Source organism: Zea mays, chromosome 4 (genome assembly GCF_902167145.1).
Source record: "Zea mays cultivar B73 chromosome 4, Zm-B73-REFERENCE-NAM-5.0, whole genome shotgun sequence".
Taxonomy (NCBI): domain Eukaryota; kingdom Viridiplantae; phylum Streptophyta; class Magnoliopsida; order Poales; family Poaceae; genus Zea; species Zea mays.
In genome coordinates this window covers 208601171-208673259 of record NC_050099.1, presented here as the reverse complement: position 1 = coordinate 208673259, position 72089 = coordinate 208601171, and the positions used below count along the sequence as shown (strand labels likewise).

The 72089-nt window shown below is 47.2% G+C and overlaps 1 protein-coding gene, 4 long non-coding RNA genes and 1 pseudogene across 8 annotated transcripts; 4 read left to right on the top strand and 2 right to left on the bottom strand.

Moving 5' to 3' along the window:
- Positions 1 to 20192: 20192 nt before the first annotated feature.
- Positions 20193 to 21904, bottom strand: LOC103655878 (uncharacterized; annotated as a pseudogene).
- Positions 21905 to 28294: 6390 nt separating this feature from the next.
- LOC111591324 (uncharacterized) lies at positions 28295 to 28942 on the top strand. Its single transcript, XR_002750491.1, has 3 exons — positions 28295 to 28597; positions 28685 to 28769; positions 28850 to 28942. It is a non-coding gene; the product is annotated as an uncharacterized lncRNA (long non-coding RNA).
- Positions 28943 to 28949: 7 nt separating this feature from the next.
- LOC103654537 (uncharacterized) lies at positions 28950 to 29361 on the top strand. Its single transcript, XR_566162.2, has 3 exons — positions 28950 to 28974; positions 29066 to 29137; positions 29237 to 29361. It is a non-coding gene; the product is annotated as an uncharacterized lncRNA (long non-coding RNA).
- Positions 29362 to 35970: 6609 nt separating this feature from the next.
- LOC103655876 (uncharacterized) lies at positions 35971 to 36379 on the top strand. Its single transcript, XR_004857932.1, has 2 exons — positions 35971 to 36093; positions 36186 to 36379. It is a non-coding gene; the product is annotated as an uncharacterized lncRNA (long non-coding RNA).
- Positions 36380 to 42625: 6246 nt separating this feature from the next.
- Positions 42626 to 48109, bottom strand: LOC100279911 (uncharacterized). 3 transcript variants are annotated; one of them, XM_008678905.3, is made up of 5 exons: positions 47162 to 48109; positions 45281 to 46999; positions 44690 to 44981; positions 43661 to 43970; positions 42626 to 43240 (listed from the first exon to the last, which is right to left on the bottom strand). In XM_008678905.3, the coding sequence occupies exons 1-5, from the start codon at positions 47290 to 47292 to the stop codon at positions 43020 to 43022; spliced, it is 2673 nt and encodes an 890-aa protein (XP_008677127.1). In that variant the 5' UTR covers positions 47293 to 48109; the 3' UTR covers positions 42626 to 43019.
- A 17198-nt stretch (positions 48110 to 65307) lies between these two features.
- Positions 65308 to 67406, top strand: LOC109945621 (uncharacterized). 2 transcript variants are annotated; one of them, XR_004857931.1, is made up of 4 exons: positions 65308 to 65888; positions 66166 to 66239; positions 66349 to 67016; positions 67089 to 67406. It is a non-coding gene; the product is annotated as an uncharacterized lncRNA (long non-coding RNA). The 2 variants fall into 2 exon arrangements; XR_002268879.3 differs by having other exon boundaries at positions 65376 to 66239.
- Positions 67407 to 72089: the final 4683 nt, after the last annotated feature.

Here is a 72089-nt window from a genome sequence, read left to right as displayed (position 1 = left end):
AAGATGAAGGCAACATGGAGGATTTTCAAGAGTTTCAGGACTTCGCTATTATTTGAGCACTGTGTGATGATGTCCAATTATGTAATCGGCGTGTACGTGAATTTCTGATCCTGGCACATACATGGTTCGGATTCAGTTTACCTTCCAAAACCGGGTGTGACATAAGTGGTACCAGAGCCGTGCTGACTGTAGGACTGCTAACCTAGAGTAGAATGGTCATTCTAAGGATTATGGACCCTTATTCTCACCTTGACCTTTGGTGTCATTTCAAAAGCCGGTCGTCTCGACCAACCCTATGCTTCACTATTGTATATATTACACCTTGCTAAAATTTTATTTTTCTTTTCTTTTTCTATTCTGGTCCTATTAGCTCTATTCTTATCCTTATGCTTATGGTGTCTTTTGTAGATGGCTCGCCTTAGGCACACTGCTTGTAAGTCAGTGATTCCCTTCCTGGCCTCTCGTTTTGCGGAGCGCCCGCTTCGCCGCACAGTGACTGGTCAGTCGAGTCACTTGGAGAGGCTGCACCACTGCTTGCTCAAGGAGCAGGGAAGCCGACGTTAGGAGAGAGGGAGCAGCAAGATTCTTCCTCCCCGCCTCAGCAAGAGGTAGAGTCTATGAGGCGTCCCTCCCCTGTGCCCCAGCTGGAGGCGTCCCCTGCATCACCACAAGGCATCCTAGCTGTTGGAGGAGCTACTGGAGGAGATCCCGAAGGAAATGATGACGGTGGTAGCTCAAGCCACAGTACCGAGATTTCTGAGGAGCAGGAGCCTGAAGGATGGATAGCTCGACCCATCACCCATGACGCCGCCCGCGGTTGTCACTTTCACGACGTGCTCGACACCTTGTTGCGTTGGGCTTTAGACTGACACACCTGGTCGATCCAGTATTGTTGTGTAGTCTACCAGCACAATCGTGGGATGTATCCAGACTGCTGGGAGGCTACCTGTCTGATCTGCCGACCAAAGGATGATCTCTGGGGTGCAGAGGCCTGCTTCTATGCTATCTCTGAGAGGGACACTACAGAGGCGGCCATGCAGGATGTTGCACGGTGTGCGCTCTCGCAGTATTTCTCATCGTTTGGTGGGGATGGCCAATGGTCTTAATCTCAGATATTACCCCCGTCATTCAACTAGCAGTACATTAAGTGTGATTGTCTCACCTGACTAGCAGCACAGTCAACCTAGTCGCTGTGCTCAACACTGAGACAGACCACACTCTTGACGAATTGAGTAGGACTCGTGCTGAGATTGCGGAGCTGCGTGCTGAGCGCGTGGAGCTCCGTCACTAGGAGTATGGTTCCCCCACCCCTGCTAGGACTCAGCACCCGTACCGCTCATTGCCACGTGGACACCATGCTTATGGTACCCCCGATTCTAGGACCAAGATAGATCTGGATCCTTAGATCGTTACCGTCAGAGTTTGTAATAAGTTTTAAAGTCAAGTGTCTCAGTCTTAGTTAGTCCGGATAGTTTGCTTATCATGTGTTTTCATGCTTGTCTTGGTGAACCTATGCTGGATTTGGATCTTTGTAATGACTATCATCAAAATGTGGGTTTCCCCTGCACTTTGGTTTAGCTAGTAATGTTAATAAAGTTAGTTATTTAGTGGGAAAACCTTTTACTTCTACTTTCCTCTTTATTTGAGAAGTTGTGTTTGGCTGTGTTGAGAATCAGTGAAGATGCATGTCCATTCAGTGTTATGAAGAACTATGTGTGCCTTTTCTTATGCTGAAAGATTGCAAGATCAATTCTGATGTGTGAATGCCTTCCACAAATGTCTGACAACAGGCACAGAGGAGGGAGGCGTGCTCACTAGGGGCAACATGCCCCGCAAGCTAAGGCACCCTAGCAATTTCCTCCACGCCACCCCCTATGACAGTGGAGCAAATGTTCTTCATGCAGACCCAGGCAGTGCAAGCTACCGGGAAGACTCTGGTAGCCATGCAGCAAGCGCAACAACAACCTCAGCCACAACCACAGATGCAGATGCCACAAATGCCAAGAGACAAGCATGCAAAGTTCATGAGAGGTCATCCCCCTGTTTTTGCCCACTCTGCCGATCCCATGGACGCCGAAGACTGGCTGCGCGCGATGGAGTAAGAGCTGCACACCACCCAATGTAATGATGGAGAGAAAGTTTTGTATGGTCCCTGTCTACTAAGGGGAGTAGCTCAATCCTGGTGGGAGTCCTATCTTGCCACTCATGCTGACCTTGAAGCTATCACTTGGGAAGAATTCAGAGATAATTTCCGTCGGTACCATGTTCTAGAAGGCCTGATGATAGTGAAGAAGAAGGAGTTGTTGGCACTGAAGCAGGGACCCATGTCCATCAGCGAGTACAAGGATAAATTTCTGCAGTTGTCTCGCTATGCACCCGAAGATGTCAACACCGACACAAAAAGGCAGTACCAATTCATGAGAGGTTTGGTTGATCCCCTGCATTACAAGTTGATGAATCACACTTTCCCCACCTTCCAACATCTGATTGACAGGGCAATCATGACTGAAATAAAGTGCAAATAGATGGAAGACCGGAAGCATAAGATGAATGGACCCCAGTCCGAGAGCAACAGTCGCCCTCGTTTCTCAGGTAGTTCATCTCAGCAGTACAAGCATGGCCACCCGTAGGGATATCAACAGCAGAACCAGTGTCAGAGGCAGTATCAGCAGCCATAGCAGTACCGTCAGAACAACCATCCGGGAGGAAATTAGTACCAGAGGCAGAGCAATTAGGCACCTCGCCTTCCTGCCCCAGCAGCTAATCAGAATATCCAAGCAGCCCTAGTGCATGGAGGCGGCAGAGGATGCTTCCATAATGGAGAGCAAGACCACTAGGTGATGCAGTTCCCAAAGAAGATGCCTCAACAACACTCGACTCCCAATGCCCTAGCAAGGCAGAATGCACCATAACAGGGAGCAAGCAACCACGACCAGCCACGTACCAAGTATGGAAAGGTGCACCACTTGGAGGCTGATATAGTTCAGGAGACTCCAGGTGTGGCACTAGGTTCATTCTCAGTTGAATCTCATCCTCCAAATGTGTTGTTTGATACTAGAACCACACATTCTTTTGTGACTGCATCATGGGTAGAAACACACAACATACCAGTAGCACCAATGTTCCCGCCTATGAGGGTTAGTTCAGTTGGTGGGAGGACCCAACTAGATAAATTATGTCCAAATGCAAGAGTCGAAATAAGGGCGATAGAGTTCCCCGCCGATCTAGTACTAATGGGCACCTGGAACGTAGACATAAATGTCATCATAGGGATGAATTGGTTGATGAAGTATCAAGCAGGCATTAGCTGTGATAAGAGGACCATGAGGTTGGTGTCCTCATCAGGAGAAAAAGTAGTGGTGGAGCTGACCTTGTCCGAACCAAGGAAAGGAAGCTGTCACCAGATATTTATTGATAGTAAGGAAGCCAATCTGCTTGAAGTCATCAGAGTAGTATCGAAATTCTTAGATGTGTTCCCCGAGGAGCTACCGGGCATGCCACCTGAGAGAAAAGTGGAGTTTGCCATATAGCATATCCTAGGAACTTCCCCCATTTCCAAAAGAGCCTACGGAGTGTCCAGACCAGAACTGGTGGAACTCAAGAAGCAGATAGACAAGTTGTTGGAGAAGGGTTACATCAGACCCAACACCTCGCTTTAGGCCGCTCCAGTGTTGTTTGTAGAGAAGAAGGATGGTACGAAGAGGATGTGCATAGATTACAGACCTTTGAATGATGTCACCATCAAGAACAAGTACCCACTACCTAGAATAGAAGATCTATTCGACCAGCTGAGAGGAGCCAGTGTGTTCTCGAAGATAGATCTGAGGTCAGGTTATGTCATAGCCGGTTTTGGAAGGCAAATTGAATGCGAACCATGTATGTGCTAGGATCAGAAATTCACATACACAGTGATTATATAGTTGTACATCATCACACATTGCTCAAAATAATAGAGGAAATAGTACTTTATTACATCAAGATATCCAAGACATCCACGAAGTCATTAACCTAAGTCATAATCATAATCAAAGTGTGAATACAAAATGTAGTATGATAAGGCCTTCATAGGCATCTAGCTAGGGGTTTGCCACTAAACACAACTAGAACTCATCAAAGTCCTGAAACTCCTGAAAGTCCTCCATGTTGCCTTCATCTTCTCCTGAGCACTGATTGCAATGGGAACAACCTGGGGTGAGGTGGTTTTTAAAGCAAGGATGAGTACACATCAACGTACTCAGCAAATGTCCCGTTTGGCTAAAGTGGACTAGCTATATGTGGAGTTAAGGTTAAAGCAGTTGCTTTTAGTTGGTCAGGTATTTATTACTAGTAGAAAGCCAAATTTTAGTAACAAATCCAAGTTATTACCCAAAAGGCACTCCCTCCAAGAGGAAATACCAAAATACCATAAAGTTATTCACCTTCATTAAGCATCATCATAAAAGTTAACCAGAGTAACTCTAATCAAAGGAGCTCCCAAGGCTGCTCATAACCGCGAGCACGACTGATATACCAGTTTCTAACACTCTACAGAGGTTTGACACTTTACCCACGAGCCGTGATTCCCTTTCTGTCCGAGGAGTGCTACTCCCCATTGACCACTACCTAGGTGGCCTGACAGGGATCACTACATAGCCTTTACAAAGATTCCCCTGGTGTATAGTTGCTCGTTAGGTTTCGCCAGTCGTACAAACATAGTACTCCTCCCTAAGGTGGGTGACTAGCAAAACCAAATCAAATGAACCTCAGCACCCACCCTTAGCAGAACAAGCACTATGCCCCGGAACCATTGACGGCACAACGACAAAGCCAACTACACCCCCAAGTTCATCCACTTAATCAGTTAAGGGCGTCCCATTCCATCCTCATGGTTGTACTATTTTCCTGGGCGGTCATCCAACGAACAGGTCCTTACGGAGAGGTACTCGGGAAACAACCCGAGTCCCCTAAAGTGTCACAAGATCAACATCATATTCAAGATAGCATCATCGTATTATAAATGTTCTCTTCATGTTCATTGATTAAAGTAAAGCAATAGCAAGAAGCTAACTAAAGTAACCCAAAAGGTAATCAAGGACAAGGTAAATAGGAAGCTAGTCAATCTTTAGGTTGATCATGGTATGCGGGACAGTGAATTATAAAGTAAATAGGACATAATGGGTCAGAGGACACTTGCCTTCACTAGGTTGCTGCTCAGGGAAGTCTCCTACAACACACTCGAAAACTGAAAGGGAAATGTGCCTTTGGGCCATTTCTATAATGTTTTGGTGATTAAGTGCCCAACACATATTCTCTAAGTTCTAAATGTGCCCAAGATTAAAAAAGTGCAAATCAAGGCATGAGGTATGTTTCTAGACTTAGTACATTTGTTTTTGTATACTAATATATTTGTCTAAATGTTAGAAACAGAGAAAAGAAGAAAAGAAAAGAAAAGAATTGCAAGGGACTTGGCTGTGTGCAGCCGAAGTCCAGCTCAGTCTGGCACACCGGACTGTCCGGTGGTGCACCGGACAGTGTCCGGTGCGCCAGGCAAGTCTCCGGTGAAAAGGCCACTCTCGGGAAAAGTTCAGTGGCGTACGACTATAATTCACCGGACTATTCGGTGAGCCAATGGTCGCCAGCGCAACGGTCGGCCATGCAATCCGCGGACGACGCGTGGCCCGCGCCAACGGTGGCAGGGGGCACCGGACTGTCCGATGTGCACCGGACAGTGTCCGATGTGCACCGGACAGTGTCCGGTGCGCCAACTGGCCCGGAGCTGCAACAGTCATCTGCGCCAGAAAAGGAAGGAGATCAGCACCGGACCGTCTAAAGTGACTGTCCGGTGGCGCACCGGACTGTCCGGTGCTCCACTCGATTGAAGGCAAGGATGGCCTTCCTTGTTGGCCTCCAATGGCTCCTAGCTGCCTTGGGGCTATAAAAGGGACCCCTAGGCGCATGGAGGAGAAGCACAAGCATTCACTAAGAATTCTAAGGCATCCAGACTTTGCTCCCGCGCATTCGCTTTGTTGTGTTAGAGATTTGAGCTCCATTCGAGTCAAGAACTCCCTGTGTGTCATTTGAGCTCAAGTCTTCACTTGTGTGCATTGGTGTGCTGCGTTTTTTGAGTCTTGTGTGCGTTGCTCTTTCCAACCTAACTCTTGTGCGTTCTTTGTGATCAATCTTGTAAGGGCGAGAGGCTCCAACTTGTGGAGATTCCTCGCAAACGGGAAAAGGATATAAGGAAGAAAAGTCGTGGTATTCAAGTTGATCATTGGATCACTTGAAAGGGGTTGAGTGCAACCCTCGTCCATTGGGACGCCACAACGTGGAAGTAGGCAAGTGTTACTTGGCCGAACCACGGGATAAAATCGCGTGTCTCTTGTGATTGCTCTCTCTCTTTGATTGTCTGTGTTCGCAAGAGCTCGTCTCATTGACTTGATTAACCCGCACTAATATCTTTATAATCAAGGTTGTTGGAATTTAGTGTTGAATTTTACAGGATCACCTATTCACCCCCCCCCCCCTCTAGGTGCTCTCAATTGGTATCGGAGTCGTTCTCTTCACGCAAGAGACTAATCGCCCGAAGAGATAGATCCTAAGGGAAAGGGGATGGTGGTCAACGACAAGGAGAAGGAGTCCATCTTCAACGAGCCAAGAGATGACAAGCCCACTGACTCTGGCTCGAGTCACAAGAAAAAGGACGGGAAGAAGAAGAGGCGCATCAAGAAGATCGTCTACTACGACAGCGATGAATCTTCTTATTCACCAAGAGACGACGACGATGACGATTCTTCGTCAAAGAAAAAGATGGTTAATCAAAATTACTCTTTTGACTATTCTCGCATGCCGTACAATTCGAATGCACATTTACTCTCTATCCCACTAGGAAAACCTCCACACTTTGATGGAGAGGATCGGACTACTCATTTTGGAGTCATAAAATGCGTAGTCATCTATTTTCTCTCCATCCTAGCATTTGGGAAATAGTGGAAAATGGTATGCATTTTGATAGCACTGATAACCCTGTATTCATTAATGAACAAATTCATAAGAATGCCCAAGCTACTACTGTCTTGTTAGCTTCGCTTTGCAGGGATGAATACAATAAAGTAAGTGGCTTGGACAACGCCAAGAAAATTTGGGACACCCTCAAGATCTCACATGAGGGAAACGATGCTATAATTATCACCAAAATGGAGTTGGTGGAAGGCGAATTGGGAAGATTTGCCATGATTAGGGGAGAAGAACCAACACAAACCTACAACAGGCTCAAGACCCTGGTCAACAAGATTAGAAGCTATGGAAGCACAAGATGGACGGACCATGATGTCGTCCGACTCATGCTCAGGTCCTTTACCGTCATTGACCCTCATCTTGTGAATCTTATCTGTGAAAATCCCAGGTACACAAAGATGACGCCCGAGGAGATACTCGGAAAATTCGTGAGCGGGCGGATGATGGTAAAGGAGGCACGGTATGTGGATGAAGCCTTGAACGGTCCACTACCTGTCTACGAGCCGCAACCCGTTGCGCTCAAGGAAACAAGCAGCAAGGAGGCGCTACCAAGCAAGGTAGCACAAGTAGAGGCTGCCGGGCTCAACGAGAATGAAATGGCGCTTATCATCAAGCGCTTCAAGTCCGCTCTTAAAGGATGCAAGGAGTACCCCAACAAGAACAAAACAAGGGGAAAGCGCTCCTGCTTCAAATGCGGTAAGACTGGTCACTTTATTATAAATTGTCCCGATAATGATAGTGACCAGGGACAAGAAAAGAACGGGAAGAAGGAGAAAAAGAAGAGCTACAGGAAGGCAAAGGGCGAGGCACACCTTGGAAAGAATGGGACTCGGACTGCTCTTTTTCCGACTCCGACGACGAAGGACTCGCTGCCTCGGCCTTCAACAAGTCTTCTCTCTTCCCCAACGAACGCCACACTTGCCTCATGGCCAAGGAGAAGAAGGTAAGTGTTCGAGATACCCCTAAGTACACTACTTCTAGCGATGATGATTCTAGTAATGATGAAGTAGATTATACTGATTTATTTAAGGGGTTAGATAGAGCTAAAGTAGATAAAATCAATGAGTTAATTGATGCTTTAAATGAAAAAGATAGATTGCTAGAGAAGCAAGAGGACATCTTATATGAAGAACATGACAAATTTGTTAATGTACAAAAATCTCTTGTTTTAGAAACTAAGAGAAATGAAATGCTATCTTCTGAGTTATCTGCTTGCCATGAATCTATCTCTAGCTTAAAGATTTTGAATGATGATTTAAATGCTAAGCTAGAGGAAGCTAATAAATCTAGTTCATGTGTAGAGCATGCCATTATTTGTAATAGATGTAAGGACTTTGATGTTGATGCCTGTGATAAACATCTTAATTGTATTGCTAAATTAAATGATGAAGTGGCAAGTCTTAATGCTCAACTTAAGACTTGCAAAATTGATTTTGACAAATTAAAATTTGCTAGAGATGCCTACACCGTTGGTAGACATCCCTCAATTAAGGATGGGCTTGGTTTTCGAAGGGAAGCCAAGAACTTAACAAGCCATAAGGCTCCCGTTCTCAACAAGGAGAAAGGGAAGGCTCCTATGGCTAGTAGTCCTCAAAGGAATCATGCCTTTATTTATGATAGGAAGATTGCTAGTCGCACTCATTACAATAGGAGTTATGGTCATGCTACTTATAACTCACATGCAATGGTTGCTTCTAGCTCTACTTTTGTGCATGGTAGAAATAGGCCTAGGAGAAGTAATGTTGTGCCTCATGTGCCTAGGAGAATGTGCAATGAACCTTCTACCATTTACCATGCTTGCAATACTTCATTTACGCTTTTATGTAAGAATGAAAAAGTAGTTGCTAGAAAGTTGGGATCCAAATGCAAGGGGGACAAGACCTGTATTTGGGTTCCAAAGGATATTGTGACTAACCTTGTAGGACTCAACAAGAGTTGGGTACCTAAAACCCAAGCTTAAATTGTCTTGCAGGTTTATGCATCCGGGGGATCTAGCTGGATAATCGATAGCGGATGCACAAACCACATGACGGGGGAGAAGAAGATGTTCACCTCCTATGTCAAGAACAAGGATTCCCAGGATATGATTATTTTTGGAGATGCGAACCAAGGCAAGGTCAAAGATTTGGGAAAGATAGCCATCACAAGCGAGCACTCTATTTCAAATGAATTTTTAGTAGAGCAATTAGGATACAACCTCCTGTCTGTAAGTCAATTGTGCCACATGGGCTACAATTGTTTATTTACAAATGTTGATGTTTCTGTCTTTAGAAGGAGTGATGGTTCATTAACATTTAAGGGTGTATTAGACGGCAAACTCTACTTAGTTGATTTTTCGAAAGAGGAGGTCGATCTAGATGCATGCTTAATAGCTAAGACTAGTATGGGCTGGCTGTGGAATCGCCGTCTAGCACATGTTGGGATGAAGAACCTTCATAAATTTCTAAAGGGAGAACATGTGTTAGGACTAACCAATGTAGGTTTCGAAAAAGATAGACCTTGTGCAGCTTGTCAGGCAGGGAAACACGTGGGAAGCACTCATCACAACAAGAATGTGATGACAACATCAAGACCACTGGAGCTTCTTCACATGGACCTCTTCGGACCCGTCGCCTACCTTAGCATCGGGGGAAGTAAGTATGGTTTAGTAATTGTTGATGATTTTTCCCGCTTCACTTGGGTATTCTTTTTGCAGGATAAATCAGAAACCCAAGGGACCCTCAAGCGCTTTCTAAGGAGGGCTCAAAACGAATTTGAGCTCAAGGTGAAAAAGATAAGAAGCGACAATGGGTCCGAGTTCAAGAACCTATAAGTTGAGGAGTATCTTGAGGAGGAAGGCGTCAAGCACGAGTTCTCCGCTCCCTACACACCACAACAAAATGGTGTGGTAGAGAGGAAGAACAGGACGCTTATCGACATGGCGAGGACGATGCTTGGAGAATTCAAGACGCCCGATCAATTTTGGTCGGAAGTTGTGAACACAGCTTGCCACGCCATAAACCGGCTCTACCTTCATCGCCTCCTCAAGAAGACCTCCTACGAACTCCTTACCAATAACAAACCCAATGTTTCTTACTTTCGTGTATTTGGGAGCAAATGCTACATTTTGGTGAAGAAAGGTAGACATTCTAAATTTGCTCCCAAAGCTGTAGAAGGGTTTTTACTAGAATATGACTCAAATACAAAGGCGTATAGTGTCTTCAACAAATCATCGGGTTTGGTTGAAGTCTCTAGCGACGTTGTATTTGACGAGACTAATGGCTCTCCAAGAGAGCAAGTTGATCTTGATGACATAGATGAAGATGATGTTCCAACGGCCGCAATGCGAACCATGGCGATTGGAGATGTGCGACCACAGGAACAACAAGAGCAAGATCAGCCTTCTTCCTCGACAATGGTGCATCCCCCAACTCAAGATGATGGACAGGTTCCTCAAGAAGAAGAGCATGATCAAGGGGGAGCACAAGAAGAACAAGTTATTAAGGAAGAAGCACCACTGGCCCCTCCAACTCAAGTCCGAGCGACGATTCAAATAAATCACCCCATCGATCAGATTTTGGGTGACATGAGCAAGGGAGTAATGACTCGCTCATGTTTAGCTAATTTTTGTGAGCATTACTCGTTTGTCTCTTCTATTGAGCCTTTCAGGGTAGAAGAGGCCTTGCAGGATCCGGACTGGGTGTTGGCCATGCAGGAAAAGCTCAACAACTTCAAGAGGAACGAAGTTTGGAGCCTAGTGCCACGTCCCAAGCAAAATGTTGTGGGAACCAAGTGGGTGTTCCGCAACAAACAAGACAAGCACGGGGTGGTGATAAGAAACAAGGCTCGACTTGTGGCAAAAGGTTATGCCCAAGTCGCATGTTTGGATTTCGAGGAGACTTTTGCTCCTGTGGCTAGGCTAGAGTCTATTCGAATATTATTAGCCTATGCCGCTCACCACTCTTTTAGGTTGTTTCAAATGGATGTGAAGAGCGCTTTCCTCAACGGGCCAATCAAGGAGGAGGTGTATGTGGAACAACCCCCTGGCTTTGAGGATGACAGATACCCCGACCATGTGTTTAAGCTCTTTAAGGCGCTCTATGGACTTAAGCAAGCCCCAAGAGCATGGTATGAATGCCTTAGAGATTTCTTAATTGCTAATTCTTTCAACGTTGGGAAAGTCGATCCCACTCTTTTCACTAAGACTTGTGACGGTGATCTTTTTGTGTGCCAAATTTATGTCGATGACATAATATTTGGTTCTACTAATCAAAAGTCTTGTGAGGAGTTTAGCAGGGTGATGACACAAAAGTTCGAGATGTCGATGATCGGCGAGTTGACCTACTTCCTTGGGTTCCAAGTGAAGCAACTCAAGGACGGGACCTTCCTCTCTCAAACAAAGTACACTCAAGATCTTCTCAAAAGGTTTGGGATGAAGGACGCCAAGCCCACGAAGACACCTATGGGAACCGACGGACATGTTGACCTCAACAAAGGAGGTAAGTTCGTTGATCAAAAGGCATACTGGTCTATGATAGGTTCCTTGCTTTATTTATGTGCTAGTAGACCGGACATTATGCTTAGTGTATGCATGTGTGCTAGATTTCAATCCAACCCCAAGGAATGTCACCTTGTGGCCGTTAAGCGAATTCTTAGGTATTTAGTTGCTACGCCTTGCTTCGGGATCTGGTATCCAAAGGGGTCTACCTTTGACTTGATTGGATATTCATACTCCGATTATGTTGGATGCAAGGTTGATAGGAAGAGTACATCAGGGACGTGTCAATTCCTAGGAAGGTCCCTGGTGTCTTGGAGTTCAAAGAAACAAACCTCCGTTGCCCTATCCACCGCTGAGGCCGAGTATGTTGCCGCAGGACAGTGTTGCGCGCAACTACTTTGGATGAGGCAAACACTCCGGGACTTTGGCTACAATCTGAGCAAAGTCCCACTCCTATGTGACAATGAGAGTGCAATCCGCATGGCGGATAATCCTGTTGAACACAGTCGCACTAAGCACATAGACATCCGGCATCACTTTCTGAGGGATCACCAGCAAAAGGGAGATATCGAGGTGTACCATATTAACACCGAGAACCAGCTAGCCGATATCTTTACCAAGCCATTAGATGAAAAAAACCTTTTGCAGGCTGCATAGTGAGCTAAATGTCTTAGATTCGCGTAACTTGGATTGATTTATAACATACATGTGTTATATGCCTTTGATCATGTTACTTTATGCATTTATGCAATTTGTTGCTTATTTATGGTGCTCAAGTTGTGCAAGGGATCCCTAGACCTCACAAGTCCATGTGTGAATGATGCACATATTTAGGGGGAGATGTTCTACAACTTGACCCTTTGAGACTAATCTATTTGTTTGAGTACCATGATGTAGTCTCAAAGGTGCATTGAAAGGGAAAATGGACTTGGACGATGCAAAGACTTCCACTGCACTCCGGTATTAGTGTACTCACTTCCAAGTTCATATTTTTGCTCTTATTGCCTTTTTGCTCTTAATTGACATTTTTGGTGAGGCAATGGGGTTAAAGGGCCAAGAATGATCCCGTTTTGGTGCTTAATGCCAAAGGGGGAGAAATTAAGGCCAAAGCAAATGGATCAGCTACCGCTTGTGAATTTTAAAAACAATAGAGTTAGAGATTGTGATTTCTCCAAAATACTCTTATTGCAAAATTTGGTCTCTTGTGGGGGAGAATTTATGATTTATGATTATGGGAAAAAGGGGGAGTTTTTGGCACTTGATCAATTTCACTCTTGGATTATCTGTCTTTATGCCCAAACAAGTGAGTTTGACTTAGAGATAGGAAAATGAATTTGATTTGCAAAAACAAACCAAGTGGTGGCAAAGAGTGATCCAAATATGCCAAATTATAGTCAAAAACAATTTGGTATTCAATTGCATTGATATTGCACTTCCTTTGGTTGCTTTTGGTTGTGTTGGCATAAATCACCAAAAAGGGGGAGATTGAAAGGGAAATGTGCCTTTGGGCCATTTCAATAATGTTTTGGTGATTAAGTGCCCAACACATATTATCTAAGTTCTAAATGTGCCCAAGATTGAAAAAGTGCAAATCAAGGCATGAGGTATGTTTCTAGACTTAGTACATTTGTTTTTGTATACTAATATATTTGTCTAAATGTTAGAAATAGAGAAAAGAAGAAAAGAAAAGAATTGCAAGGGACTTGGTTGTGTGCAGCCGAAGTCCAGCTCAGTCTGGCACACCGGACTGTCCGGTGGTGCACCGGACAGTGTCCGGTGCGCCAGACAAGTCTCCGGTGAAAAGGCCACTCTCTGGAAAAGTTCAGCGGCGTACGACTATAATTCACCGGACTGTCCGGTGGTGCACCGGACTGTCTGGTGGTGCACCGGACTGTCCGGTGAGCCAACGGTCGCCAGCGCAACGGTCGGCCACGCAATCCGTGGATGACGCGTGGCCCGCGCCAACGGTCGGCAGGGGGCACCGAACAGTGTCCGGTGTGCCAACTGGCCCGGAGCTGCAACGGTCATCTGCGCCAGAAAAGGAAGGAGATCGGCACCGGACCGTCTACAGTGATTGTCCGGTGGCGCACCGGACTGTCCGGTGCTCCACTCGACAGAAGGCAAGGATGGCCTTCCTGGTTGGCCTCCAACGGCTCCTAGCTACCTTGGGGCTATAAAAGGGACCCCTAGGCGCATGGAGGAGAAGCACAAGCATTCACTAAGCATTCTAAGGCATCCAGACTCTGCTCCTGCGCATTCGCTTTGTTGTGTTAGAGATTTGAGCTCCATTCGAGTCGAGAACTCCCTGTGTGTCATTTGAGCTCAAGTCTTCACTTGTGTGCGTTGATGTGCTGCGTTTTTTGAGTCTTGTGTGCGTTGCTCTTCCCAACCTCACTCTTGTGCGTTCTTTGTGATCAATCTTGTAAGGGCGAGAGGCTCCAACTTGTGGAGATTCCTCGCAAACGGGAAAAGGATATAAGGAAGAAAAGCCGTGGTATTCAAGTTGATCATTGGGTCACTTGAAAGGGGTTGAGTGCAACCCTCGTCCATTGGGACGCCACAACGTGGAAGTAGGCAAGTGTTACTTGGCCGAACCACGGGATAAAATCGCGTGTCTCTTGTGATTGCTCTCTCTTTGATTGTCTGTGTTCGCAAGAGCTAGTCTCATTGACTTGATTAATCCGCACTAATATCTTTATAATCAAGTTTGTTGGAATTTAGTGTTGAATTTTACAGAATCACCTATTTACCCCCCTCTAGGTGCTCTCAGAAACCTCGGACTGCTCGTTGCCTATGCAAAGCAATCATTCATTCAACACATTTGGGAAATGACGAAAGAACAGTACGCCAAACATATGCAACAGAGTAAACACAAGTTCAATAGAAAAGTATAAACACAAAAGTGAAATCTAGGTTCTAGGATAGATTCATATACCTAGAGGTCTGTGGTTTTCCAACTACTGTCTATCTCAGTGGATTACATTACTTAACTATGTCTATCTTAATGAATTACTTACTTAATTAAAGTTATTACAGAGATGAGATCATATATTACATGGGATTAATTTCACAAAGTTAACCACTTAACTATTCATTAGGGTTTCACTTTTATTGTCTCTTTAATAAATATTCCATCACTTTAAATTAACCTAGAGTCTAGCCATAAAATTAAGACATGCAAACAGTGAATAATTATAATTTAAACTGATAGAGAATAACATTATGAACATTTTTCCATTTGAACCACCCAATTTGGAGTTTATATGCAAAAGATATGAAATTCACAATGTTTAGAATTAAAAAACACTAAATTAGACCCATTTCTATGATTAAAATAATGACCAGGGGCTTCTATGCAAGAAACCAGGGGCCTCAGCGCAAGAACACAGGACCGTGAGTTTTTTTCTAAGAAACCGAGGGGTCTTTTAACAAGTTTTCCAAACGAACGAGTATCAGGTGTTCTCGGCCATCCGATCACAGATCAACGAACAAGATTAGACCTGAGCGTGAGCACGCGCATGGGCGATGGTGAGCGTTGACAAGCGGGCCAGGGTGGTCAGCGACTGGGGGAAAGGTGGGCTAGCTGATCGGTCGGGCCTAGCATCAGTGGGCACAGGCAACCGACGGGTGGGCACCCAGTGGCAGGGCGTGCTCACGCGAAGCAGTATCCAGAGATCTAGACCGCTAGATCGAGACTGAACGGTTAAGATGAGGCACCCAGGGGTTAACAACGCGGCGACCTGTGTTATTCCTGTCCACAGCGGTGGGGTCGCTGGAGATAGGGCAGACGCGGCCTCCGGGGGTCTGGCGTCACCGGGGTTGGCCAGGACTGGTGAGGAGGGTTCGGCGAACTCACTGCAGTTCTCCAACCGCTAGAACTAGACCGGGGACGACGAAACGGCGAAGGGAGCACTCTGGACGGGTCAGGAGCAATTCCGGCTATGAGGAAGGGAAATCGGGCGCGCTAAGGCCAGGGCTAGCTCCAGCGAGGGAGGGGGGATGCTACAGACCAAAGCAGGGGCTAGAGACGGGGCTGAATCGACTGGTCGTCGCGCGGGCATGGCGAACCGGCACGGCCGAGCTCCGACGAGCACAAAACAACTAAGGCAGGGTAGAATTATGGTAACCGGAGCACGAGAGCGGGCTTCTCACCTCGGGACGGCGCTCGAGAAGGATTGGCGCGAAGTTTGGCACTCTGGACGACCGGCACGACGGGTGCTTTACTCCGGCGAGCATGGGCATCGACGGCAGAGCGCGAGAGAGGACGAGCGTGTGAAATGAGACAGGGGAGAGAGAGTGGGTGCGGGCGGGGCTCAAAAGGGAGCTGGGGGCATGGGCAGGCGACATGGCCGTGGATCTTGGGTTGTGTGTGTGCCGGTTAGCGGTGGTTCGCGGGGACGGCGGAGCTGACAGGGGAGGCCCACGACGTAGAGGCACGGGTGCGCGCGGGGGGGAACTGTTTGGCGCTGATGGGCCGAGCCCATGATGCAGAGAGAGCGGGGCACAGACATGAGGGGAAACAACGCCGACATGACGACCCCACCGGGCAGAGGGACAGGGGACGGGAGAACGCTGGCTGGCGCTGACAGGCGGGGTCCACCCTGTCAGAGGGAGGGTGTGGGCGTGCGCGGGGGCGCGGAGCTGGGACAAGCTAGGCTGAAATGTTTTTTCCTTTTTCTTTTGAATTTATAATTCCTTTTCTTTTTATTTTCTCTATGGAATTCAAATCAAATCAAATCACAATTTCAAATTCAAATATTTCAAACATGTGCATCAACCAAAAACAAAGTTTGAGCTTAGCATGATGCAAACATTCATATCTCCTCTAGGTTTTAATATTCTAAAGAAAATAATACATATCCCACATAAGCAACCCAAAATTCTATTAAAAAAGAAGGGAGAGGGAAATCTATAGAGGTGAGAAAAGGAGTAACACCTGAATTTGGTAGGTATTAGAGAATAAATTTTATACCCCCAAATTCAGGGTGTTACAAACCTATCCCTCTTAAAAAGAATCTCGCCCTCGAGATTCAGGGTTGGCTAGCAAAGAGCTTGGGATATTTGGCTTTCAGATCATCTTCTCTTTCCCAAGTTGCTTCTTCCTCTGAATGGTGGCCCCAATTGACTTTGCACATTCTGATGGTGCTTCTTTGAGTGATTATGTTTGTTGTCTCCAGAATTTGAGTTGGCTTTTCGATATATGTTAGGTCTTCTTGAACGTCAAGATTCCCGGTTGGCAATTGCCCTTCTGGCACTCACAAACACTTCTTTAGCTGAGACACGTAGAACACATCATGTAAAAGGGAAATGGCATTAAAACTCATTTCTTATATTTTTGGTGCTTGATGACCATCACGACCATTCAGGCTGACCAGTTTGCCTAGTCTCTAATTCACAAGTTCATAAGATCAACAGTTCAGTTTCTAAGTCAGAAACAGCTCAGTTCCAACCAAATAGGGGTAATACATGGAATAGATGAACTACCAATAATTCTACTATTTGGACAAATTCTAAATACCCCGAGGAACCTTTTGAACACGTCTAGAAAGGTTGGAAAGCTCGAAATCAACATATCACTATTGTGGAGCTAGTATTGGGCAAAAAAAGATATATGAGTGAGAATCAAAATGCAAAGAGGATTGGACTAAGGAAATAAGGATGCAACACCTCAATAGAAGACATAAAAAGAAGCAAAAAGGTCCAAGACTCAAGATCAAAAGAAGCCCAAAAGAGTCAGCAAAGAAATCCAATAATAGGGCAAGACAGGCTTGCTCTAGCCTGCGGCGCACCGGACAGTGTCCGGTGCCTAGGCTGGCGCACCCCATGAACTGGTCGCTCTCGGGAAAACGAAGGGCTATGTGGCTAAAATTCATCGGACTGTCTGGTGTGCATCGGACTGTCCGGTGAGCCTAGGGTCAACGGTCATCTTCACCAACGGTCGACTGCTACACGATCAGAAAGGACAGAGGGACATAAGGCGTCAGAGAAAGCCAGTCGCACCAGACTGTCTGGTGTGCCACCGGACTGTCCGGTGCAGCACAGGGACAGGCAGATCCAATGGGCGATTGTTGTAAACCCTAACGGCTAGCTGACGTGGCAGGCTCCGGACAGTGAAGTGCTCCCATCGATAGAAAGCTGTTGCTTTCTGTCCAACGGCTATATGAGAGTTGGGGCCTATAAATACCACCCCAACCGGCCATTTCAAGGAATGGGAGCCCAAGCAACATATCAAGGCATATAGTAGACATATCCAAGCCCTCCCAACCACCTCCATTCATTGATCTATCTCATACACAAGAGTTGGGCAACATCAAAGCCTCAAAAGTGCCACAAAAGAGAGACAAGCAAAAGAGAGCTACTCGTGTGAGTTTAGCGATAGTGCCTTGTGAGAATCATTGAGACCAAGTGTTTGCTACATCTTATGATCATTTGATCATGGAGTTTTGACTCCCATTCATCTTCCTCCAAACCTTTTGGAGACTTGTAAAGCTAGCAAGAGACACCTAAGTGTGTGGTGGTCCTTGCGGGGTCTTAGTGATCCTTGAGATTAAGAAGAAGCACTCGCCGGTCTTGGTGATTGGAGGAGAGAGGGAAAGGGTTGAAAAAGACTCGTCCTTAGTGGACTCCTCAGTGGGGATTAGGTTCTTGGTGAACCGAACCTTGGTAAAAACAAATCACTCGTGTCACTTATGTTTATTGCTTGTGATTTGTTTGTCTTCTCCCTCTTTAAGTTCTCTTGCACTATTCTTTGTTGATATCACTTCGTGTTGCCTCAAGTTAAATTATCATATTTAGAAGCAACACCTTGCAAGAAAGAACTTGTGTTATTTCTCTTCTTATCTAAGCCCTCTTGCATTATTCTCCATAAACAATTTAGTTGTGTTGCTTTGTATTAATTCTGCATTCTTTTAAAGCGATACTCTTTGCAAAGGACTTAGTTTTATACTCCGATAATTGCACATCTTGTTCTAACCACTAATCAAGGGATCAAGACTGGGTTGGCGGTGGTCTAGCTCCGGCAAAGGGGTCTCGGAGATCGGGGAGGTCCTGGCGAACCCGTCGATGGTCAGATGGCGGTTGGAGGTGGTCGGAGTGGCTCTAGCCACGCGCAGGGGCGGAAGAGCTCGTTGGCGGCGAGGAGTCCGGTCTACACAGGGTGGTTTAGCTTGATGGAGGACTCAGGGAGGTTCACTGGACGTCGTGGAAGCTGTGTGCGCAAGGAATTTGACAGTGGTGCAACGATTCACCTGATCCACGTGCTCCGGTGGGTGGCGGATTCCGGCGAGGATGATCCGACGCTTCCTATGAGGTCGTGCTCGGTCCGGGGGCTTGGGAAGCTTCACGAAACAATGGTGAGGCTAGCCGAGCGGTTGGCGTAGGCAAGGGACGGCTGGGGTGAGCTGGTCGTGGTGGCCGAAGTTCGGGTGGCTCGGGCGGGCGGCGCAGTGCTCGCCGAAGCTGGGAACTTGGTCGGGACCGTGAAGCGGGGTGCAGAGTGGAGTGCTGCGTACCCAGGAGGGCTTTATAGGCGCGGGCGGGCGCAGGCGAGCGGTCGGTCTGACAAGCGCTCGGGGCATGCGCGGAGGAGCGCCACTGCGCGCTTAAGCCCCATTGGCACGGCGTCGAGCACCCGTTGGCTCCAGATCTTCGCGATTTTGGGCAAGATCCTGTTGTAAGATTTCTTCTCCGACTACCCTCTGTCGTTTGTGTGTGGAGGTCGAGGTGTTTCTTAGGCTATGCAGTGAGTAGTCATGTCCCAAAGATTGGTCTGTCTGACAGCCCCAATCCGAGAGTAAAGGCATGCCAACCTGTGTCAAATGGATTTGGTTTGACCCCAAGTTTCTCCAGGGTGTTCTAATGGTATTTTGGCGCCATTTTGTCAATTGGGCCGAGTGGTTTTAAGTTAGGGATCAGGGTGAACGTGCTCGAGTTTGGTGAGGGGGCTGAATTTCAGGAATCTGAAATTCTGATTTCTATAGAAAGCCCCATTTGAGTGGCTTGTTTGGAGATTTTTGCAAAACCCTTTTGGGTAAACCCCTTTACTATTTTTTGTAGGTTATTAAGTGTATCACAACTTTTATAATTGGCCCAAGTCATGATAATGTGATCTTCTTGGTATTTTTATTGAGTTTCTTTTTTTAGTGTTACATTGCTCTAAAGAGAGGATTTGTAGGGTTTTGGCATTTCACCTTCTTTAAGCCTCATATGATTAGGGTATGATTTCTAGGGTGGATAAGACTTGATCAAGGTTTGGCTCCTCAAGTTTGGTGCCTTATGCTCAACTAACCACATGTGATAACATGTCACAAGTGTGGGTACTGGGGAGAAATCCTGATTAACACCCGGGGTGTGACATGTACAGTTCGCCGAGTTTTTTTTACCGAGTGTCACACTGGGTAAAGTCTTTGTCGAGTGCGTCAAACACTTGTCAAAGAAGCTGTGTTTCCGGTATTGAAACTAGTACTGTTGGTCAAGCATATCTATTGGCCATAAAAACCGACCCTTTTCTTGCTCAAGCATCCTATATATATAGCAGCAGGCCGGATCATGGAAAGGCGGATCATTGCATCTTCATGTCGATGGCAGTTCACCCTTTGCAAGTTGCAAGATCTGAAAAGATACACCAGAGTAAACATATTATGACCATGCATGCATTCTACAAATATTTGGTATATATATGTAGAGAATACATGGGCACACATGCAAAGCTACTACTATACCTTTAGCTTGGGGCGTAGAATCTCAGGTAAGGTAAGGTGTAATCAAAGTGGCCGCTCTTTCTTTTGCTAAACTTGCTCATTTTCTTTGACTTGACGTCAAGCATGAAGATTGTATTAGATACGTTAACGAGAAGAGTGTTTGTGCCCTCCGCGGAGCCAACCACTCGATAGTGCATGTTTGGCATACGTCTTGGGAGCAACGTCTCAAGCTCGATGACCCTGCTCCACCCAGCATCCACCATCGTCGTCATGTCGTGACCATAAATGGATGCGATTTTTGGGCAGGGCGGCGAGTCCAAGGCCGCCGTCCTCCGCCGTCATGAGAGCTGCGTTGAACATAGCTGGCGGCATGTTGATCTCAGATAGCCAGTGCCTACCCAGGTCATACCTGAGGATATAGATGGCCAAACGGGCCGTGCTAAATGGGCCGGCACTAAGCACGGCACGGCCCATAGTGCTTCGGCACGACACGGGCACGATTCATATAGTGCCAGTGCCGGCACGACACGAGTCTAGTGCCGTGCTTGGGCCGCCACCCCGGCACGATGGGCTGGCACGAGCACGACACGATTAATTGGCCGGCACGGTTAGGCACGACTTAGACCAACATGTGGTTTATAAATGTGATTGTGATATGTGTATGTGGTTGTACATTGTTATTTGTTGTGATTTACACATAATGAATTCACTTTATAATGATATAAATATTCGAGTTTTAAAATCATATATATAATCTTAAAGATCTTCTATATTTTTTTATCTTTTAAAATAAAATAGTGCCTGGGCTGGCACGGGCACTATTAGATATTAGTGCCGTATAGTGCCGGCACGGCACGATTAGGCACTATAGTGTAGTGCCTGGGCCGCTGGTTAGGCACTAGTGCCGGCACGGCACGACACGATTACTAATAGTGCCTAATAGTGTCGTGCCTAATAGTGCTTAGTGCCGTGCCGGGCCGAGCGGCTCGTTTGGCCATCTATACCTGAGGATGCTTTGGTCATCTTGGAAGAGGAAGTATAAGACATGACCAACAAGAAGGCTGTGTTTGCCATGGTCTCTCAAGCAGTAGTAGTTGACGGCGTGGTTGTCATGGTTGGGCGCGGGAGCACTCCACGCGCCGGTCAGCGACGAGTAGCTGGTCGCACAGGCGAATACAGGGCTCCGAAGGTTGGTCTCCACGCAGACCACGCGGAACGGACCGGCGGCCTGGCAGTCGAGGTGGTCGCAGCCGTCGTCCTTGGCACACAGCACAGCCCCGGTGCAGCACCACACGGACAAGTAGGACGGGTAACTAGCGCGGGGCATGCTCAGGTGCTGCTGGCTGCCGGTGAGGGGGTCCCAGACGATGAAACCCCTCCTTGACCAGTCGTCCTCGTAGTGGATCAGCACGCGGCCGTGGCGGCAGTCGATGGCTGACCAGCGTCTGTGGCTGTGGCTGTGGTCGACCGCGGGCGTGCGGACGGGCGAGGCGGTGGAGGTCGCGGGGACGAACTGCATGGCGTCGTTGCCGTAGCAGCGGTTGACCGGGAAGTAGCCCGGCGGCGGCGGCGCGCCGTGGAACCCGCGGCAGCGGCGCAGGAAGCAGTCGTGGTCGGAGAGGACGCGGCGCCACGACTTGCAGACGAGGCTAGCGCGCGCTAGGTGCACGGGCTCGTCTTGGGGAAGGCGCACCAGGATCTCTTCGACGAGGTGGTCCGGCAGCCAAGACGCCATGATGTTTGGATCTGGATGCTATGGCTATGACCAGTAGATGGATCTGGATGCTATGGCACCAGGATCTACTCGCTATTTGAACGAGTAGATGGATGCTATCTATACGTTCCAACGTCTGGAAAACGGACTCTCTATTTGATCGGAGTCGTACTCGCTGCCCGGCCCGCACGCTTCGCTCGGAGGAGGTTGAGAGATGGCCGGCGCCGCCGGTAAAGTGGCCGTTCTCTTGAGAGATGGATCCGCGATTTTGGCACGGCAGTAACGGCCTTCGCTCTCGCAGGAGGACGAATTGGGATGCCCTGCTCTCTCGTTTCCGGGGACGTCGACCGGCTGGCTCCGAATCCTTGCTGCTGAGGAAAATGTGCGAGTTTGGACTTTGGAGTTTTTAGATGCCACATCAGTTTCAGATTTGAGGTTCAACTTGATGCTGAGGAAATGAGATGCTTCAAAATACGCCACCAGAATTTAACCTAAACATTTTATTTATTTTTTTAGCCACGGATCAAGTCAATAAACCATATGAGTTCTCTATTTCCACTATTTTATATTTTTGGACAATAAATAGTATTTTATAATTATTTACCTCACTTTTTTAACAAACATTCAAGTTTGACATTGTTATAGAGTTTCACTTTATTACTATCACCGTGACATGTGCAAACTTTTAACTTTTTTGCAAACAAAATCTTCCATACCCTAAAAATGCTTGTGCTGATTAAATGATATGTTTAATGATGAATTAATGCTAGTGCTCACCGTCAGACTATCCGCTCTCATATCACTTTAAATTTGTACTCTAAAAAAGATATTCTATCGTGGTCAATAAAAATATCTACCCTATACTATAGTCCTTCGCAGTCATGTTTACTATATATCTCAAACATATATCAACAACTACCATGTATTATATTATTTCTTTTCACCTCACTCCACAAATCTACCGCGTACTACCAGTTCAGAGACGAGAGATGTTTGGAGTGAGACAGCGCTGTAAATGGAGTTTTCTCATTACCGCTCTATGTTTAGAGTCGTTCGCAAGGTGCCCCGTTCAATACTAGATATCTAGTAGTGTTATAGCGTTCGGTTTACAGCACCTCACCACGGACAGCCTTACGCTCTCCGGTCGGAAGAGACCACGCTCCATGCCGACGCGAGAATATAGCGTGCCACATCATATAAATAGCAAGTAGTGTGGTTCTTGCACTACCAGAAAATTAGACTTCCACCGGTCAACATTTGTTTCGGTTGTTTTAAAACCGGTATTGATACACGCATCAATACCGGTCTTCAATATCCAGCTCGTATGGATGCACTAGGAATCGTTACAGCTAATCCAATCTATACTACCTATTAAGGCTCTAAGGGGTAGGCTGCCTCCCCTGGTTCTGCCTTCCATAAATCTACGCCGTCCATCTATATCATCAAATCTACACCGTCCGTCCGTGCGCTTCGTCGCCCCGCCTGATCCGCCAACATCCCACGTCCGTTCGTGCGCCCCGACCCCCCGCCTCACCGGCTCACCCGCCCCCGCTCAAACCGCGCTCGCTCGCCCACCCTGCAACCCTAGCCTCCGCTCCCCTCTTCCTCGACACCACGCACACGGGCGCGGGCGTGGAGACCGACCACCACGGCACCACCTCCTCCTCCGGTTGCCTCCGACCTCGCCATCCCTCTGTCCTCATCCCCGCGCCCCCGCCCACGCTCGCCCGTGATCCTCGCAAACAACGCTTGGACGCGCCGGTGAGGTGGACGAGAGGCGGAGTCGGCGGCGGCGGCGATGGCGGGCGGCGGCGGGGAGCGAGACGCGGACGAGGAGACGTGGAACCAGATGATGCAGAACCTATTCGGAGACCAGTCGGAGGACGAGGACGATGCGGACGACGACGTCGTCGATGAGGACGACGGCCAGCAGCAACAGCTGCAGTCACCCCCGCACCACCACCACGAGATAGAGGACGACGCCGATGAAGATGGCGACGACGCCCGCAGCGACGCGCCTGCCCACCACGGCGGATACCACTCGGTAAGCCTGCCCGTCTCCTTCCCCGCCGCGATTCCGATTCGCCTCGACAGCTTTGCTGTTCCCCGTCGAACCTGCCTGGGGCTGGGCAGGGCTTAGGTTTTCGGATTCGTTCGTGGGACTCGGGGATGCAGTTTTTTTTTGTACGGGGAGTTGTACAGTCGGTGCGGAATTGTTAGAATTATGCTGAGATTTGGAGACGCGCTTGATTTTGTTTTATTGTGTACATGCAGAGAGAGGTTGATGAATCCATGAATTTGTTTGCCTTATATTGACTCCAAGTCCAGTCCTCTGTTCTACTAAACCCAAACACTAGAAAAAAAATTGGAGTTTCAGGTTCACAAGGTCTAGACACGTGCTTCATTGCATTTACAGGAGTATAGCACATGTTTTCTCTGTCATGTTTTGCTTTACAAGTTTCATTGCTACTCAGTTGGGTTTAGGAAAACTGTAGTTTAGTTGATTTCTGCAAACGCACCAACCTGTGAGTTACTAAACTGTAAATCTATTTACATTTTTGGGAAATTTTGAGCGATATCAATTGATCTTAACAACACCGGACCTATTCTGCTGAGAATTTGGGCCACCGTGCTGTTCCCCGTCCTCATCCGCGCGCCCCCGCCCACGCTCGCCCGTGATCTCCGCCGCCGCGTCTTCACCACCCTCACTCGTGATCTCCGCCGCCGTCCGCACTTGGGTCAGGTCAGATCTGCGTTTGGTGGCCATCCCCATCTTCATCCTCTTCCGCGCGCCCACGCCCACTCTTCATCCTATTTCCGACATGGGGGAGGACGACAAGGTCATCGTCGAGCGTTGTGCCAGGGAACGGAGTCGCCCACCGACAGCTCCTCACCACCGACAGGAAGCAGCTCGTGGAGATGCTCAAGCGGTCACCCTATTTCCTCTCCACCCACGTCCACCTCTAGGTCCGCGCGGGCGACCAATCCAACGAGGCACCGTTCTCCCCATCAAGGTAACCTAGATTTTCTCCTATTCCCACCAAATACTGCATCGGTTACCTACATCGCACATGGAAATAGGAGCAACTTCTTTGGGTTTGGTCGGCTGAGAGCTGGTGGTGTGCTAACCTTGTGTAGTCATGATTTCTGATGATGAGAGACACTGATGAAATATTCGACAAAAAGTTGTACTCATTTTCTACTGTCATCATCTCATTAAGGTGATTGCAATGTACAGGGTTTCATGACAAATGCTGTGAAAAGACAGATGAGACTTCAATATCTTCTGCTCAGCTAAGCCCGCTTGGTACATATTCACTACGCCTTTTAATTTTAATGATATACATTGCTTACAGATACATTGCTTACAGATACATTGCTTACATATCTAATGTCTTTTATGGGACATCTTAGCCACTACGACCAAGACGACCCTAACCTCACAATGACGTGTTGTTGTTCTAAAAAATGCATCCAAAACAGTTTCTTCTTTATAGTTTGTAGACATTAGGTGGCTATACACTTTCTGTCTTGATTATACAATGAAGCCTTTAGCCAATCTTATGGTACTTGGGAGACTAATAAAAGGTGGCTATGTTTTATGTAGATAAAACATAGTACCAAACATTAATGGCTTCAAGGCTAGCAAATGTTCGAGGACACTTGATCTGCACCAATGAGGTACAACCTTGCACTTTCCAAGTATGGATCAATATTTCATTCAGCAATTAAATAGCATGAATGTGTAGTTGACATTTTTTCTCCTTTTATTAGTCTCATGAACTCTCAATTCTTATTAGTGGTACTTGTGAGTGAAGTGCCTCCCTTCGTTTATATTTGCGGAGCAAGTTAAATCCCACGATTTTTTGTTGACGCAGGTTCCTGGATCTGAACAAGCCTAGCACAAAAATTAGGAAAATAACAAAGCACGGTTTGGATCTTGAATCGAGAGTCAAGACACACATAACAAACCTCGATATAAAATAACACAAAACACACCCACATATCTGGAATAGAACCTCAGGGCACCTAAACCTTTCTGCACTGATTGTGATAACCTGGCCATCGGGCAGCTCGTAGCTCTTCTCAACACTGGAGATGGTCCTGGCAGTCTCCAGCTCCTGTTCATAATCAAGGGCACTGCAGGCAAGTTTTTCCTTGCTGTCCCTGAGGTTCATGATTAAGAAACTGGACTTGACTTTGTGTTAAAAAAACTGATACTTGACTCATGCGTGTATAAGCTGTCAAGCAATTCGCAGAGACAGCCAGACTTTGGTGCTAGCTGATAGTCGATCCTGGGACCTGTGGGTTATGGGCCCACCACGCTTCCATGAAGCCACTTTGCTGTTTACGTCCATTTTATCTAGCAGTGTTTATATCATAAACACAAACAAAAGATAAAACCGCGAACAAATAGATTAGAACAAGCATGAGAGAGCGCAAGAAATTAATACTCAGTATACATAATGTTCGAACTAAGGGGGTCTAAATTTCCAGGCCCAAGTTTTTGTTTTTTGATGGTAGTCTGCTGGCAGAGTAGCATCATTATGCTCCAGTTTAATTACCATGCATCCTATAATAGTAAGAAGTAATAAACTTATCTGAAAGTAGCAGTGACACCTCCTCTAATATTTGGCTATTCCCTATTCTCTGAGAGTAGCAGAACTGTACAGATTATTTAACTTGATGCAGAGATATGAACGGCTCCTCTAATACTGCTGCATCATAGGAGTTTGTGTTTGCAAACCATTTTTTAAAAATAAAAACAGTAGTAATCTAGGAATAATTCATGATGCACACTAGGTCACCAGCAAAAAAAAAGGATTCTTCACTCTACCCATGTTTGGATCCTTAATCGAGAGTCAAGACACACACAACAAACCTCGATATAAAATAACACAAAACACACACATGTCAAAGTGATATATAACCAACCTGACAATATACAACCTCAGCTAGATTACCTCCGCTGCGGAAGCAACGATTCTGTTTGTCCGCTTTCACTGCTCAGACTGTGACGTTACCAAGCCCAAGTTTCTGATGGTAGTCTGCTGGCAGAGTATCATTATGCTTCAGTTTAAACTACCATGCACCCTGAAATAGTGAGAAGTAAACTAATGAGTCCTTGGACTGACAAGCCAATCAGAAAACTATATAAGGATACATTATATCCTCAGATTACTGTTATAAGTACTGCTGTTTGGTGATTTGACCAAACACATGACAGAACACTCCTCTGATAGTTGGCTGTTCTCTGAACGTAACCTCCTCTAATATTGCATTATAGGATGTTACGTGTTTTCTCGCCCAGCAGAAGAAGAAAATAATGCAAAAAAAAATACTTGTCTGAGCAGAATACTTGATTGGCCGTAAATTCATTATGTTCATAAGACACGCAGTAGGATTACAGGACTACACGTACGCCGGTAGCTTTTGCTCGTTATGCTGGATAAATTTACAGCATACCAGACCACCTATCCGAATCCCAGAGCCGAGGCGAGCATGACAAAAACAGCCGCCCGATGTACCCAGTGCCGCCCACCACCAGCACCCGGCTCTTCTCCATGGCTCTGGCTCGCGAGAGGACGACTGATGGATTGGGACGATTGAGGGTGCGGCAGCAAATAAGAGCGCATCATCAGCGCGGCCCGAGGCGGATTGCGGAGGGCGGGCGGGGATTACGGCGTTCGCGGCGGGGGAAATTATCAATCTACCTTGTTTGGTTTATTTGGAATGGCTAAAAACTCACCACTATATTAGGTCTGTTCTTTTCAACTGCCAGTAAGGTTTTAGGCATTGTGTCATCAAATGTATTTAGTATGAGCTGCAGACGCCGTACTTAAGCACCTACTGGGCAATACAAATCCGTCATACGCTATCATGCATGCCATCCACCTCTGCATGAGCTGCATACTGGTGAACTACAAGCCTTAATCACAGTCACACCTACAGTCCAAAATAAGTGCTCAACCAAACAACCCACACTGCTCCTATGCCGTGCTATATCAATGCATTGGACTATTTTACAATTTAGTTTAAAATATTTTCAACTGGTAATAGGTTTTGATGGAGCCAACCGTATTGAACCGTGAAAGAGTTGCATTGGACAAGAAAAACAGGATGCCTGAGTAAGTTATATTATAAACAATATTTAACACAAGATTTCGCTATCAAATCTATGAACGTTATTTAATTGCATGTGTAATATAGCTTCAGGTTGTTCGATGACTATAGCGATGAAGATTTTTATGGGGTACAACGGAAGTATAGTATTGTCGCTCGAGTTGAAGTTAAATTCCCGATTGAACCACGTTATCGTGACAGGCAACATTACATTTTATCTGACATCAATGTAAGACAACCCCTCTCTAGGTATCATTTACATAACTATATATAATGTTCTTACCACAATCTATTTTGTGCTGAAATCAAATTAGGGAGCCAAGATCGAGGCCATTGCAAATCGGTATGAGATAGTCAAATACTTCAACAGTTTGCTCCATGAAAAGCATGTCTACAAGATGCACAACGTATGGTTTGGTCTTAATCCGGGTGCATTTAATTTTCGACATCTAAATGGTACCATGGAGTTGTATTTCACCCACCAAACTGTCGTAGAGCCATACGCTGTCCCAGTTCAAATGCCGCCATTTCCAAAACATATATTCTTGAACCTTGATGATATTGCCGAGCTGCCAAACAGGACTTTAGTTGGTAAGAATATATCGATCTAATAAGCCTATTAAAAATTCCTTTACACAAAATTGAGTATTAATCCATATTAAATTGTGCTTTTTGTAGACATTATGGCTATTGTAGTCCACTTGGATACAATCCATCGCACAATGTGGGGTACATTCAGGAAGATTGTTATAATGGATGCTAGGTATATTACATTAATATATTACCAATATGATGTTAAATCTATTAGTACTAATCTATTCTTCACAAAATCAATGTCACAAGGTGGTCTTTACATACCATTAAAGTTTGGGGCGATTTACTAAACAAAAATGCACTACGCTGGGCGTTGGCTAATGAGAATTATAGCATCATAATTAGGACCATGTTTCGGCGGTTCAGAAAACAAGGTACAACATATGTTTACGCCTTGCAAACACATTATTCACTAATTTTTCTTTTATAATGATTAATATTGAATATTTAAATTTGCTATTCTAGAGTGTCTCGAATCAACTGACCATACAACAATACACTTCAAACCGTTCCATCACAACACCCATTATTTTGAACGTAAGTATTTTATAAGATTACATACATCAAAATTATGTACTTGTTTTCATTATATTGTGAACTGAGTATACATGTGATTAAATGTTGCACTCATTGCAGCAATTCAAAAGGCTTTGGTGGCGCGAAACGATCGTCAGTTTGCTGTTAGATATCTTGACGAACAAAGGCGTAGATAGAGTCTGTAACTTTTGCAGATCTGAATTTTATGATGGAATACATGTACTTTTATTGATGCACCTTACATGTGTCAAGTTTTGTAAAACATTTTGTTCTACTGTGACATATCAATGAATAAGTGGAACATCAAATCGTTTAGCCCGTACGTTTTCCATTTAGAACACTAATATTGGTTTAATGTTGTGTCATTTTGACATTAAATTAGTAACTTCGCTCGTGAAATTATGTCAAATATACAGATCAAATCCAGAACAACTTTAATGTACATTCGGTATACCGAAGCCCATCTATAGGAGCTAGGCGTGCACCAGGAAGATATTCCACATCATCAGAGTTATGAAAACAATTACTTAGCGCGGCACCCATATCTATCTATGCAGTTCAAACTTGAAATATAATACAATATCTTATACAGACACCAAAATCGTTCTCCTATCAACTCTCTCTACATCTTATCTCTTTATTCTTGGTTATGATGCTTGTTTCTATAACCTCTATTACCAAGGGCATCTTTTTTGATCTTCTATTCGCTTCGTTTATTGCAGTCATATCATTTCACCCTTGGTTCTTGCAGTATTATTTTTATGCTCATGTTTTCTCGGGTACTGTTCTTGTTATAGATCAGATGGGACATAATGCCGGTCGCAAACCATTCACAGACATCTCTAGCAATATCATTAGAGGTAAAGGTCAATACACAAACTAACCATACATCGTCGAAACGTAGTAAGTAGGGAACACTAATACACTAACTTACATTATAGGTGATCAAAATGAATTGCTCGGACCAATGGTCGATGCTAAGGAGCGTAAGAGGAAACGGGATAGGGAAAGATATGCAGCGATGTCCGTTGAACAAAAAAACGAGAAGAATAGGAAGCGTCGTGAAGCACGTCAACAAAACAAGGGACACAATGTGATGCCCAATGTGTCAGGAGGTGATGAACAACATCCACTTTTGATTATTAAATCTGCGCATAAACCTACAAATGGAAAGTAATTGTGTTCATATTTTATAGGTGACCAAAATGAACAGCTTAGGTTGTATAATCAGACACCAAGGCGGAAAGAGGGAAAGTTAGAGTACATAAGAAAACGTAGAGCACTGCAAGCAAGCACTTTGAATCAGGGGTCCATCGCCATGGAGGTCCCAACATATACCTCTGAGGTTGTACACCCTACAGCAGATGTATCAGAACCTGATTCATCCTCTGATAACGCATGCGACTGGGTTATCCCTGAATACACCAGTACACCTTTCATGCCAGCTTCAACAAAAACTGAGGATGTCGATTCACCCGATATGTCTACTGGGCCACTAAGACGTAAACATCATGTTCTGCCTGGTGAAAGACAAGCTATCTTAGCCCGTCAAAACAAGAAATTTGAAGCAAACATTGCACGTAACATGACTACTTTGACTGAGGATACTATCAGTGACGTCGGACAAATGGATGATTCGACACAACCCGGTTCAACTATAGAGATCAACAACACTGGTAATTATACTAACCAGTTTTAAATGGATCTTGCACGACGACGATAAAATGTAGTCCGACTAAACGTGTGTTTCCATCAGTACAATATAGGAATACACGCCAAAGTGCGATCGTGGCAACACATGGGATTGCAAACATGGTCCAACCAAGCAGTGGGTTGGAGCAAAGCCCGTCAATCCCAAGGATCATTTCCAATGGTAATTGTTAAAAATCTTTATTGAGGTTATATATTTTCTCAACCCTGAATGCCCTGTCTTTTACTTGGATTGTATTTTCACGATCCAGTTGATGACGATGATGAGGGTGTCATATTCGGAGAGGATAATGATGAGAACGAGGGATATCTATTCGCTGGTAAATGTACTTATGTCAATTTCTATTACAATACCAATGCGTATATAAATTCAAATGTCTTAATCGTTCTTTTCCAAAAAAATATCAGATGAGGACACTAACGAGGACTTCGAGATAGATGGTACTCAAGATCAATCTGTTGTCACTGATATGCCTGACCCGTACGACAAGGTCTACAGTAACATCCCTGAAGAAACACATATGCTGAAGCCCGTTCCCGACTGTGGTTATTGCACTGCGAAGAAGTTTGAGTATGAGCCGCCTGGGTTTTGCTGTCGAGGTGGGAAGGTTGAGCTAGCCCCACTAGAGACCCCTCCCCAGCTCAGGCGGTTGTGGGATAGTGCAGACTCTGATGCTAAGCACTTTCGTGATAACATCAGGTTTTTTAATGGCCATTTTTCTTTCACTTCCCTGTACTGTTGCCTCGACAGTATGACAACTAATATGAGGGATTCTGGTATTTACACATTCCGTGCACAAGGCATGATGTACCATAATATCAAGTCATTTGGTAGTGAATGTGGGGCAGAGCATAAGCACCTAGAGCTTTACTTTTACGATGATGATCCCAGTCTCGAGCATCGATACCGTAAGTGTCGTGAAGATCAGATTCAGAAAGACCAAGAGGTTATTAAACAGATAGTTGGCATACTTCGTGGAAATCCGTACTCTGAGCACCTTAGGAGCATGGGTCATGTTGAGAACCTTGCTGACTATCACATCGCATTGAACCTTGACCAGACGTTGAACCAGAAGACATATAACACACCTCTCACTTCGGAGGTGGCCGCTGTCTGGATCGAGGGGAGCGAACGGCGAGGCCAGTTCAGCAAGAGTGTTATGCTACATGGGAAGGATAGGTCAAGCCACGGCATCCGCTCATACCATGGATGCTACGATGCGCTATCATATCCACTGTTCTTCCCTAGAGGTGAACTTGGATGGCATGCAAATATCCCAAAGGTTGGTGTATCCATGGACGAAGTGGATGCATACCGGGCGACGCATAGGGCAAGTAATGCAAATGATGAAGATGCGGGTTAGTTGTTTCTTTGTAATTTCTAAGTTGTTCACATTATTAAATATGTTTTCGGCATCACTAAATAATCAATTCTTGCGTATGCAGAACCTCCTACCCATCTATGTGTGTCCGTGCGTGATTACTACTGCTACAAATTTCAGATACGTCCAGGGGTATTCAATCCAATACTTCATGGTAAACGGCTTTTCCAGCAGTTCGCGGTCGACACATACATTAAGATTGAGAGCTCCCGTTTAGATTTCATACGTAAGAACCAGGATCGGTTAAGGGCAGACCTATACCAGGGCTTGGTGGATAGCATGTTAGATGGAGATGTTAGAGGAGAGAAGGTTGGAAAGCGAACTGTGTTGTCACCGTCGTTTATTGGCGGTCCTCGTGACATGAGACGTCGATATATGGATGCTATGGCTCTGGTGCGGAAGTTTGGTAAACCAGACATCTTTCTTACCATGACATGTAACCCTAACTGGGATGAGATAAGGAGAGAGCTTCTACCTGGACAGACACCGCAAGATCGTCCGGATCTTGTAGTGCGTGTCTTTCATGCGAAACTACAGGAGCTAAAGCATAGGTTGACTAAACAGGATATTCTCGGTAAAGTCCGAGCCTACGTCTACGTCGTGGAATTTCAGAAATGAGGTTTGCCACATGCCCATTTTCTACTCATCATGCAAAGGAAGTACAAGCTCACGTGCCCTGAACAGTATGACCTTTTGATCTCAGCTGAGATCCCATCCAACAAGTACCCTGAACTGCGAAAGATGGTTATCAAGCATATGATGCATGGCCCGTGCGGGTCTCTAAACCCTAACTGCCCATGCACTAAGGGTCGTGCATCGTGCAAGAATCAATACCCACGGCATTTCTGTGAGGCAACCATGCAAGGGAAGGATTCATATCCTAATTACAGACGTCGTGACGATGGGCGTAAGGCAAATGTTCGAGGATGTGAATTGGACAATAGATGGGTTGTCCCTTACAACCCTTACCTCCTTCGGCTCTTCAACTGTCACATCAATGTTGAGGCGTGTGGGAGCATCAAGGCTGTTAAGTACCTGTTCAAGTACATATACAAAGGCCATGATCGTGCGTCGGTTGTTATGAGAGATGCGAGTAAGGAAAATGATGATGTAGATGAGATCCAGCAGTATAGAGATGCAAGGTGGGTGACTCCTCCGGAAGCCTTATGGAGGATATATGGATTTGAGCTTAGTCAGAACTCTCCATCTGTGATGCAGCTGCAACTCCATCTTCCAAACATGCACATGGTGACGTTTCACGAGCGACAAATGGTCGAGCGAGTCGTCAACCGTCCAGGTGCTGATAGGTCAATGATTACAGCATATTTTGAAGCGAATAAGCTATACGAGGAGGCTCGGGGCATCCTGTATCGTGACTTCCCTGAGTGGTACACTTGGAAGCAGGGCAAAGTGTGGCAAAGGAGGAAACGAAATACGGGTGGACAAGTCGGTAGAATCGTCTCTGCTCTACCATCTGAAGGGGAGCGCTTCTATCTTCGGCTCCTCCTAAACCATGTGACTGGTGCTACCTCCTATGTGGATCTAAGGACAGTAGACGGTGACACACTACCATCGTTTCGTGAGGCAGCACAAAGAAGGGGATTACTTGAAGCAGACAACACAATAGATGAGTGCCTCAATGAAGCTGCTCTTTACCAAATGCCATCAGCGCTACGAAGGTTGTTTGCAACGATACTGGTTTACTGCGAGCCAAATGATGTGGCCGAATTGTGGCAGAGACACCTTGACACAATGTCCGAGGATTATCATCGTATTACTCAGAGCAAAACTCATTTGCAGCAGCTGGTCTTGATTGACATTAGAAACATGTTGCAGTCAATGGGTAAAGACATAAAGACATTCCCTCTCCCTGCTATCATCGATAGATATGACGATTCACAAGGTATTGATAGAGAGATTTACGAGGAGGAAAGTATCGAGGCGACGACAGAAGATGTTGCTTTGCACGAAACCCTAAATGAGGAGCAGAAGTCTGCCTATGAAAAGATCTTATCTGTTGTTGACACCAGTAATGGCGGTATGTTCTTTGTGGATGGGCCTGGTGGGACTGGAAAGACTTATCTGTATAAGGCATTGCTTGCGGTGCTACGTAGTCAGGGCAAGATTGCAGTTGCAACAGCTACATCTGGGGTTGCGGCTTCCATAATGCCTGGTGGGAGAACTGCCCATTCACGCTTCAAGATACCACTTACTATTGATGATGGTGCTATATGTACCTTCACGAAACAAAGTGGGACATCAAAGTTGCTACAGAAAGCGTCGCTCATTATTTGGGACGAGGCATCAATGGCTAAGCGACAATCAATTGAAGCGTTGGACAACAGCATGCGTGATATCATGGGACGCCCTGGTCTGCCCTTTGGTGGGAAGACTATTGTGTTTGGGGGAGATTTCAGACAAGTACTCCCTGTTGTACGTAAGGGGTCAAGGGCTCAGATAGTTGCTGCCTCTCTACGGAGTTCTTACCTATGGGAATCAATGTGCCACCTAAAGCTTGTTCGCAACATGAGAGCAAAGAGCGACCCATGGTTTGCAGAATATTTGTTGCGTGTCGGTGGTGGAACTGAGGAAGTGAACAACGATGGTGATGTTCGTCTTCCAGATGAGGTATGTGTGTCATATACCGGTGATGACCACGACCTTGACAGATTGATAGATGACATTTACCCCAGTCTAAACGAAAACATGTCTAATACAAGCTACATCACTTCAAGAGCAATATTGACTACTCGGAACGACTGGGTGGATATGATAAATATGAGGATGATCGATCGTTTCCAACGGGAGCAGATGATGTACCATAGCTTTGACACCGCGATGGACGATCCTAATAACTATTATCCATCAGAATTCCTAAACACGCTGAGTCCTAATGGACTACCCCCGCACGTTCTGAAGCTCAAAATTGGGTGCCCAATCATGTTACTTAGGAATATAGACCCTGCTAACGGACTTTGCAACGGTACACGGCTGGTGGTACGTGGTTTCCAAAAAAATAGTATCGATGCTGAAATTGTCCTTGGTCAGCATGCTGGAATGCGGGTTTTCTTGCCTCGTATACCCCTGTGCCCTTCTGATGACGAGATGTTCCCTTTCCATTTTAAAAGGAAGCAGTTTCCAGTAAGACTAAGTTTCGCCATGACTGTTAACAAGTCTCAGGGACAGACGATTCCTAATGTTGCTGTGTACTTGCCCGAACCAGTGTTCTCTCATGGCCAGCTATATGTTGCTCTCTCAAGGGCCACAACTCGATTGAATGTGAAGGTACTTGTAATTCCAGTCACTGATGATAAAATGAAGAAGGGGGTGCAAAAGAAGTCAACAATAAATGGCGTAACATACACAAAGAATATTGTCTATAAGGAGGTCCTTACGACGTAGCTGGACTGTGAATTTATTTCTTTTGGTATAATGTATGTGAACTCGGCCAACACTGTATGTGAACACTATATTTCTAAAGATGTGTGTGCTGGTATCGGATATCGTGAGCATCTTGCAGAACATGTGCGCGTTCGTGCGAGCGGCCTCATGGCGACGCCGTCCTATTTTATATCATATTTTATATCATTTGATTTGCAATATTAATTTTTCATTATTATGTTATCACTAATGCATGTAAAATTGTTTAGCTGGTTATAGTAGAAACATTTGAATCGTGTTTCAAATAATACATAGTAACAATGATTATAGGTTTTTGTCTCCTGTGGATGGATTCTAAAGAGGAAAATGTTGCACTTACAATCATCCAAAGAGATAATACATTATCTATAGATGAATCTCTACTAATGTCCTTGTCTCATAACAAGCCAAAAAAATCGGTGACTACTACAATAGTTCCGAAAGGTATGATAACTTCCATACTATCGTCTGCATCAATTTGTATTGTTTTTATTGCAAGTGATTCATGTTTGATCTCATGACTGTTTCGTTCGTAGATTATATTTGCACGCAGGGTGATCTTGCACTCATCGATTGGATTAAAGAAATCCCTTGTGAACCAAGGGTAGAAGTCGTGCTTATTGATGATGCTTTTGTGGAAAGGAAGTGGATGGAATGCCTATTTCAACCGGACGCATATCTAGGTGATGAGGTAATTCATGATAATTCAACTAGCTAGGAGCACCACACTTCCAAGATACTCACCCTGGTATTTTAAACCATAACTTACATACTTGCAGGTGATAGACTGTTACATAAATTTAATAAAAGCTCAAGAGCATCTAAAATGCCGATCTGGAGGTCGTGTACACATAGAAAATGCTTTTCAGTTCAACTTTCTAAAGCGAGACGGTGATGTTGAAACTAAAACAGATGAGTTATATCCAAGTAAAGACATGGCACAAATATCTAGCGCTGAAAGAAGAGTTTTACTTTATCTAGACCATGACATGGTAAATACGAGATTGCAATCTACACGGTTAGTGTTTACATGTATTATTATGCAATATTTATAATTGACTTGTAGGTGTTTATTCCAATAAATATTCGAGAAATGCACTGGTATCTTGCTGTGATCAATGCAAGAAATATGGAGATACAAGTGCTCGACTCACTTGGTACATCATCCGGTCGCAATGACCTCATTGCCACTGTGAGTTTATACAAACTCAACAATTACGAATCCCTTATTAACTTAAACTCTCAACTTCTAATTCTATGTTTTTATAATAATAATAAAGATAAAAGGACTCCAAAGACAAATTGATATGGTATCTCAGCGTAAGGAGTTAACAGATCATAGGTGGCCAGACCTCCGAGTTGCTTCTTGGCCACTTAAAGAAATAGAAATGGAATATGCAAAGCAAACAGATAGGTACACCATATATTCTTATGTGTTGCTATTAATATTCATTGCTGTTAATCTTGACATTTTATCATCTGGTTGATGTAGCTCCTCGTGTGGCCTCTTTCTACTAAACTATATCGAGTACTGGACAGGGGATGAACTATCTGATAATTTTACCCAGGTATATTATTACTACTATGACATTACATGTGGCTATAACATGAATATCTGTTTGCTGTCTTATGTTATTATTATGTCAATCCAATTGATACATATAATTGCTAAATAAATTGTTTCTTATTTGCAGGACGACATGTCACACTTTAGGAAAAAATTGGCTGCTATATTACTATCCTCAGATATAAACAAGAGAAAGGGGTGTCCGTTATACAAGTATGACAAAGAAGTCGATGCTGGATGCTCCTCTGATGTTCAGATATTAGATAGTCCCACAAATCCTAAGAAGAGGAAACTACCTTGTGTATCTGAAGAAAACAAAGTATTGATGGAAGATGGTGATGGCCCCATCACTCAAGCAGACTTAGAAAGGTGGTTTGTTCATGATTGGGATAAAAGAACTCCTATAAAAATCCCGACCGATGAGTGCACTAATGAGTTTTTACTGAGTGGCCTTTCCACAAAGGACATGCCAGTGACCAAAGCCGATTTAATAGATGTTCTATGTGATTACATCATGACAATCCAAGATGATACGACATTAGAGTAAGTGCTCATTGTTTTATCTATTTTATATGTACCAACTACGTAAAGTTTTGATATATACTTTTGTCATGTTGCATTACAGGATGACATGGGTGCGAAGTTTCAACCCTTTTAAGATAGAAATATCTGTCAAAGACCTGCAAAACGTATTAAGGGTAAATCTAGATATGACTCTAAAATGCTTTGACATGGCTGTTCGATTGTTGGCCATTAAAGAGTCACATATGTCGAAAGATGAAATGATAAAGGATAAAAAACATTATATGGACATGCGCTTCTGGGTAAGTTTGTTTCCAATCAATAATGTAGTAATATATTGTATCTATACATATAATCCTAATGTGGACATGTATATATATTTATCTAGAGAATGGTTGGTTTTGGTAAACTTGCAAAGTACCATCAGGATCCTACAACAGAAGAGTTAGCCAAAACACTCGACTGTTGGCCTTCATTGAACTATTATATCACTGGTTGTAAATATGTAAGTATGTGTTCATTTCGAATGTATTTATAAAAGGCACTTCGTTGCAATCCTAATGACTGGTATTTTGTAGGTTCTTATGCCATGGAAATTCAACGGATGCTACGCACTTTTCATAATCGATCATGGTAAAAAGCACGTAACTTTTATGGACTTTACACCCACTGAAGATTGGTGTAAACACATGCCATACAAGAGGTTTGCAGAAGCAATTATCATGGCCTCTAAGAAATATAAGATTGCCTACAATAAGAAACGTTCTGGATGGGCACATGATATTTTTAAGTGGGAACATACAATTCGGTCTGGTCTTCCATTGGACTTAAAAGGGTATTTTCTTAATACCATATTCTCAACAGTTTAAATTTTTTCTATGATAACCATTGTATATAATATAGTTGGCCAAACATTATTCTGTAGGGTTAATACAAGCTACTTCGTTCTACAAGCTATGGTCATGTGGGGGAGTGGTAGACGAATGGAATTTAATAGGGTGAGTGGAGTACGTTTGGTTCATGTTTAAACATACATTTCAGTTACATAATATAAATTTGACGTATTGTTCTCTTATGTCTTTGTGTGTAGGATACAAAGATTCTTCGAAGGAACTTTGTAATTGATCTATTAAGTTACGAGGAGAATTCATGCCGCTATGCTATCCCTCCAAACATACAACAACGACTTATTAGTATCGCTAAAAAAGATTAGATTAATGTACGGTTGTCGACATATTTGACTATTATTAGAAATTGTAAGACAAGTTGATTCCTGCAATACCGATGGTGCATCAACAATATGCGTGTAGAACTACATATTTTCCATGTCTTCTTTTTCTCGTGTATTATTTTTTAAGTCCGAAGAACATCTGCCATGATATACACTTTCTTGTGCAGACCACTTTTTTGTGTGATTGCAATTGCAACTATATTGCCTTTTCGTCCTGTGGAGAGGTTAGTCCACCTAATGTTTTCAGGTCCCAGTGAATGCACAGGCAGTGGCTTTGTTTTCTTTCCTAAACATTATAACACATTTGTAACCTTTTTCTATAATATTATAACACATTTGTACATGAGTTATTGTGATATTTTATCTTCCCGTTGCAACGCACGGGCATCCACCTAGTAACACATATTTGTACATAATTTGCTGTACGTTCCACCGTTGCAACACACGGGCACTCACCTAGTCTTATATGAATTAATTAGACAATCAGTCCGGTTATCAATGGTTCCGGACCACGAATCCCGTGCTGCTGTACGATGGTTGAGCAAGTTGCTGCCCAAACTCCACAACAGAGTATTCTTGACGTTTTCGACATTTGGCGAGCGGCAGTTGTGCACATGAGAGAGCCAGCAAAAGGCCTCCAACTTTTGTCATTTGTGGTTTGCCTGGATGGTTACACCAATATCGCCTAGTTGACGACGCAGCTTGGCTTGTTTCCCATTTTCAGTTTGTGCTGGAGATCATGGTGTGATAGGACATGCATGGGACGATGGTATTTGTCGAGATTGTTGTTCGGCAAACCAACGAAAATATTGTGAACGATTAGACCAAAACAAAAGATGCGAGGTACTACTACAAATTAAAGCATGACTAGTCGGTTACCCATGCGTTGCGACCGCTCACAACAATATCAACATAAATTATCTACTAAAAAGATCTTAAGATTTTTTATTGATTGTCTCCGTTCTCCGCATAATATTTTTTATGAACGCATGAGTACCATAGGCAGCAAATCAGAGACCCCCATCACTCGCCTCCCACACTTCCAAGGTTTCGTAGAGCAGGAGGGGAAGGGAAGAGGCGGACATACATGTTCGTTGCTGGAGAAGGACACGACGAAGACCTGGGCATCTGGAGACGACATAGGTAGTATACCGCTAGATATATAGGGTGAGAGCATGCAAACGGAGAAAGAACCCCAGGCGGAGCAGATCAAAACCGAGAAGCACCCGCATCAGACGTCAATCTGAGAAGGGCAAGTGAATGCGAGTGTCTTCCCAACCCTGGACCCGCCGAAGCGACACAACACCACTACCAACTCCGTAGCATATGTAGACTGCTGCCACGCTACGGGCCTTGGTTGTCCAATGTCTCAGACCTGGACTCCTCATCACTAAGATAACCTAAGTGTGGCTGGTGCCACCATGTCCTCCTCGACGGCACGTACGGAGAAAGGCCAGGAGCATGACCGACTCGCCCCGTACCCGTGTCAACGAGTGTCGATCGGCTCGCGGTTGCGACGTGGGCGAGGGCAGCAGGTTGGGGTGGAAGAACAGGGCGAAGGCCGGGAAGACAAACGGGACGTCCGACGATGGTGAAAACGATGGTGCGCGCATGATGTGAAATGTCCTCGTGGACATGCAACAGCCACTGCGCGAGTCGGTGTCGGGCCTGGTGTCGGACAAATACGGGGAGGAGGCGTATGCTCCTATGCCCTCTAACGAGAATGGGGTGGCCCGGAGGTGGAGGCATGAGGGGAGAGAGAAAAGAAGTAGAATGGCGAACGAGGTGGTGGCAACTGAGGCGGGGACCATCATTATCGTGCGGAGGTATAGATGGCCAAAAGGACTGTATCTGCCGAGCCGGCCCGAGGCACGACCCATTTAATAGCGTCTGGGCCAACCTGGCACGAGCGTCGTGCGGTTCTTGGGTCGTAGCCTCGGCCCATAATGCTGGCCCGGCCCGATACGATTATTTTTTATTTTACAAAAAATCATATATACATATGTACAATTTATATTCAATATTATAAACACCTGAGCATGATGTTCTACTGGTTAGATAGCTTCGTCTAGTGTCTTCCACCCTTCTTCCATCAGGGTGTAGGTTTCAAACTCCACCTCCTACACCGCTTTTTAACATTTTTACGTTAGTGCTTTAAATATAGTAGAGAGTAGAGATAAGCCAAGGTGTTTTGGCACGGTTGGAGCTCTGTTTTCAATAATAGAACCGTCCTAGCTAGCATTCTTTAGCCGAGAGGAATGGATTCGTCCCCTGTCACTAGCTTGTTTGATAAAAGTGATTCAGTCGTCAAACAAAATGGACCAATTCTAACATCTTCTTCGGCTACTATTTAATATTTTACGCTGAGTTAATTTAGAAAAATGTAGAGACTTTTTTGTAAAAGTATAACGTAAGACGACCGTAAAACCTGGTGCCTTAAATATAATAGCGAGTAGAGATAGCCAAGGTGTTTTGGCACCGTTCGAGCTCTGTTTTCAATAATAGAGCCGTCCTAGCTAGTATTCTTTAGCCGAGAGGAATGGATTCGTCCCTGTCACTAGCTTGTTTGATAGAAGTGATTCAGTCGTCAAACAAAATGGACCAATATCTAACATCTTCTTCGGCTACTGTTTTTGTACTAGGACCCGTGGCACAGTCTTTTCATCCTTCTCTCTACTCCACTAGCCCGGACCATCGCCACGCCCACCTACGACTGCGTCAGCGCCACTCGTGTCGTCCCACCGGCTCTGGCATTCCCCTCACCCGTACCCCATGCAGCTCTGACTAGAGATAACAATAGGGATCTGATCTTCGATTCCCGGCAGGGAATTCCCCTATTAAAAAACGGGTATGAGATTAATTTAGTCTCCGCAGGGATCTAAATGGAAAAATTTAATCCTCATCGGGTTCGCGAGGATGGGGACGGAGAACCGTCCCCGTGCCCCGTGTACCCGTCCCACGAAACTATTTTATCCAAGTTAGTCAATTACTTGTTAAAATTATAGTAAGAACTCAATGCATGGCATTTATAAAATAGAAAACTAAACTTTAAAGTAGATATCTCTTATAATTTTCGATCTTGTTTGTTAAATTTGTATTAATTTAATACAATCAATTTAAATTTATCTTTAAATATTATACTTCTAGCGGGGACAGATTCTCCACGGGGTTCCCCACGGGAATAAATTCCTCGATGGGGACGGGATGGGAGAAAAAGCTCTCACATGAGCGTTCGCGGGGACAGGTATGGAAAGCCATTCTTAGACGGGAAAATCCCAATTGCCATCACTAGCTCTTACGGATGCAAGCACGCCACCAAGTGCTGCTCATCATCGTGGGTAAAAAGGAATCCTACGATTTGTCCCGTTCCCGTCACTCGGGAACTGGAACGTTCCGATTCCACTATTCATGGACCATTCAGCCTCAGAAAGTGATGCCCTGTCCCCCGTCCTCTGCCATTGACCATTCATTTTCAGAGGGTGTTGTGATTGTTGTTTGTCAGCCGTTGCTCTCCTCCAATCTTCACCCCCAATGAGTGCAATAATGACTGCATGCTAATCCTGACCGACGGGTAGTATAGTAATAGTAGTAGCAAGAAAGAACGCTCCAGCTAATCAACAGCCAAAAGCACATACCTGCACATGTGCAATCAATCATTCAGTGGCCAGCAAGTTGCCTGCAGGCTTGACAAAAGCTTCCATTCATCATTTTTCCCCCATTGCATTTACATACAGAAGGTACAGTCAAAACTTCTTGATTCTGGCAGCACGGGCCACGTGGCGGGTACAATTAGGAGGCTTAATCACAGTCGACAACAATAATTTACTAAGGGAAAGGCTATATGGCAAACAACATATCTAACTAGGCACACAAGGAATGTAGGTGTTTGGTTTGCAAGGGGAGGGAGCCAGGGAGGGACCTAAAGTGGCTTTTCTACTATCCTTACATTGACATGCTGTGTATGGTACAAAACATACACTGGTATGGCGGGGGGTTGGCTATGAGGGGCTTCCTATCACGTCCTGTATGTACACCATGGCGGCGCTCCGCTCATGGTTCCTGGCTGTTCACCCGGTGGTGCAGCTCCAGCATCTCCTGGTGGTTGGGGTCCACCAGGAGGGCCGCGCGGCAGTCCCGGAGGGCGCTCGAGATGTCGCCGATGTGCTCGTGGAAGGCCGCGCGCAGGTGGAGCAGGTTCAGGTCCGCCTTGAAGGCGATCGCCCTGGTCAGCTCCGCGACGGCCTCTTTCTCCTTGTGGTTGTCCATCAGCACTGCGCGCCAATAATCGAGTTAGGAACGAGTCCGCGTCAGCAAAGCAGGAAACAGAAAAACAAGGAACGGGTGAGCTAATTCGTGGGCTGGATGCAAATATATTATGGTTGTTACACCTACTGATAGAAAATTGAACGTAGGCAGCGGCAGGCTACATACATTGACTTCTCACCAGCTTTTATGTTAGGAACCATGGTAGTTGGTTCGTTAAAGTAGCACCAACCACTTGGGAGTTGAGCACACATGAGCTACATCCATTAACAATTAATAAACTACCGTGTCAAGAATTTTTATATTCTAAGTTTCAACCTGCTTTGAATCTGGTGGGGCTAGGATCACATCACGTCCTAGCTTTGTCGTATTAAAAGTATAAGAAACTAGATATGCCATGCAGCAGGAAGCGGGCAAACGGCACTTACCAGCAGCACGGTATCTGTAGGGGTAGACTCGCAGAGGGTCGAGTTTGGTGACCATCTGCAAGTCCGTTTTCGTCAGCTCCCGCTCGCAGTACTCAGATCTCTTCTCGTATGCCGACGCGTTGTTCCTGGCCTTCTCTATCAGCTTGGTCATTTCATCATACGCACCGACTCTGTTGTTCCGAAGGAAATGAACCCTCGCAAGGCCTTGGTGCGCTCTGGTGTGGCCGATCTTTAGGGCGTTAATGTAGCATTCAGCTGCCAGGTCAAGCTTCCCACAATCCACATAAACACTTCCAAGGTTGTTTAGAGCCTGCAAGATGTCAGATAATTATCAGTAAGTTGCAGTTATGCACATCTCAAAATAGACTGATGAAGGGACATAAACAGCGCAGTTTCACAAGTTCATGTAATTTTTTCTATAAAAAAACTTTCTTTTGATTAGCCATTGAGAGGAGTGGTCCATTTATCTGTAAGGTTAAAGTGAAAATTCGCAGAAATGGTCATGGTATCGGATGTTCTAACTTAGTTAACAGGCCAACTAATTGGTAGTAAATAAAATTAAACATAGTGTACCCAAGAATCCAGCCGATCGGTTGCCATGTTATGAGGAACAGGACAACCATTTTTAAGACTGAGTGTCAATTCTCAAACTTAATGCAACAATGGTCAATCAATTAATAGGACATCTTAACTTCCAAACAAAATTTAGCGACGCCTGGCAGTGGAACAAATGCATAGGTGAAGAATGAAAGCAATAGGAAGAATCTAAGACCCCTCACTGCCCCAAAAAAGTGACTACTCAACAAATGTAGCAATAAATTTCCACTTCATATTTTCCAAGGAGAATGATGAAAGTCTAGGGAAAATTTAATAGTTGCAACTACATTCCTGTCTTTCGTACAAGATGTCTTAAATCCCAACATATGCAGCATGTCAAGGAAGAAAAAGGACAAGCGGCTCCAGATCACTCATGGTCCATTTAGCTAAGTGAAATTCAGGAAATGATGTGGAGGGGAAAAGAACTCTTACTTGACCCTTCCGAAGTCTATCTGAGGGACACCGCAATGCATCTTCTAGAAGTGATACAACTGTTGCTGTGGTCGAAGGATCAAGACTCGAATCAGCCAAAGCATAAGCTTTCAGAAAAAATGCCTCAAATGACCGTTGTATTGCAATTGATGCTTCCGCTTTCTGCAGTCCTTCCTCGCAGTGGCCAGTATCATACAATATCCATCCTTCATAGACAAGCCTTTCATGATCACTTGCAGCATGCTCACGAGCAAGCTGCAAACTCCTCATTGCCGCCTCAGGACAGTTTAATCTGGTAAGGCAAAATAAAATCATATCAATCCTAACATCCCAAATAGCAATATCATATGACATGCAGCAAGTTAGCACTTAGCACAGAAGACATGTGCAAACATGCTGACAAGACAAACATGTAAAAACATTCCAGCTTTCAGACACATGATACTAGTAGGTGGAAGACATGCCAAGACGCCAAGTTGCCAAACCATGTGCAACAGCATGAGCATCTACTATGACCAGTATTGTGTTACTCTATAATACTGGACTAGGCTAACTATTCTTCTAAGCAATAACGTAAATCAATTTATTTACCTGAGAAGAAGCAAAGATTGTCTAAAGTACAAAACTCCTTTGGCAGTCTCTGACTCCAGCATTTGATATATAACAGAGAGGGACCCTATATCATCCACAGACGACCAGCGATCATAAAGTTGCATCCAACAGTCAGCAGGTGTCCACTGCTCTACATTCTCTAGCACTAGCATTCGCAGCTGCTTGGCAGCAACCCGGCCACCAATCATACGATAATCTGGGGCAAGAGTGAGGATTGCCTGCACGTCACATAAGGCAGCCCTATAATCCTCAAGGGCAAGGTAGCAACAGAACCTTAGTTCTAAGCACTCCAGCACCAGTTTAAATCCAAGGATCCGGTTTATCTCCATCAATGCAGCTTCAACACTTTGCCTTTTCATCAAAGATGCAGCTCGAAACATATAGGGATATGTAAGGGTAGGGTCCAACTCAGTAGCCTTGTTAAGATTTTCTAACTTGTTATCACCATCCAAATAGAGTGCTCTCTCTTGATACATCCATCCAAGAGGCCACCGAGATGACATCACAGAGTCTAGCAACTTGAGAGCAAAATGCTTATTACCCCTCAGAGAGGCCAATCTAGCCAAACCCACTAACGAATAAAGATGGCCAGCAGAAAAGGCAGCATTGAACAAGCACTCAGATTCAGGGTAATCTTTCCTTAAAAATCTGGTGCATGCCAGCTGATGTAAGGCCAGCTGCTTCTGCCTAGAATCTGATGCCGACTCTACCAGTTTTTCCAAGAAACTCACAGTGACATCCGATGTTGGGTTGGTACTCACGGAGACTTCACTGAGAAGGCAATATAGGGAGAAAGATGCATTGCCAACCATTGTCAATCTCTGTGCCTTATTTGCAGAGGAGAATATCCTAACCACTTGTTCATCATTCAAGCACTCTGGAAGCTCATTCAAGAGCACTTGTAAGCATGAAGCAGCAAGAATGGAACAGCCCAGCTCAAGAGCACACTCCATGAAATCTATAGCATCTTGCCTTGAAGAGATGAAAGAAGCAAGCTTTCGCTCACAGGCATCCTTGAGGCCCTTGCAGCAAAACTTATTGGCAAAATCAAGCATCTCCAAGATAGCATCTGCTGACAAATAAGGTAGTCTTCCTGATAGGCTGAATTTACTGATTGCCCTCATGCCAATAGGGGAGATACCATTTCTAGACATGTCAATGACCTCCAGATAGGATTCCCTAAATCCACCGTTAAGCATTGCATACAGTGGAGTTGACAGAGCTGCAAGTTTCCGTCGATCGCATGCAATCATATCATCTCTTATCCGGAAATGAACCACCGCAGAACCCCGAAACTCATCAGACTCATCATCATCATCATCATAGTTCATCATGTGTGACCCAGTGGAGACTTGCGACACAAAATCCAGCAGCCTGAACTCCTGTGAGCACTTGCAGCACGAGCTGAGCAGGTCGGAGATTGCCTCCTCCCCTTTCTTCTCGTACTTGAGCCACGCCCCAAAGATGAGCTTCTCGTGTATGGTGCTCGCCTTCTCCCACGCAGACTGGAGGCTCCTCCGTGACAGCTTGGCCTCCCCAAGGCCGCGGAAGACCTGGAACTGGAGCAGGTACAGGCAGGACTTCTCGTCAGGAGGGCAGGACTCCAGCTCCTCGTGTATCTGAGCCAGTATGTCGACATAGTTCGCGGGCTTGAAGTACGGAAGCACTGCCGGCTCCGGCATCTTCATCAATGCCTCTCTGCGACACAGACAAAAGAGGATGAACATCTCAATCCGCCAATTTTGCATAGCCAAATCAATATTGGTACCTAAAAAACCGAGTTTTGCGCAACACAATTGAGGCATAAACGAGCACATCTTGAGATAACAGGCTGGGAACAAGCGACGGACGGGAGCTTACATGGAGGAGCCGGCGGCGGCATGGCCGGAGAACTTGGAGAGCTTCCCCCTCTCGAGGGGCAGCCATGAGTGGGGCGCGCAGTGGAGCTTGGTCTCCTTGCAGGCCGACTCGGAGAAGAAGAGCTTCCTCATGGCACATACCACGGCAGGGGCCCAAATCAGGACTCCCCTCTACTTGTTCCTCTCGAGTCCACTCAAATCCTCGCCATAGGGGGGCAAATCAGCCCCGAATTCGCTAGGAACGCCGCAAATCAAACACCGGGCGGCGAGATTCGGAGCCCAAGAAGGCAAGAATTCCGGAGCGGCGCGCCACGAGGAGGCGGCGGCTTTGGACTTCCAAGCCCCAGTCGAGCTCCCGAGCAGCCGTCGGAACCCGGCCCCAACCACCGACCGCTAGGGGTGAGGCACCAATCTGCAGCTAGAGAGAGAGCCGGGGCGGGGGCGGATAGAGAGAGGTGGAGAGAGAAACCAAAGGCGCCGGCTTTAATGGCACGACACGGCCCAGCGGGGCGCAGCAAGAGGCCAAGCGGGGAAGTAACCACTCCGCCACCCGAGCGCCCACCCCCAACAACACCTCGCAACCAAATCCAACCCAACCCAACCGGGGACCAGGGTACGGAAAAGCGGGCGGGCAGGCAGGCGGCCCCCGCCTTGAACGAATCCACCAGCAGCACGGGGAGAGCGGGTGCGACACCCCCCCCCCCCCCCCAAGATTTGCTCGTTCCGCTCTGCTCTCTGCTCTCGCTGCTGCGGCGGGAGGAAGGGAATAGGAGACGGGTGGAGGGAGGACGAGGAGCAGGCGGGCGCGGATGCAGGGGGGAACGGAATTGCTAGGAATCCAAAGCCCAGTCTATGGATGGCAATGGGTTTGAAACAGGGGATGGCAATGGATGGGGTTTAGGTTGAGTGGAGCAAAAACTCACTCTATCCATGAAGAATGTTAAAACCGCCATGATCGTATTCATAGGTGTAATTTAAAACCTGCACCTAAACTTGTTGGGCTTATGAGTCACCCGTGAGTTTTACTTAGCAATTAAGTAGCAGCAATAGTTAAGTTATATGTCTGAATTTTAAGCATTTTCACATTGAGCAGTAACAAATCATATCATGAATCATTATCCAAGTTATGTATTCAAAATAATTAATATTATATCTTAATTATCTTTGTGCAAAATAAAGAATGAACAAAATTTTGGATCGAGTACGGGTCATCCACGAGTTAAAATGGAAACCCGCGCCCACGCCCGTGAAACTTTGGGCCGCGTGCGGGTTGCACCCGTAGGTCAAAATCTTCACTCGTACCCGTCGGATCTAGTATCCGTCGGGTTTCAGGTTTGCGGGTTCAAATTGCCATCCTTTTTGAAACCATGGGTAGAGGGTTTTCAAACCCGCATCCGCGGGCTTAATATTTATACGTATATCATCTATATATATATATATTTATATTTATACACACGTATAAATATACATATACATATATGTGTATATAATATATATACACACATATAATTACACACATATATTCATTGCGGGTACGCGGGTTTACGAGCACGACTGTAACATTTTCATACCCGTGAGAGAAAAACCCATCGGGTTGAGAATTAAACTCGCACCCCGTACACGTGGGTACAAACTCACACCCAAACCCACACCCTCTAGGGTTTTTACCCGCGGGCACGCGGGTAAAATGTGCCCGTTGCCATCCTTAGCCCGAACGAACGTTATTGTGTAGCGCAAGCATTGCGTGAACCCGTCCCCCGCCACCCTAACCCACGTCTCGCTCCACTCAACTTTTGGTGAGGAAAGAAATACGTCGCCATTTATCGATCTACTCTTCCTATCTCCCCTTCCTTCGTTGACGCGTCCAAGAGAGCTCCCGTGTTAACCAAGGTTAAGGGCGGCTAGCCGCCGGACAAGAGTAACTCCAAAAGGATGCTAAAACATTTTTACTAAGGAGGTGTTTGTTTTGGATTATAATCTACCTAGATTATATAATCCAACAAATTTTGAACACCCCCTAAGACTTGTTACAGATGAATTATCATGTTTGCTCTAATAATTCCCCAAACAAAACATTAAAACCACGAGGTGGACCACCAGAGAGGGACCTTCCTTCCTGCCTCTTATGGTTGTCTGTGCCACTTGACGCCAAAGATGGCCGATAGAAAGGGTCGCCTCGCACAACCTTCATCTTGCCGATGTCGGTCACCATGGGCTCGTCACCATGAAAAGCGGTGGGCCTAACCTACAGTTTGATCTTGTAGTCGTCATGTACTAACAGAGGCGGTGAAAGGGAAATGGCTTTAAAGATAGAAAGAGTAGCGATTTTAAGGCAATCTTCAACGAAAGACTCTATATGCTCCTCGATCCCAAATATAGAGAAGATTGCCTCCTATATAGCCTCTAACACTATCCTCTAAATACTTGTATAAATATAGATGACACTCCTTCATCCTCTATATATATAGAGAGACTCTCTCTTCTACTCTATCCATTCTTATACTTTAGATAATGAATTAAGTAAGACTAAAATATGTATAACATTTGAGGGTACGACAAATACGTGAATACAAAATTTGGAACAAAATATGTCTGTAACATGAGTCTTCGATGTATAGAGGACGAGATATAGAGAACATTGCTTGAGAAGAATAAGGTATATAGGGGAGAATTTGAGTATATAAATGACATATATAGAGAAGAGATATAGAGAATACTATTGGAGATAGGCGACGGGGATAAGATCCCCGGCCTCTAAGGCCCACCAATCAGCGAGCGACGACGTGTTCAAACGTCAGGCTGGGTCGGGTTCGGGTGGGGTCACAGTCGGGTCGTGGGCCATCTAGCATGACCCGTACCTGACCCGTGCCTAGTGTCGGGTCATGTCAGGTTGGCCCGTGACTCCCTGTTTGATGTGTTGGGTCGGGTTTTTTTAGTTGAGTCGGATTATTTTTAGGTTGGGTCAGTTTTTGTGTTAAAAATCATGGCACATACCTAGCACGTGAATTATTGCGAGTCAGAAATTATGACCCATACCCGTCCATTGTATTGGTTAGGTCGGGTCGAGCCGGGTTTTTTCGGGCGATTTGGGTCGGGTGGCCCATGATTAGGTCTAAGCGCACTGGGGAAAGGCATCTAGCAACTGGGGCCTATTGGTCAGCTGGAGGAGATAGGTAACGACCACCCTGGTGGAACCCGCTCCCGGACGAACCCCACAACATCGAGCCTAGGGTCGGGCGTGGTGGAACCTAACAGGGGGACTGAGCATGCATAAGGGAAACCACTCGAGTGGATCTCGCACCTGGTTCGAGACCAACCCGTCATAAGTGACCGACTGCATTAACTATGCCTAGTGACGAGCTGTGGCGGTGGTGTCAGACCTAGAAACCCCTCAGGCCGCAGTGCACTCATGACCTACAAACCCCTCAAACTGTGTCATTTATGGCTTGCGCCACCTGGCTTGCGGTGCACTCATGACCTATCGGACTAGTCCTGAGTGAACAGACCACTGGTAGGGCACCACACGACGAGCCACATCGAGCCCCAAGCTACAAAGGACAGGGTTCAGCAAAGCCCAAATTATGGTGCTCGGGCCCCACGCTGCATGTGCCGTCTATCATAAAGAATACGAGACAACGAGGCGACCCTGGGGCCGACAAGCATGTGTGGCTTCATCCCATGGTAGAACACTTGGTTTACCGTCGCCTGGTGACTCCTTCCTAAGAAAGCTACCGCTGGCCAACCCCTTTCCTCGGCCTATAAACGGAAGAGGTTGACCCTCGGACCACGGGATCCAAGAATAGAAAGACGGACTCACCCACAACGATGGGCCCCAGACGAGAAGACGCCCATGAGGACCAACAAACAGGAGGAGGACGCACCAACGAGAACCCAGAGGCCGGAGCCCGCCCAAGCTAAGACTTAGCTAGGACTCCACTATGTAACCCTTAGCTCCACCTCCACCATGATAAAAGACTTGGGAGCCTCTACTTACTCTCTCGCCCGCTTGTAACTCCTACTACGAGATTTGATCATTAATGGTGCGGTAACGCAAGCCGTCGATGATTGAAAATAGAGATGTTCTATCCGAAGTAGTATAAATCTTGCTCCCCACCGTGCACGCTCTCCAAAGCCCGGAGTGTACACAATAAATTTAGTAAGGTTCGAAATACCGATAATAGGCTAAACTTAACTATGCTATACATTTCTATATACCTACTAGGTGAGTACCCGTGCGTTGCAATGGTAACATATAATATCATGATAACTTATATACAAAATGTGTCTTATATTATTATAAGAAAATGTTTCATAATCCATTTGTGATCTTAGCCATACATAAATTTTGTTATTTTAATTTAGTTGTTTGACTACTACATTGCAACCATCAGTATCATGCAGGCTTCGATATATGCCATGATTTGCATGGTCTCATCATTGGAGAGCACGTGCCACACCTGCCGGTAGAAGTTCCGTCGTACATCGTTAGTCATCAATCACGCACCACCATACACGCTTGCTTAAACAAAAAGGCAAGTGTGTGTTTGCAAAGAGAATTAAAGGTAGGCCGGCACAAAAGCTACCCTGACGATGGCGAGTGGTAATTGTTGTCGGTCCTCCTCTGCTCACCTATGGCGCCGAGATGACGCCACAATCCTTGATATAGTAGTCGTCGAACGCGCGCGACATGGTGAGTACCGATGGCTCTTGGCTGGGCTGCCAAATGAAGTGCAATCCGGGCTCATCAGCGAGGTAGTACACCTGGTCGTTGCACCACCGGATGTGCTACTCCTCTACATACATCTTGTTCGAGGACACTCACACAACAACAATGGCCGTCATCCCAGCGCACAAGAATTCATGGTCGGTCAGTAGCGACTTACGTGGCAGGTTGGGCTTCAGGTGGATGATGAGCTGGACGACGTGATGGCGTCGTCGTCGTTGCGGTGCCTAGAACAACCCGAGAGTCGTCGGCATTGACGACGACCATGAGGTCCCCCTGTTTGACGATGGACAGCGCGGTGCAGCCGCTCTGGACCGCGTCCAAGCGGCGGCTGCGCCGGAGCTTGCCGTACACAGCGGTGCATGGGCCACGTAGGACTGTTTCCAGAGGTCATACTGGCAGTCGCCAAGCTTCTTCTCGTCGTCGATGAGCGACGCCAACGCGAGCGCCTCGTACTAGTGGTGTTTGTTCGGGGTTTATAAGTAAGAAACATGGATTCATCTTTGGCATTGGTTTATGAAAATGACTCATAAAGCCCGACCCTCCCTCGGGGGCTAGAAGGGGGGAACCCCCTCTACGTCAAAATTTTCCTCGGAAAAAGATCTTTTCTGCCAGAATGTCTTTCGTGCTTTTCGACTACTTCGAAAGTGGATCCTGAAAACGACGGAGTAGACGTAAGCAGCCAAGGCTAACCGAGCCGAGGGATTCCTACACCTCCGGGATACGGATACCTCACTCATCACCTTCTGCGATAAGTAACTCACGCTCAGATAAGTGATTCCGCGGACCAAACAAGTCTTCACACTCGAAAACTCCTCTGCCGAAACGATTTTTCGGGCCTTCTCGACTGCGTCGGTGACAGAACCCTATGGACGAGTAAAAGTGCACGTAAGCGGCAAGGCCGACTGAGCCGAGGGATTCCTACGCCTCCGGGATACAGATACCTCACTCGTCACCTTTGCACGAGGCGACTCACACTTGGTGAAGCGGTTCAGATAGCCGACAGGCGAGTCTTAGTGCTCGAATTGAGGAAAAAACACAGCTCCGTGCCGAAAATACATACATGTTCAGGCCCCGACAGCCGCAATGAACAAGACATCAGCATTCAAGGTGCCATTACAAACGGAACTCTGGTTCCACCTCCGCAGGTACGAACAACCCCACACGATTGGGGGGCCTGCGGAGCAACAGAAGGCCGACGGATGGCTCGCCGTCGCCCGCTCCAGCAGCAGCGACAACGACCCCCGCTCCGGGTGGCCGAACTGCAGCAGCGATGGCCTCAGGGCGGACACCGCTGCAACCTTGCCTTCGCCCACGCCTATGCTCAAGGGGCGAGGACAAGTACAAAGAGCCGGAGGCCCCGAGCGCGGATGGTGGCGGTGATCTCGCCGCCGACGAGGACTTCTCCAGCCGCCGCCACCTCCGCACCGACGACAGGAGCCGTCTGCCCACCGACAGACCCCCACTCGGATCCTCTCGGAGGAGCGGAGCACCGATCTCAGCGCAGAGGCGTCGTACCGGGGCAAAGGCAGGACAGCCCTAGAACACGAATGCCGCCCTGGCAGCGCGCGACGTCTTGGGCGGTCCTCCGGTGCGCGCGGCGCGACAACCGCCCTTGCGGCGAGAGGGGGCACCGCGTGCCGAGCTAGCGATCCCAACGCGCTGAAGCTGACGACGACCGCCATCGACCAGCCCCGCGTTGTCGAAGTCCGACCCTCCCGCTGGGCCGCTGAGCGCCCTCTCCCTTGAATGCTGAGGGAGAGGCTAACCCACGAACCCGCGCAGGAGGAAGAGATCCGGCTCAGCCCGGCCCCCGCCCCAGCCAGGATGATGAACATCCTTGAAGCTGAGGGCGGGACCAAGATCGCAGCCCGGCTCGCTTCTCCCCACACAGGGGCTGGTGGTCACCGTCTTGGGTGACCACCGGCGAGGGGATGCGGCCGAGCTGCATGATGAAAATCCTTGAAGCCGAACGATGGCTGAAAGGTACCAACTTCCACGAAGTTGCGTTCCTCCAACGACAAGGCGGAAGGATTGCGGGTGTTCCCCATCCGGGGGCTCGGAAGGTGGAAAGACGCGATGCATAAGGGAGCGCAAAGACATGGTCGCCTTTCAAGGGGATCACCCTCCTTTTAAAGGCGACTCTCCCCACTTGCGTCCTTAGCCATCGCGGGCTGAGTCTTCTCCAACACGCTCCAAGGTCCTCCCCCTACGGCATGGGGCTGGGTCCCACGCGTCATGCAAGCTGGCCCAGGGCAGAAGAAGCCAAACCGCCGCGCGCGGTGCATGCAACTGCCCAGCGGTTACAAGCATTCCTCCACTTTCGCCCAAACCAGCGGGTGAAGGGGCGGACAGCCATGCAGTCGGCATGCAACCGCGCCAAGTGGGCGCACCCCTTCGACTCCAACGCGCCCAGCATGGGGGCCCAGGCTCACACGTCATGCAACCGGCGTGCCGGTTGCTACGTGCGAGCAACTGCATCGCCACTCGTGCCACTACCGCGCCTCCTCGACTGCGGAACCAGTACCGCGACTCGAGGCAACCCTGCGTATGACCCAACAGTGCCAGCCAGGCGCGTCGGTCACGGGTCAGTCAGCTGCGGGAGAAGGCGCGACGGTCGATACAGCCAAAAATGGGCTGGCAGTAATGGCGGTGGCAGGCTGGTGGAAGCAGCGGTCACGTCGTCAGCCAAGCTTACGTCCCATCCAGGGACAACAAGGGAACCCTCTCTCGCGGCGTGAAGATGGTGCGCCCGTGTTCCGTTTCCTCGAACGGCTCACACGCGCACAACGGCTGCCCCGTGAACCACTCGTCCCGTCGCATTAACTCTGCGGCAGGACAGGCGGCACCTTAGCAGGAGAAGCGGGCGACGCTTCGCCTTCGCCATAGTAACCGCGTCAAAAAAGGTGTGCCACGTCATTTCGATTTCGTATCCTTTTCCTCTTCCTCTTTCTCTCTCTTACAACAGGGACCGGGAAAGGGGGATACCCCGAAAAGGATCCTTCTCCGCGAAGGAAACGGGCCCCGAGCCCCCCTACTGATCAGAGGTTCAAAGGTTGGCCCCTCGGAGGGGTTCAACAGCCGCCCCAGAGCGCCCGGGCTCCGTGCCCACTACTGGTCAGAGGTTCGAAGGCCGGCCCCTCGGAAGGGTTCAACGGCCGCCTCAGGCCACTCGGGCTCCGCGCCCACTACTGATCAGGGGTTCGTAGGCTGGCCCTCGAAGGGTTCACAACCGCCTCAGACGCAGAGCGAGGGATGACCCTGGGTACGTTCGATACATAACCAAGGCTCGGGCTACGCTCCCGAGGTACCCTAGGACATTTCCGAGACCAGCGGGAACGATCGTGTAATGGAATCCCATCAGAGGGAGGCATCGAGCCCTCGGACCCCGTCAAAAGGGGACCGGGTCCGGCAGATCACCCGCAGGTACTTTTGGAGCGCGCTTCCGGGCCTCTAGTCGACCCCTAACAAATGGGGCACGGGCGTCCACTCGGATTACCCGTCAGCAGCTCGCTAGAGACACCATGTTCGGCGCCCTCCAAGGGCAACATGGCGCTTTCCCCCCTCCTCCTTGCGGAAAGGCGACGCAGGGGCGTATGTAAAAAAGTCAAGTCTATCCTTGACCGTCCTCTTGCCCTGTGCGGAGGCTCGGGGGCTGCTCTCGCAAACCCGGCTCCGGCCAAACCGTTGACAGCGTCAACATACCAGCCCGAGAACTTGGGACCCGACCGTGCACCCGGGCTACGACCAGTTCGCATGAGGGGACAACCAGACCGACCGAAGCATTGCGAAACGCACTAAGACCTCGAAGGAGTCAAACCACTCCTCCGAGGCCTCGGGGGCTACACCCGGCGGGTGCGCTCGCGCGCACCCACCGGAACAAAACGCAACCGAGAAAGGCTGGTCCCCTTGCAAAAAAGTGCGACAAAAGCCTCCAAGCGAGTATTAACACTCCCTTCGAGGCTCGGGGGCTACTATCGGGGACCATAATTAGGGGTACCCTCAAGACTCCTAATCTCAGCTGGTAACCCCCATCAGCACAAAGCTGCAAAGGCCTGATGGGTGCGATTAAGTCAAGGATCGGTCTATTCAAGGGACGCGATCTCGCCTCGCTCGAGCCCAGCCTCGGGCAAGGGCAGCCGACCCCGGAGGATTTACGTCTCGCCCGAGGACCCCCTCCAGCAACGGACACACCTTCGGCTCGCCCGAGGCCCAGTCTTCACCGAGAAGCAACCTTGGCCAAGTCGCCACGACAACCGACCGTATCGCAGGAGCATTTAATGCAAAGGTGGCCTGGCACCTTATCCTGACGAGCGCCCTTCAGTCGACAGAGCCGAAGTGACCGTAGTCACTTCGCCGCTCCACCGACCGGCCTGACAAAAGGACAGCGCCGCCTGCGCCGCTCCGACTGCTGTGCCACTCGACAGAGTGAGGCTGACAGCAGCCAAGTCTGGCCTCGAGCGCCATAGGAAGCTCCGCCTCGCCTGACCCAGGGCTCGGACTCGGGCTCAGCCCCAGAAGACGACGAACTCCGCCTCGCCCGACCCAGGGCTCGGACTCGGGCTCAGCCCCGGAAGACGACGAACTCCGCTTCGCCCGACCCAGGGCTCGGACTCGGGCTCAGCCCCGGAAGACGACGAACTCCGCTTCGCCCGACCCCAGGGCTCGGACTCAGGCTCAGCCCCAGAAGACGACGAACTCCGCTCCGCCCGACCCCAGGGCTCGGACTCGGGCTCAGCCCCGGAAGACGACGAACTCCGCTTCGCCCGACCCAGGGCTCGGACTCGGGCTCAGCCCCGGAAGACGACGAACTCCGCTTCGCCTGACCCAGGGCTCGGACTCGGGCTCAGCCCCGGAAGACAAGAACTCCGCTTCGCCCGACCCCACGGCTCGGACTCAGCCCTGGCCTCAGCCGACGGTCTCCGCCTCGCCCGACCCAGGGGCTCGGACTCGACCTCGGCCTTGGAAGACCGACTCGACCTCGACCTCGGAGGAGCCTCCACCTCGCCCAACCCAGGGCTTGGACCGACCACGTCACAAGAGGCGCCATCATTACCCTACCCCAAGCTGACTCAGGCTACGGGGAACAAGACCGGCGTCCCATCTGGCTCGCTCCGATAAACAAGTAATGATGGCGTCCCGCATGCTCTATGATGACGGCGGCTCTCAGCCCCCTTACGGAAGCAAGAGGACGTCAGCAAGGACTCGACAGCCCCGACAGCTGTCCTTCCGCCAGGCTCCAGCGCTCCTCCGACGGCCACGACACCACACGAACCAGGCGTCAAAACCTCTCCGACTGCCACGATGGCATGTACTTAGGGCGCTAGCTCTCCTCCGCTAGACACGTTAGCACACTGCTACACCCCCATTGTACACCTGGATCCTTTCCTTACGCCTATAAAAGGAAGGTCTAGGGCCCTCTTATAGAGGGTGTGCCGCGCGGGGAAGGACGGGACGGCGCTCGCGTGAGGCCGCTCGCTCCCTCCCGCATGGACGCTTGTAACCCCCTACTACAAGCGCACCCGACCTGGGCGCGGGACAAACACGAAGGCCACGGGTTTCCCCTTTGACACCTGCCTCCCTCCGGCTTCTCTTCCCCCCTTCGCGCTCCGTCTCGCACCGACCCATCTGGGCTGGGGCACACGGCGACAATTTACTCGTCGGTCCAGGGACCCCCCGGGTTCGAAACGCCGACAACTACACATTATGCAAGGGTAGCAGGTGGGCTTCAGGAGAGATGTAGTATATGTTTTTACTATAATAGATGTAGACATAAACACACATTTGGTGTAGTGGTAGCTATATGAGCACATTTGCTTGAGGGGTCGTCGTTTCGAATCCCCTTGGGCCTATTTTTTAATTTAATTTTAGCTAGGCGTGGGATGTATGTGGGAATGAGAATGATCTTTGTGGGGAGGGGAGAATGAGAAAGGAAACAAAAAATGATGACCGAACATGAGAATGGACTGTGCGGGGAGGAGAATCGGAAAGGCAGAACAGGGAGTAGAGATTAACTATCTTTTTTTATAGAAAATGTCTGCTAGGTCATCTTCAGCAGACTCTTTATTTTATATATTATTTTAAACTTCACTCTATTAAATACAATCTACAATATAAAATATTGTTTTGTAGGACTATACACGCTCTGCTCAAAACCTTATCTCTGATGTTCTCCATGCATGTCTTGCAGTGGCACGGGTCTGTGACCGTCACATGTTGTTGACGCCTTTTTGGAGCGCCAAACACTCAACAAGAACCGTGGCGGTGCCCTCTGGTCAGGCGCGGACGGTCCGCGGCCTTGGACCGGACGGTCCGCGACCTGGGCGCAGGAGCGGTGTCTTCCCTGCGTCACACCGGACGGTCCGCAGCTCTAGGCCGGACGGTCCGTGACCTGGCGACAGGATCGTCTTCCTCCTCCTTGCTGGAATCTAGATCTTGTCCCCTTGGGGGAAAAGATCTTAAGGTGCTCTGGGTCGATAGGTCACCCGGGGCGTCCCCAGACGACGTGGAGCCGCCTAGGAATTAAGAGATCAATTCGAGGAAGAGGTCTTGGATGGATAACTAGATCTTGCCCCACGGAAGGGGTGAGATCCTAGGGTTATCTTGGGATCGGCAGGCCACCCAAGACGGATCTAGACGACGTAGAGTCGAATAGAGATGGAGGTGGATATGTGGAAAACTACAACTAGAACTATGCTACATCTACTCCTAGGGCAGGAAAAGTAAATAAGGTAATTAGTTCGATTGGAATGTGTTCGGGGGTTCTCAATCGGTCGTACCCCTTTATATTTATAGGGGAGGAGGTCTGGACCTTTTCCTAAGAGATAGCCAACAAACTCCCACGTGATTAGATGGATAACCACACACGAGATAAGGATAAACATCCGAGTTAATCTAATCTCGGGACACGCGGACCGTCCGGGCCCATGGGCCGGACCGTCCGCTCATTTTGGTGTCCAACATATGCCCCCTGCCTTTTGGTGGAGCTTGGCGAACCAAAAGCATCAGCGAAAACTTCGGAAACAATTGACCTCATGAGGTTTTGTTCCCGAAGTAAGGACTCAGCTCGATGCAAGTCATCGGCTCTTGCGATTAGATAATATAAATACTTGATAGGACTTTAATGCACAGAGGCCGTTTCGGATCGCATCCTCTTCGGCCATGTCTACCTGATCAACCTGTCAATAGGCAAAAACTTGTGGTGCCCCCCAGCCCAAATAAGCAAACGGATTGGGCCAGTAATACGAATTCATCGCCGTACCACCCCACACATGAGCAGGACAACACATCGGCGATGGATAGAACGGGACGCACCATGCTATCCCTAGAGGAGGATGACAAGGCGATCTTGGTTGTGCTACCCTTTGGGTCCGTTTAGTCGGCTTTTGCTTTCGCACAGGTCGCCCTTTTGACTTCGTTTGTTTTATTGGCCGGTTGTGTGGAACGGCCTTCTTCATATATTTGGCAAGCAACTGACCAAAAGTAGGGCCGACTCTACTGAGTCGTCCAGACGTCTTAGTAGTGTTTTGTTTCCTAACACTTGTGTTGGAACGTTGTGGTCCGATGGTCTGAGGTTGCTGCTTCTGACCATCTGCGGACCGTCCGGCCATCATAGCCGGACTATCCGCGCCTGTCTCGGACTATTCGGCCTTAGTACCCGGATCGTTCGACGTACGCAGGACAGGTGACCGTGATCGGGTGTCCGATCGTGCTTGCCCCCCGGTGCCTCCGGTCTTTCTTTTGTCTGGAGCCTTCAGAGTAACCATTCTGCGTGACATATTTGGTGTGCGAGGATCACCAATGACGATATTTTTATTTTTACTTTTATCGGCCGCACAAGGCCGAATTATGGCCTTTTTGCTCGTTGGCTCTAATGTGGTGACAGGAACAGGTGGCCTGTCAATTTTCACCTCTTTTTGAAACCTCAACCGGCCTTCGTTTATAGCCGATTGTATTTGCCAACGGAAGACGACACAATCATTGGTGTTATGGAGAAAGGAGCCATGCCATTTGCAATAAACACACCCTTTTAATTGTTCAACCGGAGGAATTACATGTGACAATTTAATATTACCATGTTTAAGCAACTCATCAAATATTTTATCACATTTAGTAATATTAAATGTGAACTTAACATTTTCCTTTTGTGTCGAGTGCGGGTGAGAGCGAACAGAAGGTTTGGCCTTAGTGGGCCAAACAAGCTCAGGGACGTGTGACTTTTTTTGTTCTTGGGGCTTGGGTGGCCGGTTATATTTATGCCGGCCTTCCGCACTAGGCGGATCACAGGTGACTTCTGGTGCTCCGGACGGTCCGACCTGCGCAGTCGGACAGTCTGTGGATGGATCGGACGGTCCGGTACTATCCTCGGACTGTCCGGTCACGTCAGGAAACACATGTGACCCTTGTGGTGGGCTTTGTGTAACTCCGGACTGTCTGGCGTAGGGTGCCGGACGGTATGACGGAGGGCCGGACGGTCCGTTATTGTGTGCGGACGGTCCGGCCGCGCTCAGAGTTGACTCACCATTTAGCGAAGATGGTGGTGACGGTCGTCCTGGATATGAGTCCATCGACATACCAGAGTATGGCTGGGGAAACCCATTTGTTGCCGATGTGTTTGGCACAATTGTTTTGGCGCCTAATTTATGTGATAAAAAACTAGGCATGTGAGTTTTTCCTAATGCATGCGTCATCCTTTCTATATCCTCTGTGATACTTTTAATCCGATTATCAAAAGAAATTTTAATAGATGGAATATCATCGACTGACCTGACATCACCTATTGTGGGGAGCTGTTGCAGCACGGATGACATGTAATCGGCGTCTATTTCCCTTTCTTGGACGGTCTTCTAGTGGCAATCCACCCTGAAGTGCGAGAGGAACCATTTATCCGCCACCTTGAGCACCTGATCTTTTTGTCGTTGGACCTCCTCATCTATTTTCTTCATGTCATCTTTTAATCTTTTATGCTCAGCGGCCGATAAATTAGTCAGCCTTGTGCTGCTGTTTGGAGAAGCCCTGTTGAGATCTTTAGAATCGGCCATATAAGCCTGATTTTGTAGATCTTCAACCTCGTTCCCCAGCGTAGTCGCCAAAAAGTATGTTGACGCCTTTTTGGAGCGCCAAACACTCAACAAGAACTGTGGCGGTGCCCTTTGGTCAGGCGCGGACGGTCCGCGGCCTTGGACCGGACGGTCCGCGACCTGGGCGCAGGAGCGGTGTCTTCCCTGCGTCACACCGGACGGTCCGCAGCTCTGGGCCGGACGGTCCGTGACCTGGCGACAGGATCGTCTTCCTCCTCCTTGCTGGAATCTAGATCTCGTCCCCTTGGGGGAAAAGATCTTAAGGTGCTCTGGGTCGATAGGTCACCCGGGGCGTCCCCAGACGACGTGGAGCCGCCTAGGAATTAAGAGATCAATTCGAGGAAGAGGTCTTGGATGAATAACTAGATCTTGCCCCCCGGGAGGGGTGAGATCCTAGGGTTGTCTTGGGATCGGTAGGCCACCCAAGATGGATCTAGACGACGTAGAGTCGAATAGAGATGGAGGTGGATATGTGGAAAACTACAACTAGAACTATGCTACATCTACTCCTAGGGCAGGAAAAGTAAATAAGGTAATTGGTTCGATTGGAATGTGTTCGGGGGTTCTCAATCGGCCGTACCCCTTTATATTTATAGGGGAGGAGGTATGGACCTTTTCCTAAGAGATAGCCAACAAACTCCCACGTGATTAGATGGATAACCACACACGAGATAAGGATAAACATCCGAGTTAATCTAATCTCGGGACACGCGGACCATACGGGCCCATAGGCCGGACCGTCCGCTCATTTTAGTGTCCAACACATGTGTATGCAGATACTGATACCAGTTGACTTCTCACGCAGGATCTTTCTCCAACCACGGATACAGCGAGTGACATGAAAAAATTATCAGTAAACTACCTCTGCGTGTACTGTTCAATGCTAGAAGAAGATGACCTACCAATGCAAGCATTGTAGTACTAGCTGCTACCTAGAGGTCCTAGACTGATGACCTCACGCGTTCACGTCAGTAGTAATTCTATATATCACAGCCACCTAATGACGGGCAGGGCGATTAGACAAATAATAAACGAATATGTTGAACCGCGTTTGGCCGCCATGCATGGCAGGTAGACTTGCTACGCGTCCACGTCAGCTTCGGAAGGGACAAACTATTTGACACGTATCAGCTGGGTTCGTCATGGCCGACCAACTTAACTGCTCTCCTCCGATCCGGCCGGTCAAATTAAATCAAGCAAAGCAAGCTATTTCCTTATTATTAAACCAGCAAGGAATCCGGCCCCCAGGATCGTCCACGTCGCCAAAAATTCCTTGACCGTTAGATCGTTATCAAATGGTGACATTCTCTCATGTGTCGCATCGTTTGCAGAATCTTCTAGTTCTCTCCACCTCCTCAGTCTCGCGCTCTCTCTTCCCCGAAAAGCCTGTCGCCTCCCCTGCGCGTCGTCCGACCAGACCCACCGCCGTCCCCCAGTCGCCGGATCTCCTCCGTCCCCACCGCCGTCGCCGACGCACGACTCCAGGTCAGGTGAGTCTCTACCATCCCCTCCTCTCTCCGCTCCCCCTCAATCTCGCCCGCCCGCTCGCCCGCTCGCTCGCTCGCTAGGGTTACTTCGCCGTCACCCGCGCGGATCATCGCTTCCCTCCGTGCTTTTGCTTCCTTCCGCTCGCTCCTTCCGTCCACCCTAGCGGTCTCCTAGCAGTCCGCGCCCCGGCCCAGAATCTCCCCCCAGCAAACCCCATTCCCGCGCCCTCCCTTCGCCTGAGCACGGGGCCGGAGCCCCGCCCAGCGCCGTTCCAGCCGCGGCGCAGCATTTCGCGCGCTGTTGAGGAAACGTCCTCGGCACCATGAGTGAGGCTGACCTAGAGTTCATCGACAATCCAAAGGGTCAGAGATACATCAAGTCCCTTCCCTAATACCCCTGGTGTTCCCCTCGTAAGTATGTACCCACACGCACACCCTCTTGCCATTGATCTGAGGAGATGCTTCACTACCACCCTGAAGTTGCTACAGCAATAAGCATGTCATGAGAGATTCCACAGCCCCCATGACATCAGCGGGGGCTCACCTCTTCTTTTTTTTGTCTTTGATAAAAAGTCTACTGCTATTAGCCGATTATTGCGGCACCTAGCTGTTATAGTACACTTAATGTCTGCTTGGAACCAATTATGGCGCCTAGCTGTTGTAGTACCCTTAATGTCTGCTTGGACACTTCCGCTTGTGTAAATACGCACCCAATAAGAGCGGCGTATGGATAGATGCAGCGCGAGCCCGGTCTTATGTATATAAAAAATATAAATGGTTTGTGTTTTCTGATTTTGGAATGTTGGTAGGCCTTATCTCGCCCCTAGTGTTGCTCTGGGTATGCTTGCCATTCAGTAGGGTCTGGGCTCATGGGTTGGGCTGTGCTGAATTTTGGATGCAATGATAACTTGGTGCAGTTTGGCATTCAGATGAATTTATGGTCTTAATGTTGGTGACTTGGTGCAATAATTCTGAATTCTAATTTTATAGTGGCAGTTAGAAAACTGGTCGTGGTCTTATTTTTTTACTCAATACAGAAGTATAAACTGTCATGTCATTTTAGACTATAATTCAACTTGCTGCGAATGAATTAAAGTCTTTACAAGGGATTGAATTGGATTTTATTTGCGAAAACAGGGACTTCAGGTGGCGATGGGTGATTTGCTGTTTTACTTAGAGATTAAATACAGTAGTGCTCAACCTGATAGTTTGGTTTCATCGCACTGCTAGGTGCTAGCTTGAGTTGTTCGGTATAAAAAACTTATGATGATTGGTTCTCTTTACAGAAAATTTAATTTCTTTGAGCTGAATTGTGTGTTATACTGGTGAGTTAATCATTTTTACACTTAATGTCTGCTTGGAACCAATTATGGCGCCTAGCTGTTGTAGTACCCTTAATGTTTGCTTGGACACTTCCGCTTGTGTAAATACGCGCCCAATAAGAGCGGCATATGGATAGATGCAGCGCGAGCCCGGTCTTATGTATATAAAAAATATAAATGGTTTGTGTTTTCTGATTTTGGAATGTTGGTAGGCCTTATCTCGCCCCTAGTGTTGCTCTGGGTATGCTTGCCATTCAGTAGGGTCTAGGCTCATGGGCTGGGCTGCGCTGAATTTTGGATGCAGTGATAACTTGGTGCAGTTTGGCATTCAGATGAATTTATGGTCTTAATGTTGGTGACTTGGTGCAATAATTCTGAATTCTAATTTTATAGTGGCAGTTAGAAAACTGGTCGTGGTCTTATTTTTTTACTCAATACAGAAGTATAAACTGTCATGTCATTTTAGACTATAATTCAACTTGCTGCGAATGAATTAAAGTCTTTACAAGGGATTGAATTGGATTTTATTTGCGAAAACAGGGACTTCAGGTGGCGATTGGTGATTTGCTGTTTTACTTAGAGATTAAATACAGTAGTGCTCAACCAGATAGTTTGGTTTCATCGCACTGCTAGGTGCTAGCTTGAGTTGTTCGGTATAAAAAACTTATGATGATTGGTTCTCTTTACAGAAAATTTAATTTCTTTGAGCTGAATTGTGTGTTATACTGGTGAGTTAATCATTTTTATGCGTGTTCTTGGCTCCTATCACAATAGCAGGAGGATTCTTTTTAGGCAAGTTAGAAGGTGTATGGAACTATTTCATGACTGGCATTAGGCGGGAATTTAAAGGCTTTTCTTTGGGTTACCAATTAGAAACATTCTGCAATGTAGAAAAGGAATTTACCTTTTTGGACATTTAAATTGTACTTCATAATGAAAAAGTAAATGAGTCTGCTGTTGGAATGGAATGCCGTTTTTATTTCCCAGTCAAACATATAGGTGGGTTTCTCAATGATCTCTTCTATTTTAGGTCTTGCTGGTGCCACAGCAGATGTCCATTGCTACGATGTGTCATTGAACAAGTGGAGCAGGTAGAGTATTCTATAAACAATTTTGACCTTTTTCAACATTTAGTATTTGGTGCCGTGATTTAGTTAAGTTTGTTGGTAGCATGGTAATTATATCTGCAATATGCAGAATTCTTCAAATATATCTAACTACAACTGTACTTTGTTAGGCTTACCCCACTTGGCGAGCCTCCTTCACCAAGAGCTGCACATGTGGCAACTGCGGTTGGAACCATGGTGGTTATTCAGGTATTTGTTTTTACTACTGGTTACACTTGCTGACTAGGCTGGTTTCAACTTACCATTTCTTTATTATTAAAGCCGAACGGAAAACCGCGCGTATAGAGTGCCACGTCATTGTTTTTTTATTTCAGCCGTTGGATCGCGCCTTAAGGGCCACGAAACATCCAACCTTTCTACCGCGCCCGCGAAACCTTCTAGGAGGTTCCTGTCGTCTCCGTGGGCGCCGTCATGGGTCAAGGAGGCCCCCGACCCCCTCTTCAACGCTGCCCTCCAGGAGCTCCGGCTAGACGTCGCCGCGCCCCCCCCTAATCTGTCTCCCCTCAGTGACACCGACGTGCGTGGAAGCGTTGCGGCGAATTGCAGGCTATGGGACGACCTTTATGTGGCTGCGCTGTTGCTGGGTGGCGGCAACCGCGCAGGATGGCGCGCACCGCGGCGCAGTCCGCAAACGTGCGCCGCACCCCGCGCAACGACGTCGTGTACAGCACCACCGCCTGTGGCCGGGGCGCACGCGGCTCGTCCGCGAGCTGATGCTGCTGGTGCTGCCGTCGCCACCTGGACGCGGCCGCCGGCCGGTGCCCCGGGTGGTGGTGGTACGTCAGCGACCGCGCCAGCTGGAACGGCCTCTTGCCGCCGCCGCCTCAATCATCCATCTCACGCGCCGACGCAGCAGCAGCGGCCGGCCGCGCCGCCGCGGGAGAAGGCGAATCGAGGCTGTGGCGGTTAACCGGAGGCGAGGAGAAGGGGGAGAAGGAAGACGAAGAGGAAGCGAGCTGGGCAAGCAATCGACGCAAGAAGATCAGAAGGTGGGGGCACCAGAGCCGCACTTTATATGATTTCTTGTGGTGGTGGAGATTTTGACGACTTTCTTGATGCGTTTTTTCTTGGTCTTCGCTCTTTTGGTACGGTAATTAGCAAATTTATTAGGAGATGGTTAAATGCTATTTATTAGTACTATTATATACTAGAAGTAGAAATGATTTGTCTTATGAATGGTTTGCTGATTGGGAGCTTGGAGGCTGTTTAGAGTTGTACTGGCAGTGACTAACAACCTTCTTCTGCTTGTGTTGCTTAATTTTGAAGAAATCTTTCGGTTTGAAGCCCGGTTCAGCGAAGTTTGGAAATTACTACTAATCCTTACAAATTTCTCAAAGGAGGTAATTGGCACTTAATTTAGTTGGTCCTTCATTGGCCCACTACATGATGTAATAGTGATTACAATTTTCTTTTGTGCACTGAGTTTATGTATTGCATTTCCTGCTTTAGGTTTGGTTTAATTCAGCTCTTTTCGTTCAAGCTCGTGCAACAGGATGTTTGATCCATATACAATTTGTTGGCGAGGTAATTGTTACTTGCTTTAGTCTATTATCCATTCCCGGTATTGGTATACTACATGATTCGTGCTAGGTACAATTTTATTGTGTACACTCAGTTCAAGTATTGGGTGCGCTCCTGTCTTTGCTTCATTTTAAAAGTACAATATCTGCATTTACCCTTTTGAATCGGTTTTACCGATAAGGAAATGTTTGTCGTTTTATTTCAATCTGCTTCCTGAGCTCTTCTCCCTAGCATTACAAGAGAATAATGTTATCAGTTGAAGTGACTGCTGTGCAGTGCAGGTGCCCCTTTCAGTTCTTAAGGGAAAAAAATTAGCCAAAACTGTTCTAGTATTGAATGAATAATGATTTCAGTCCATTCTGTGGCCATATTACCTGTTTAGTACAGATGATGGAAGCAGCAGAATGGTCAGCAAGGTAAGATCTGTCTTCACGGAGATCTGCAGTGGCAGATATGCCTGGATAAATACATAACTATTGTGCTTGCAATATTTAGGCCATGCCAGCATCAACCTTAATTACCTAGTTTGGTTCCAACAAGAACTACAGGAACAATAGGTGAAAATCGGCGAAGCTCTGGCATCCACTGTACAGACGGTAACCGACCAGCCACCTCTGCCACGTGGGCGCGCTGGATCCTGACGCCGGCTTTTCTTGTGCTACTCGCAGGGTCCTGACTCCTGATGAAGCAGCCGAAGTTGGACTTGGTTGAGGACTTGAGTAGTACATACTACAGAGAAGCTGCAGATGCTGGTGCTGTTGGAATTTCTGTTTACTAGAGGCTGTTTACTAGGGGTATTTAATCTACGGAATAAATGACAGATTACCATGTTTAACAGATTTTTTTAGAAAATCTAAAAGGAGCTGTTGGATTACAGATTTTCTTTAAAGGACAAAAGCTCTCAGGGTATATATATGAGCTGTTGGAAACGCTCTAAACACCTTATCCTTTCTAAAATCTACCTTTCAAATCTGGTGCATGGTCAATGGTATTCAATATATAATCGCCTCCATCTCTAATATGCACCATATATTGTTACTGTTACAGTAGTCGCGCACAAGGCGCGCACATTGCACTAGTATATATAAATGTGCTGGCCAGCACATGCAGAAGCAGAACCCGACGCAGGAGAAGATCAAAATCATCTGACGTTAGCAACAGTCCACCGACCGGTTATTTAGCCCTGATTGATATGTGCAATCATGGTTTAGTAGGCGTATACCGAAAGCGGCGTATAATAATAGACTAGTCGGTTGCCCGTGCGTTGCGACGGCTTACAACAATACCCACATAAACTATATATCAAAAAAAATTCAAGATTTTTTATTGATTGTCTCCGCTCTCTGTATATTTTTTTTGATTTGGCTAACTGATGTTATTGTTTACTCCATGCAATATGTCTTGGTACAACATAGCCAATAAAGTGAGCGATTAGAAGAGAGTTCACAACGGCTAACTGAACGAACATGGATTATAAAATAACATAATTGCACCATACACAGACCAAATAAAAGAAAGTTTGAGAGCTCAAGTTTCTAAAATAAGTCACATGAAGTCAAACTTATAAAAAAATAGATAAAAATATGGAGTGATTGCTCAAGTCAGGCATCAATAAAAACTGTATGCGCTCCATAAAAATTATGCTACTTCATAGCAATTACTAACGTTTAAAGCCAACAAATAACCTTTCATTTTACTGTTCAATTCAGCAACCTCAAACACCATGGAGTCCATTGCGCCAATGTGGTCTCAGAAACGATCTAATGCTTGTAAGAGCCAAGAACGTCATGTCGTGCTTGGGCTGTACCATCGGTCTGTAGTGCTGGCCCGACCCGACATGATTATATTTTTTATGTTACAAAAACGTATATACATATATACAATTTATATTCAATATTAAAAACATTTGAGCATGATGTTCTACTGGTTAGACAACTTCATCTAGTGTCTCCCGCCCTTCTTCCATCAGAGCATGGATTCAATCCCTACCTCTAGCACCATTTTTTTAACATTTTACGCTGATTTAATCAAATGGGCCGACGGGCTAACGGGCTGGTCCGGCATAGTCAGCAGGCCGGCATGACGTGACTGGGCCAGAGTTGTGGCCTGTGAGCGTCTGGCCCGTGCCGGGCCACCGTTTGGCCATCTATAGGCGTGTAGTGATTAATTTGAAATAGTTGTGAGGGGTTATTTGTAAAAAAGATGATGCATGACGACCGTTGAAACTGATGCTTTAAGTATAGTATAGATTACACTAATCTTAAGTTGTTTTTTTCTTTTCTTTTCTTTCTGGATAACTTCTACTTCTACTCTTTGTTTACTCTGTTACGTGGTATCTTTGTGAACGGGCACACCTAGGAGAGGTACGTCCTCGTTCGAAAGAGTACCACAATAACACTTAGAAATTTATTGTTCTCGCATTCTTTATGTCAACGACCACTGGTATATTATAAGATATCAAAGCAGCAAGTACCACAATTATCTATGTTATGACAAGAGTAGGGTGTCAGTGGACCATTGTGAGTATGGTTTCATGCCTAGTTATAAGGTGTGGATGCACCGTAGCAGCAAGTCACAACATCCCGTAGCAGCAAGTCACAACATCAACTTTGAGAAGTGGAATTATACCAGATATTAAACTGCAGATCGATGGTGCACTTTATCTTAGCCAAAAGGCTAATAAAGATATGAGCTGAAAAGTACACATGTCACATTTTTATAGCTTGCTCGATCGCTCGTTCTATTTCAGCTAGCGATGTGATACTATCTGAGAGCGTTGCACTGCGTGTGGTTTCGTGTCATGTTGGGCTTCACTACCGGAAACGGGCGCTTTGCCGAGTGCCTGAAGCACTCGGCAAAGCCTTAAAAACACTCGGCAAAGGCTTTGCCGAGTGTGACACTCGGCAAAGAAGGCTCGGCAAACAGTACATCGACAAAGCCTTCTTTGCCGAGTACTTTTTCTCGGGCACTCGACAAAGAAAAGCAGCCGTTACGGCGACGGGTGACGGAGACAGCGTCTTTGCCGAGTGTCACGGATGACACTCGACAAAGGAGTTACCTTTGCCGAGTGCCCTCTGGGACACTCGGCAAAGAGCCCGCTAGGGAGGGTCCCCATGTCAGGCTCTTTGCCGAGTGCTCTGTGCGGCACTCGGCAAAGCCGGCCTCTTTGCCGAGTGCCAGCGACATAACACTCGGCAAAGTCCCTAAACCGGTGCCCAGGTTTTTGCTCTTTGCCGAGTGTTATGACCCTGACACTCGGTAAAGCGCCTCTTTGCCGAGTGTTACACTCGGCAAAGTGACCAGTATATACCTTTTTTATTTGTTTTTTGTATTTCATCCACACAAACAAAAGATATCACATATATATCACATATATACATCACAGATATCATCACAAACATAAATAGCCAACACAAACATAAAACTGTCACCACAAACATAAATATCCATCACAAACATAAGTGTTCAACACAAGTATCAAACACAAACATAAGTCTCAAACGTCGCAAGCTCTCACATAAGTATCAAACACAGACATAAGTATTATACACAAGTTCTAAAGTCTAAAACAATGAAAACACAACACTCATGGAGGTGGGCGGCTTGACCGGGGCTACGTTGGGCTGAACCCTTCCGGAGGGTTGTTGGATGGTTGTTGGATGCCGCCCCAGATTGGCCCTGCACAGAGAAGAGATTGCATGTGTTATACCAGATGCATTACAAACATCTAACTATAATTTTGATACTCACAGGAGTGTGGAAGAGAGCAGGGTCAACTGGAGGGAACAATGGAGGTGTAGCGATGCCCTGTGTGGCGCCAAGGCTCTGCATGTACTGGAACATCTCCGCCATCCTCTGATGATCTGCCCGGCGCTCTGCCTCCCGCTCCGCCATCATCCTCGCCTCCATCTCGTGATGTTCCCTCCTCTCTTCTTCTAGTTGGGTCTGTAATATTACCAACGTTATAGTAACTCAAAGAGTAGGTATATAACTCAAGGAAGGACGAGTTACAGAAGCACTAACCTCGAGTTGTTGTATGTGATGCTGTGAGCTGTTGTGCCGAGGTCGTATGGCTGGACTCGAGCCCGTGCTCCTTGCTCTCACCTGAGACAGAGTGGGAGTGGAGGACGAGTCGATTGCCCCGTCGGCAATCTAGTACCGCCCATGTCTCTTGCCTCCTTCGACCCTCATGAGCACATTAGGGTCGATCGACTCGGTGCTCGGATCATAGTCTGGGCCATGGACCTCCTGCGCCATGGCGGTGTAGTCATGGAGGCGGCTGTAGACGGCGGGGTTGGTGTAGGCCTCGGGCCCGTCATCCGGGTTGTAGGTGACGTCGGACGTCGCCTTACCCTTATGGGCCATAGCATAGGCCGAGAAGGTGGAGCAAGGCCGGCCACCATGTGATGCCGACTGCAACGAAAACCAACGAGATAGTTAGAAATAATATCTAACTCAGTGCTATTTATCTAAATAAAAAAGATGGCATACCCATGCTTCGGCATATTGGCCCAGGCTCCGGCTGCCTTGGTGGTGGGAGGGGCCTTACATCATCAAACGCCGTTCCCGGCTACCGGTGTGCGCCTCGTCCCACTCAGCCGAACACCACCTATCCACCATCTGCTCCCAGCACAGAGAATGTGCGGCACACCAATATGGAATCATCTACAAAGTAAACACGTAAAGTGCATATCAGAAGATAAAATAAAATTCATGCATGGAGTACTGGTACCAAACATGCATGACTTTACCTGTAGGTACTGCTCCCTGGTCAACGACATGGTTTAGGCTTGAGGTTTGGTCACCCTCTCCCCAAGGACGGAGCCGTAGTAGGTGATGATGGCCTGGATTCGGGCCTCATAGTGCATGTCCACGACGAGCTTCTTACAGCTCGTGGTGGCCACCACATCCGCCCTAGCCTCGTATCCAGCATCGCATCTGAACAAATCCTGCATGCAAAACGATGTATCCATACATTATTTCAAGAATTTGCAACGAATGCGACATATTTTACATTATACTAAGACTTACCCATAGCTCTTGCTTCACCCGCTCCGCCTTGTTATTGAATTCCCGGCCGTCCCGGTCTACTGCATCGAGGGCGACGGCGTAGTGGTCGAAGGTGAAGGCTGGGCCCGTCACTCCGGCGTACTCCACAAGTCCACGGAAGTGTTCCCTGCACAGCAGGCCGAGGATGCCACTGGGGGGGGGGGGGCGACGATGACCCCCAGCATAATCCAAAACCGTCCAAGACTTGTCCAAGTGATAAATAAAAAGTATTAGTTTATATTATAATTTTGAACACATAATATGAACAAGAATGAAGAACATAAAGTTACATAGCTCTCCCCTTCCGGCCGAATCAGCGGCCGCCTGTCCCGAAGTATGGGACGCTGAGGGAGACTCGCGGGGCCTCGCAGGTAGATGCTCCTCGAACTTGAGCCGCCTGAACCTGAGGCATCCTGCTGCTGGTCGTCGTCGTCCTGCTGCTGGTCGTCGTCGTCCTGAGGCGCCGCCTGCTGCTACGCTGCCTGCTCTGCCTCGTCCGCCGTCCTACGCCTCCTCCCCCTCCTCCTACTCAGCCAACCGCCCACCATATTTGTCCAACAACCTGCAATTAAGAGTAAACAAATAAGCACATATAAAAAGATGTATTTAAAAATAGGTGC

Coding starts and splice junctions, on each gene's coding strand:
- LOC100279911 (XM_008678905.3), bottom strand. CDS start 47,292: ATGAGGAAGCTCTTCTTCTCCGAGTCGGCCTGCAAGGAGACCAAGCTC. Junction 44,982..45,280: donor CAATCTTTGCTTCTTCTCAG/GTAAATAAATTG, acceptor TTGCCTTACCAG/ATTAAACTGTCCTGAGGCGG. Junction 43,971..44,689: donor ATAGACTTCGGAAGGGTCAA/GTAAGAGTTCTT, acceptor GACATCTTGCAG/GCTCTAAACAACCTTGGAAG.